General features: G+C 34.3%; 4 protein-coding genes across 5 annotated transcripts in view; 1 reads left to right on the forward strand and 3 right to left on the reverse strand.

Annotated features, from left to right (window-relative positions):
• Positions 1-16071: 16071 nt before the first annotated feature.
• Positions 16072-18579, reverse strand: LOC120091494 (RING-H2 finger protein ATL20-like). The gene is made up of 2 exons (XM_039049565.1): positions 17705-18579; positions 16072-16716 (listed from the first exon to the last, which is right to left on the reverse strand). The coding sequence occupies exons 1-2, from the start codon at positions 18393-18395 to the stop codon at positions 16253-16255; spliced, it is 1155 nt and encodes a 384-aa protein (XP_038905493.1). The 5' UTR covers positions 18396-18579; the 3' UTR covers positions 16072-16252.
• A 2037-nt stretch (positions 18580-20616) lies between these two features.
• On the reverse strand, positions 20617-31868 carry LOC120081937 (glutamate synthase [NADH], amyloplastic). Of its 2 annotated transcripts, XM_039037125.1 has the most exons (22): positions 30955-31868; positions 30635-30754; positions 30114-30227; positions 29690-29842; positions 29420-29520; positions 29241-29334; positions 28672-28781; positions 28457-28560; positions 28079-28258; positions 27635-27978; positions 27495-27559; positions 26935-27404; positions 25974-26843; positions 25574-25728; positions 25134-25295; positions 23444-25045; positions 23077-23292; positions 22719-22987; positions 22255-22560; positions 21895-22162; positions 21440-21697; positions 20617-21316 (listed from the first exon to the last, which is right to left on the reverse strand). In XM_039037125.1, the coding sequence occupies exons 1-22, from the start codon at positions 31342-31344 to the stop codon at positions 21008-21010; spliced, it is 6660 nt and encodes a 2219-aa protein (XP_038893053.1). In that variant the 5' UTR covers positions 31345-31868; the 3' UTR covers positions 20617-21007. The 2 variants fall into 2 exon arrangements, with proteins under 2 accessions (XP_038893053.1, XP_038893061.1); XM_039037133.1 differs by lacking the exons at positions 29420-29520; positions 29690-29842; positions 30114-30227; positions 30635-30754; positions 30955-31868 and adding an exon at positions 29117-29179 and having other exon boundaries at positions 29263-29334.
• Positions 31869-54524: 22656 nt separating this feature from the next.
• LOC120072195 (vesicle transport protein SFT2B) lies at positions 54525-58485 on the reverse strand. Its single transcript, XM_039024605.1, has 6 exons — positions 58279-58485; positions 58134-58187; positions 55769-55842; positions 55372-55489; positions 55003-55061; positions 54525-54832 (listed from the first exon to the last, which is right to left on the reverse strand). The coding sequence occupies exons 1-6, from the start codon at positions 58378-58380 to the stop codon at positions 54754-54756; spliced, it is 486 nt and encodes a 161-aa protein (XP_038880533.1). The 5' UTR covers positions 58381-58485; the 3' UTR covers positions 54525-54753.
• Positions 58486-67870: 9385 nt separating this feature from the next.
• Positions 67871-72089, forward strand: part of LOC120067737 (splicing factor SF3a60 homolog) — an 8908-nt gene continuing 4689 nt past the window's right edge. Inside the window, exons 1-3 of the mRNA XM_039019303.1 lie at positions 67871-68188; positions 68755-68868; positions 71048-71149. Of these exons, the coding sequence (XP_038875231.1) occupies positions 68015-68188; positions 68755-68868; positions 71048-71149 (390 nt within the window). The 5' untranslated portion in view covers positions 67871-68014. The remainder of the gene's footprint in view (positions 68189-68754; positions 68869-71047; positions 71150-72089) is intronic.

Raw genomic sequence — 72089 nt, forward strand, 5'->3', positions numbered from 1 at the left:
TTTATTTTTTCACGCAAAGTTAGGGTGGTTTCTCCACCCGGGGTTGTACGTATCAGAGAAAGGGTTATTCTTTATGAAGCATGCTGACTGCGGACTCCTTGGGCATTCTTCAATCGGATGTGCTTCTCCACAGATGACACAACTCGTGGTCGTTTGAGTGATTACGTTGACCTGCCCTTTATGCGTTCCCGTGCTATTGATTATGATGTCGTGTATTAGATTCATCATCGCATTCATTTAGGTTTGTAGGGATGCGATGACCCCATTATTTACGTCACTACCTTTAATTCTTAGTCATTGATCGCTTTCTCTCCAGTCTTCATGATTTTTTTAAATGTGATCAAGTATATTTTTCGTCTCATTATATGTCTTATCGAGCAGACCACCAGCTGTTGCCGCATTGGCAGCCATCAACGATGTAGAGTTCAAACCCTGTCTCTTATACACATCTAGATGTGTATAAGAGACAGACTATAGACAATCTGGTAAGCCATTATGCGGGCAAGCTCTTACCAGCCTCTTAAACCTCGCCCAAGCATCACTGAGCAATTCGTTGATATCCTATTCAAAATTGGTAATCAGCTTCCTCCTTCTGGCGTTTTCTGTCGGAGGGAAGTACTTCTTCATGAACTTCTCCACTACTTGTTCCCATGATGTAATCTCCCCTGGTTCGAGAGAATACGTCCATTTTTGTGTTTGGTCACATAACAAAAATGGGAACAGTGTTAATCGAACCTCCTCAGCGGAGATGTTTGGGAAAACAAACGTATTGCAGATCTCAATAAAACTACGGAGGTGAGCGTGCAGATCCTCGCCACGCCTATCGCCAAACTGTCCAGCAGTTTGAATCATCTACAGCATCATCGATTTTATTTCAAATCTCGATCCGTCAAGAGTTGGCCTCATGATTTCTGGTGAGAAATCATAAAGATTGGGCGACGCATAATCCCAGATGCGCTTATTACTATCGTTGGCCAAAAGGATGGGATTCGCCATGATATTATTGGCGTTTGGTGCTCTGTCTTCTGGTTGCTCCGCCATGTTTGGACCTTTCTCTTGTTGACGTTGGTGGCTATTTCTTCTTCTTCTTCCAAAAGTTATTTCAATCTTTGGGTCGTAATCGGTCTCAGGATTTTTTCCTTCGCTCATACGATGCCCGCTTCTTCCCTTACCTAAGGAGAAGCAGTGCACAGAGATGGCGAGTCTGCAAAGAAAACCAAAAAGTTACCATTAGCACAATGTATTGACGTAGTCCCCGGCAACGACGCAAAAAACTTGATGCATGGTTAATGCGATGAAATAATGGTGTAGAATGCGATGGTGGAATATTCATTGTGCACGCAAGTTTTCTTAGCAAGATACAAGTATAAACCCTACTAAGTTGCCTGGTAAGTCTATGGTCGAACATAGGGACTAAGGAAACAGTATGCGATGGTGATTTCTAATACCTTTACGGTGTCAAATAAATCAATGCATTGGATGTTTGTTTAATGTATAAAATCTATGTGGCGGAATTGAGAAAAGAGTCAATAACATGAAAGTACAATGAGTATGCAAGGGAACGAGTTGAGAAGGTTTTTAGCTAACACTTCCTAAGATTGCGTTCACTTTATGCGATCATGCTACATACATACAACAGCAAGTCGTCTCTCAATGCAAATGTTATAGCTCCTAGGTATAGAACGCATGCGATGTATGCGATGATGTCTATAGGGCTTATGTCTAAGCCTCTATTCTTCTCTATGCGATGATGAATGACATACATATACACAAGGCGACCGCATACTATCATAACCTATTTCTAGGGTGCATGCGATGCATGTTGGCAAACAAAGCTTATCTCTAAGTCTCTATCTCTTACTTATGCAGATCTAATCTTGCTTTCTCAAATCTAGATTCTAACCTAGCTCTCTCAAGTTTTAGATTCTTTTTTTAGACTCTCTCTCGAGTAGCTCTAAAGGGGTGATGGACGCAACATAAGACAAGATGATCGCATGTAATGAAGATCTTAAGTCATGCTAGCTAAGTACTTCTCAACCCATTCGAAATTTTAGTTACTCATGCGTAATGTAAAGAGAGTGAACAGATTTAAAAATGCAGGTTCCATTCTATAAATGAAATCGAAATATAGAATGATAATGTGAAATAAAGATAAGGATCCTGGTAGCAATTTTTTGCTTCCTAAGGCTTTTATACTGTTTTTCTCTACTCTGCTCAAAGAATATTCTTGCTTTCGTAAGAGTCGGCCCTCTCTCTATTTTCACGCTTCCTGGTACTCTCTCGAGCTAACAAGGACGATCTTTCAGCATCTTCTCTCTTCTCTTGCCTCCGCCTTCTAAGTATAAGGAAACTATTAACAAAGGCTAACTATCTTCTATATGGTTCAGCTGGAATAAAAACCGAACTCCTTTAACGAAGGTGGCCTTCGGTATTTATAGAGCTTCAAGGTAAAGAGCTTTTTCTCTCAAATGATTTCACTGATGGGATGTCATTAATTCTCTGTCTGATGCACCGAATAATTGTTACCGAAAAGTTGAGTGTACTTGCTATAGTGTGTCATTAACGACATGTCAACTAAATTTGGATTCGACTGTCATCAGCTTTCTGTCCCATCGTGATTTATTAAGCTTTCACCTTGATGCACCGGCTCTATGTGGCCACCTTCTTAAGCAGATCTTCGCGAACGCATATGATCGCATAGCCTTGTGGTCGCAATCTCTTAATGCCCTCGAACGCTAAATTCCTTGGATCGCAATTCCACCTTGTGCCAATGAATTTTCTGCACGAAATACATAAGTTAGCTGTTTTAATGTGATGGACGCATGTGATCGCAATGTTCTAAACTTAATCCTTTTGGACGTAATTTTATATATTTTTATCGTCGCAATCCTTCATTGTTTTATATCTTTGCGCTGTAATAACGTGCATTTCTACCCGTTATCACGCATCACAAATGTTTGTCTATATATGTGTTTACAAACTACAGAACCCTACGAGATTTAGGGCATCAATCCCAACAATCTCCCACTTGTCCTAAAGCGAGTGGGTGTACAAGAAAAATTCAAGTACAAAACAATAAACTAGGGCACTAAGGCCCACTACAAAATCTCCCACTTGCCCTAGTCCAACTGTGGAGGATCCCATAGACCAATGCTCTGTAGGTGGCCCTAAAAAACTGTAGCCATGAGAGCCTTCGTAAATGAGTCAGCAACGTTGTGTTCGAAGATATCTTCGTGATATCACGTCCCCTCGATGCACAATCCCGCGGATGAAATAATACTTCCGCTCTATACGTTTGTCACGTTTGTGACTCCTAGGCTCCCTGGAGTTCGCCACAGCACCACTATTATTACAATAAAGGGTGATGGGCTTAAACATGTCTGGAACAACTTCCAGATCAGTCAGGAACTTCCTGAGCCAAATGGCCTCCTCAGCAGCTTCACAAGCTGCTACATACTCGACCTCTATCGTGGAGTTAGCGATATACCCCTGCTTAGTGCTTTGCCATACTACAGCCCCTCTGTTAAGAGTGAACACTAATTCTGAAGTGGATTTTCGAGAATCCTTACCAGTCTGGAAATCAGAGTCTGTGTATCCAGTAAAGATCAAATCCATAGATCCATACACGTTCATGTAATCCTTCATTCTTCGAAGATACTTGAGAATGTTCTTGACGACAGTCCAGTGACCCTGTCCTGGATTAGACTGATATCTACCGACTATCCCCACAACGTAGCAAATGTCAGGTCTAGTACATAACATCACATACATCAAACTGCCAACGGCAGATGCATAGGGGACCCGTCTCATTTCCTCAACCTCTTGAGGTGTCTTAGGACACTGTTCCTTAGACAATGTAACTCCATGTCAAAAGGCAGTAGGCCCATTTTGGAGTTCTGCATTAAGTACTTAATCAACATCTTGTCAATATACGATGCCTGAGACAACACTAGCATTTTGTTCTTTCGATCTTGAAAGATTTGAATACCAAGAACAAACTGAGCCTCTCCCAAATCTTTCATTTGGAATTGGGTCGCTAGCCAGTTCTTAACTGAAGTCAGTAAGTCTATATCATTCCCAATGAGTAGGATATCGTCTACATACAATACTAGGAAAACTACTGAACTGTTGATGATTTTCTTGTACACACAAGGTTATCAACGTTTTGGTTAAAGCCGTAAGATTTGATCGCAGCATCAAACCTTATGTTCCAAGATTGAGACACCTGTTTCAGCCCATAAATGGATCAATTCAATTTGCAAACCTTTTGCTTTTGAACTTGGGCTATGAATCCCTCGGGCTGCACCATATAAATGGTCTCTTCAAGATTACCCTTCAGAAAGGCAATCTTGACATCTATTTTTCATATCTCATAATCATAATATGAAGCAATGGACAAGAGGATGCGGATAGACTTAAGCATGGCAACAGATGAGAAAGTTTTCTCATAGTCAACTCCCTCCACCTAGGTATAACATTTTGCCACAAGTCTAGCTTGAAGGTTTGCACCTTCCCATCGGCACTTCGTTTCCTCTTGTAGATCCATTTACAACCTATAGGTTTAACCCCATCAGGTTGATCTATAAGATCCTATACTGAGTTGAAGTACATAGACTCCATCTCGAGATCTATGGCTTTGACCCATTCATCCTGGTCAACATCTTCCATTACCTTCTTATAAGACAATGGATCCTCAATCTCGTCATTAGCTACCATAGCCAGGATTTTAGTGAAACCCATACAGCAAACAGGTGGGTTCATAACCCTCCCACTACATCGAGGTTCCCTCAACTCTTGAGGTGGATTTGATCTACAAGATGAACTTCCATCAACAACTCTTGTTGATGTATCAGGCCCTTCAATAACTCTTGTTGAAGATTCAGTAGTTTCGTTGGAAAGTTCACGCAACACGATTTTACTACGTGGACTGTGCTCCCTCATATGATCCTTCTCAAGGAGGGTAGCGTTTGTCGACACAAACATTTTATTTTCCTTAGGATCATAAAAGTAACCCCCTTGTGTACCTTTAGGGTAGCCTACAAATAGGCACAAACCTCGAACGTGGTTCCAGTTTCTTAGGATTAGCCTCAAGCACATGTGTTAGGCAACTCTAGATGCGGAAGTGACGCAAACCAGCTTTACGCCCATTCCACAACTCCAAAGGTGTTCTGGCAACACTCTTAGAAGGAATACAATTGAGGATATAAGTTGCAGTCTCCACTACAAAACCCTAAAACGAGTCCGGTAAGGAAGCTTAACTCATCATCGACTGAACCATGTCCAACAGGGTTCTGTTTCTCCTCTCTGATACACCATTCTACTAAGGTGTACCAAGCTCTGAGAGTTGGGAAACGATTACATGTTCTATCATATAGTTCTGGAACTCAAAATCCAAAAACTCTCCACCCCGATCTAATCGAAGTGTTTTAATCCGTTTATCCAATGCATTTTCAACTTCAGTCTTGAACTCTTTGAATTTTTCAAAGGATTCTGAAATTTGTTGCATCAAATAAACATACCCATACCATGAATAATCATCAGTAAAAGTGATGAAATACTCGTAGCTTCCCCTGGTTCGTATATTCATTGGACCACAAAGGTCTAAATGCAGGCTCTTTGGCTCGATAACCTTTTCCAGTAAAAGGTCTTTTAGTAATCTTGCCTCCAAGGCATGACTCGTGCACAGGTAAAGAATTTTCCTCTAACTTGCTTAGAAGTCCATTCTTCACTAACCTCTCAATCCTATTGAGATTGATGTGCCCTAATCGAAGGTGCCAAAGTTGGGAATTTTCCTTAGGAAAAACCTTAAGTCATTTATTTTGAGTTACGACAGTATTAAACATCTCTATGTTATGAAGGGAATTTTTTGTTAATAGCCTTAGCACATATAAATTGTTTTTTAGTTTTGCTGAACAAATCTCAACACTATCTTTCAAAATAGACACTTTATTCACCGAAAAGTTAAGAGTATATTTACATTCAATCAAACACTTTATAGAAATTAAGTTCCGCTTTAACTTGAAACAGCAAATATATCATTCAAAATGATAAATTTATTATGTAACGTCAACTGGAGCCCTCCCACTACAACAATTGAGACAATGTGCTCGGTACCTACTCGCATCGTCATCTCACCAGTCCCAAGCTACCACCAGGATCTAATCTCCTAAAAAGAAGAAAAAACATGATTACTGGCCACAGAGTCTATAATCCAGGCAGAATCATCATTCTCTACTAAACATGTTTCCAAACCTAGTAAATCATATTTACCTTGTTTTGCCCTGGCCTTAGCCTTCTTCTTCTCCTTTAACTAGCAAGGACAGTTCTGCTTCTAGTGCCCATCCTGGTTGCAATGGAAACATTTTTCTTTTTCAACTGGCGTTGGTCGCTTACCCCGTTGTGCGGCAGGTTGTGGGTTAGCAGGTGCCTTCCTTTTTCCCTTACCACCCTTCTTCTTCTTCCACTTGGTAGTGTTAGAAGTAAAAAGTGCAAACTTAGTTCCTGAGGTCGAACCCCAATGGAACTTCTTAGATGATGAAGCAAATTTTGCCTCACCAACCTTTTTTTCCTTGTTTTTCAACAAGGATTGGAATGTCTGCAACTCGTTAAGGAGAGTTGTAAGGGAATAATCTACTTTGTTCAGCACAACAATGCTGACAAAGTGCGGGAAGCTTTCTGGCAGCGTGTGCAGAATTATACTAACCTAGCTGCCTTCATCGATGTGGGCCATATTCATCTCTGCCACATTGAAGTGGACCATCATGTTTAGCATGTTTTCTCGAATAGATGTACCCTCCTCCATTTTGGAGTTGAAGATGCATTTCAGAGCTTCATGCTTGAATTGTCCAGACGGTTGTCCGAACATTCCCCATAGGGACTCCATGATCTCATGCGCAAAGACCATAGGCTCATGCTTTTTGGCCAAAACATCGTTCAGATTGGCCAAGACGTAAGCTCGGGTCTTCTCATTCACCCATGTCCATTTCTCATATGCCTCCCGAACATTTCAAGCGACCGTTTGAGTGGGAATAGGAGGACAATCCTCCGTAAGGACGAACTTCAGGTCATCAATGATAAGAATGGTATTAATCATGTTTTTCCAACTAGCGTAGTTTTTGTCAGTCAATTTGTCAGCACTTAATAGAGCTAACGTGGTTGTTGCTATTTTAAAGTTGCTGAAAAATATGAACAAACTTAATAAGTCTATACATTACCATTTTTAACTCCAATTTTAGTTTTAGCAAAATAGTTATGATGTACCCTAAGTGAAATCACATCTATTTTTGCAATGATGCCCTAGTGAGGCAGGACAAAAGTCACCGGTGGGATGATCAAGTGCCCTTTCACTAGAATGAGACATTCTCAACCATTAGACAGAAACAACTCTTGTAACTGATTCTAACAGTCACCATTTTTCGGTCCAGAGTTTTTGACCTTTAACAATTCCCCTCATTTTAGGTCCTAGAGTCTCGCCTTAATGCGCCCATCGTAGGAAAAAAGCAGATTAGGACAAGAGACTAAAGCGACCTTATCCTATACAGAAGATCAGATAAAGAGTCGTGCAAAACTGCCATCTTTTAGGGGGACACTCCTAGGGTGTCTCAAGGCGATGCACAAAATGTTATCCAACCTAATGAAAGAGACCGTGGGATATGTTTTCACACGCCATGCTTCTACTTACTATGAACATTCTCTCCATTCACCTTGGTATTGACCTACCCAAATACCATCCTTTAGGGGGACACTCCCAGGGTGCCTCGAGGTCAAGAATAGATCTCACGGTGTGAACATTAGGGAGAAATGTGAAGAGGTTTAAGTGAAGTATCATATACCCCAAGTACCTCCCACTGAATGTTCTACCTAGGGATTCATTAACTTAGACAATCCGGCTACTGATTTTATCTAAGTGTGAGTTTAATTTGCTTAAAAACAACTCTTTCTTTTGATAATTAAACAAATTTTGAATCAAGTCCCATTTAAACACTTTAACGGACTATCATCAAATTTGCATGCATGCATCAAATCTATCTAATTCACTTTTCCAGGTAGGTTCCCAGGTAGGGGTATTCCGTTTCCGTCAGCTTAAGCACCCCAGCCTAGATAGAACCTGCCTTAGACAAAAGGTCCCTCATAGATAGATTTGGTACATATTTAATCTTTTAGTAATCAATTTAATCCTATTAAACTGATTAAAAGATTAACTTAGGTTTCTAATCTCATTATAACCGTGATCTTATGTCTATCTCCATCAAATTTTAAAACTCTTTTAAAACACAATTCAAGCCTAAATTTGCATGCATGTCTTTCTTATTGATTTTAGTTATAATTTCCATTATAATACTTATAAAAGGAAACAACCAAAATCATCCACATTTCTAAGCTAGACTAGGTATTTATAACTCTTATAAATTTAACTTATGTGTCATGCTTCAAGCAATGTCTATTCATTACTATACTTATAACTCTTATATAAAGAAGTAATAAATTAAGCATACATGCTTCCATACACCCTTATACTATAACATTTATAATATAAAGATGATGCATGAATATGCTTAATGCATGCATAAATATAACTTTTATGTTATATGATGCATGAGCATGTTCTTATGTAATTTAATCATGTAAGCTACTATATCATAACTCTTACAATACAGAGATGATGCATGTCAAATGCATTACCTATGGTGGGATTTAAAACTATATGGCATACTATATGACATATAATTTAAACATACATTTCATGCACATTCACCAAAATTAATGGACCAGGATGATTAGCCTCAAAAAACCAAAAATAAATCTATCTATTACATAAACCATCGAGTAAATTAGTTCAAACAGGTGAACCAAGTCTTAAACCGTCCAGGCGAAGCCTCGCTTTCTGATCGTGTAGCTTTCTTTGTGATCGTCTAGTAAAGTTGGTCAAGTAACCATGATCATGTAGTAACGATCGAGTACCTTTTACTATACGATGAAACATGAAGGTCACTCGATCGTGCAGCGCACTAAGTAAAAAAGCAAGCCTAAACGATCGTATAGACGACCACTATACAATGAAGCATGATCGTCTAGATGATCGAAGAGCAAGCGCTGAGTAACACTTACCGAGTGATCGTGTAGCCAGTGACTATGCGATGAAGCATGCTGGCTTACACGATCGTTTAGTGCGTGCGTCTACCATGCAATGAGTATCCCATACTCAACGATCGTTTACCCCCATCATTTACACGATCGAGTAGCAAATGCAAACCGATTGAGTAAACATTTTACTCGTTCGTTTAGCCCGGGCTACACGATCTAACCAACTCTTAGTATTCTTCTTCCTCGAAGTAAAATACATCTCCATGCTTTGAAGCTTCATCACGAGCGACTCTTACAGACTCAAACTCTTTGCATTATAGACTCGATAGCAAGTTAATATGCCCAAAAACACAAGGGCCCTTACAATTAACTTTGAAATGTAAAAGAAAGCAATAACCATAGGCAATCATCCCAAAAACTCTATTAATTCACATCCACAAAAAAATAATAATAATAATAAATAACACTTAAATATAATGTAGACATGCTTACAACCCACCAAGAATGTAAATGCATTTCAATGCATCAACGGATTTGGAATATCAGAACAACCTGACTCTGATACCAATTGAAGGATCTCTTATTCAAGAGAACTAGTAAACAGAAAAAAGGTCTTTCCAAGCCCATTGTGAAAGAATAAACGCTTTCACAAACATACAAGAACAATTATGCATTATAGAAAAAATTACAACATGCTATCTTAACTAAATACAACAGGAATTGAGAGACATACCTTTGAAGAACTCTTCTTCACGTATTCCCTCGATCTACACTGGTCAAGCATCCCAGTGAAGTCTCAAAGATCACGAACGAAAGACACGAGAAGCAATCATTTGGAAAAATCTCGCTTTCGTTGAAATCGTCTAGCAATTTCTCACTCTCGTGAGCAATCGTCTAGCAAAATCTCACTCTCGTCACAAACACGAACTATCTGATCCTTGAACGACAACCTTTGATACAACCACTCGGTTACCTTGGTATTCTCGGAGTGAGAATCCAAAAGGTGTGCGCTTTATGTGAATTTGGTAGAGGAAAGAAGAAAGTATACGATCAAGCTACACGATCAAGTAAGCGGGAGAAAGGTTTAGTCTATCATATAGACTGTGGGTACTCGAACATCTAGAAATCTCTCGCTCTCATGAGCAATCATCTAGTCAATCGTCTAGCAAAATCTCGCTCTCGTGAGCAATCTTCTAGCAATCTCTCGCTCTCGTGAGGAATCGTCTATGAAGGAACTCTTATCAAATAGTACGTATGAGCGAAAGCAAGATCGTTCCAAATTCATTGTGACAAAAATATCGCATTCACAAACAAACATACAAGTTATGCATTTACAGACAAATTACAGCATGCTTTTCAAACTTAAATAACAAAGGAACGAGAGACATACCTCTTGAAGAACTTTTCTTCCCTTGAACTTTAGCGCTCGCCAGGAACGGAAACTCACGCAGTCGCTGTGATCGCCAAGTCTATCGTCCACCAAATCTCGTTGTCACTCACCACCAAACTGTCTTTTACAGAACAAGTAGCAAGGAGAACACAACCACTCAGTAACCTCCGTATTCTCGGAGTGAGAATCCAGGAGGTGTGGGCTCTGTTGGATTTGGTGAAGGGGAGGAGGAAACTACGATCGTTTACAATGACCAAGCAAGTGGGAGAGGTATGGAGTCTATCGTGCAAACGAATGCTTAATCGTTTAGCAAAAGGTGCACGATCATTTAGTAAAATGGGGCTGATCGTTTAGATCATCGTTTAGGTAAATCGCTCTCGTGCGCGATCGTTTAGAAAATACTATGTGATCGCTTAAGTAATCCACGCGTGTACATGATCGTTTAGTAAAGCTTGAGCTGTCGTGTATGCTCTCGTTTGTTAGAGGATGGTCAATGTACTAATCGTGAAGCGATTATCCGATCCATTGCAAAATGAAAACTATTTTCATTTTATCCTTCAGTTACGAAAATTGAATGAAACCTCCCACTACCACCGTGGAGCGGCTTTTTGCAAAAAGATGAGGGGGTCGTGCGGTTATGGAGAAAAACCACTAACAATTATCTCATAATTGTTTAATTAAAATAAATATGATCATATTATATTTATAACATATAGTTTAATATCACATCATATGCAACAAATAAACCATAGTCCTTTTCTCCTCCACTAGATATAAATCATATTTATATCATTTCCTCCAATTAATGTATCTCATACATCATGTCAACTATATCATATATAATTGACCAGTTTAATCATATCATATATAATCAAACTCTCTCTTGTCAACTTGAACACTTCAAACTGACCCAAAAATTTATTCTCAATTTGAATCCATTGAGCTATCAAAGGGGACCTTATGGACCTGTGGCTTGAAGCTCCAACGGTACGTGGATAGCTGACTAAACTCTTTAGCCACAAGATCCACCATCCGTTAACTGGCAGGCATTCCACTAAAGACTGACAACTACACTCTTCTCACCATAGGTATATTTATGTGTCCATCGGATATAACCAATCAACAGTACGATAACCCTTCACAGATGCTCGTAAGTACAGCTGTGTCAATTTACCGTTTTGCCCCTGTAGTTACATTTAACTCCTTAAGTACCACTGATCCCTCTAATGAACAATACAACATAGTCCTACTATGTGTGGATACCTCTCGGGCCATGAGAAGGNCAATACAACATAGTCCTACTATGTGTGGATACCTCTCGGGCCATGAGAAGGTGTGTAGCACCACATCGTTCAAGCCCCAGAATCAGCCCTTAAGGGAGCAATCTATCTACTTACCTCTGCTTCAGGGAATGAGTGAATTCCATCTTGTGTAGATGAGCTCCCAGCTCCCAAATCAGACGAATCCCCAAAGTGGTAGGTTGGCAATCTGGTCACTCACACCCATGCAAATCAAAGGACCGCACTCAAAAGCAGGAGTTCCCAACTCACTCAAGATTGAGGTCATGTTACCCATGGTTATCCTAGTGAAGCGAAGTCTCTGTCATGAACGGCGTTATATAACGAGACTATAACACTTTGTGGTTTGATCTTATACAAACTCCTTTGTATAGGACGCCTCTGCTCGCATGTCTCCACATGAGTGATCAAGATCAGACCATCTGTAGCAAGTCACAACACTTATAACTCTTCTACAAAGCGAGTCGCATCCGTAGTGTTATAAGATAAAGTTTCCCCCCTATATCCATATACTACAAACCATTTTGGTTATCACTTAAGGCATGATCCACCTGTATGTCTCCACATACATGCTTAAGTTATAATGACAATCAGGGATCTTAGTTTATTGATTTGTGGTAAAGCAATTAAAACATCCCATGTTTCATAGACAAAAGTGAAGAAAAATATCATATATTATTACATCACAAGCATTTGTTCAATACATTGTTTACAAACTACAGGACCCAACGAGAGTTTAGGGTATCATCCCCAACAGTTCAGCCAATTGTCTAGCAATCTCTCACTTTCATAAGCAATCGTCTAGAAGTCGTCTAGCAATCTCTCGCTCTATCGTTTAGTCTCTCGCTTGATCGTTTAGTCTCTCAAAAGGGCTATTATATAGTCTCTCATAAGCAATCGATTAGTAATGCAATGTTTAAGCGATCCTTCAAAAAATGAAAACTCTTTTTATTTTTATGCTTCAGTTATTAAAAACTATAATTAACCTCCCACTTGCATGGTTAATGGAGAAAATAAATAACCAACCAAAACAATTATCTCATAATTATTTTTATTATAAATAAATATAATAACTAATTTATCATATTATATTTATAATCTATAGTTTTAATATCACATCATATGTAATATTTAAACCATGGTTCTTTTCTCCTTTATTTAATATAAATCATATTTATATCAATTCCTCCAATTAATGTATCTAATATATCAAATCAATATCACATATAATTGAACCAATTTAATTATATCATATATAATCAAATTCCCTCTTGTTAATTTGAACACTTCAAACTAACCCAAAAATTGATTCTTAACTTGAATCTATTGAGCTACCAAGGGGACCATATGTACCTGTAGCATGAAGCTCCAACGATATGTGAATAACTAACTAAACTCTTTAATCACGATATCCACCATCCGTTAACTGTCGAGCCCTCCATTAAAGACCGACAATTGCACTCTTCGCACTACAGATATATTTTTGTGTCCATTGGATATAACCAATCAACAGTACAATAACCCTTCACAGATCGCTCGTAAGTACAGTTGGGCCAATTTACCGTTTTGCCCTTGTAGTTACATCTAACTCCTTAAATACCACTGATTCTTCTAATGAACAATACATCATAATCCTACTATGAGTAAACATCTCTTAGCCATGAGAAAGTATATGGCGTCACATTGTTCAAGCCCCGGAATCAGCCTTTAAGGGAGCAATCTATCTACTTACCCTTGCTTTGGGGAAGGAGTGAATTCCATCTTGTGTAGTTGAGTTCCCAGCTCCCCAGTCAAATGAATCCTCAAAATGGTAGGTTTAAGTCGGCAATCTGACCACTCGCACCCATGAAAATCAGAGGACTGCCCTCATAGACAAGAGTTCCTAACTCACTCAGGATTAAGGTCATGTTACCTATGATCATCCTAATGAAATGAAAGTCTCTATCATGAATGGCGTTATAAAATGAGACTAAAAAATTCTTGGTCCAGTCTTATACAATCTCCTTTTTATAGGATGCCCTCACTCACATGTCTCCACATGAATAATCAGGATCAAACCATCTGTAGCACTTTACAACACTTGTAATATCTACAAAGCGGGTCGTATTCGTAGTGTCACTAGGATAAGGTTTCCTTGTTTTATCCATATACTATAGACCATTTAGGTTATCACTTAAGGCATGATCCATTTGTATGTCTCCACATACATGCTTAAGTTACAACAATAACCAGGGATCTTAGTTTATTGGTTTGTGGTTAATGCAACTAAAATATCGCATATTTCATAGACAACAGTGAAGAAAATATCTCATATTATTACATCACAAATGTTTGTTCATATTTTTCTTGTTTGGATGCTGAGAGAGAGATGAGAGGTAGAGATGTCCCACTGGACGTGTCAATTTGTTTGCACGAGGTTTCCTGAGAAACGTATTTAGTGGAGTTGAACTTGAGTTGGTGTTGGTATTGATGTTGATGTTGATTTGATGCGATATGATTCCATCTCTAGTATTTGATCCTTTGATTCTCTCTCGGTTGAGTGGATGTGCTTGACTTGAAGAAAAAAGGCACCGAACGTTCTTGAAGTAGAAGTCTTGGAAGAATCTTTGTGTCTTCAAGAGTATTTTGTCTTCTAGGAGTGCAATTTCGGGATCTTGGGAGTCTTCTGCTTGTTGTGAATTCTCTCTAGCCTCTCTAAATGTAGAATTACCAACCGCTTGGAATGAGGAGCTCTTTTATTTATAGGGCTCTCTGATGGGCCTCATGGGTTGGGCCTAGTCTTTAGGCCCAATTAATTGGACTTGGGCCTGACCCTTGAGCCCTATTAATTGAACTTGACCTGACCTTTGAGCCCTATTAATTAGACTTGGGTCAGACCTTTGGGCCCTATTAAATAGATTTGGGCCTATTTTGGCATTTTAGGCCCAAATTAAGCCCACATTTGGGCGTAACTGGACCAACGCCCAAATTATAATATCGAATTGGGTGAAATTAATTTTACTCAACCCAACATTCATGACAAAAACACATGATGTCATCAGAATTCTTCTTCAATTTCAATTTGGGACACATGTCGACTTTTAACTGGTCCCAAATTTGATGATTTTGGCATTTCGTCATTGATTTAATAAATTACGTGGCTATCCATGATTGGTCCAAAATTTCTCCTCCAACGTGTCCATTTTGTCTTGTTCTATTTATATTATTTTAATCATATAATATATTTTTAATTATTAATAGAGATATTCACGGAGTGGGGTGGGACCGGTGATGGCTTTTCCACTCCCCATTTCATTCCTTATCCTTATTAAATTCTCTACGATGATCGAAACGGAATGGAAAATTTGCGAGGATCGGATTCCCTGTGAGGAGTTTTCCTTATTTTCCTTTTAAAAAATAAATTAACATAAATTGCTATTATGAAAAAGTTTTAATTAAATGATTGACTTTTATATGATTAGTTCCACATGAACAATTAGAATTTAAAAACAAATTACTCAAAATTTTCAAGTTAAAGGAAATAATTATCTATCAAATTATTTATAAGCATAATCTAAATTTATTAAAATTCAAATATATTTTTTTGTTTTTACACTAAATCAAAAATATTCATTATTTTGATCAATAAACAATAAATCTTGAAAGTTAACTACAATATTTATATAATAAAAATAAATAACATGACATTATTATAATAAATATAAGAATAAAAATCTAATGGGGTAGGGGCGAAGGACATTCCCTGTCTCCATCCTCATTTAGCCTTCGGAGAATTTTCCTTTTTTATCTACTCCTCCCCCATTCCCTTCCTAAATGGAAATTCTCGCCCCATTCGAGGCAGGTTCCCGTGAAAAAGATGGACATCTCTAGTTATTAATATTTAATTTACAATGATAATTAATTAACTAATTACTCATGAACTAAAAATTCATCCAAAATTATTCTAATCACTTTAACTTAACATCTCTTATACAAAAACTGTATTTTTAAAGTTTTGTAGTTAAGTTATATTTTAAGGTTTACAAAACACATGTAATGCATGTAATATCAAATTTCTGGAACAAAATTGTCAAATTTGAAAATTTTAGAGACAAAAATGCAATCTAACCCAAATTTCAAAAATTTAAAGACCAAAGATGTAATTTTTTCCAAAAAAATAAATAAATAAATAACATTATAAATGCATCACTCTATTATATTAGATTAAAAGTACACCACACTTATTAATATTAAATGCATTACAAAACTCTAGTGCCCAAAAGTCTAAAATTATAAATTATATAAAATTCAAATAAATGAAGCAAAACGATTCTTTGTTAAAATATATATATACACACAAAACTACAAAAATACAAATTCCAAAGACCATAAGATGTCGTTTATAGGTCTTTAGAAAAACCTGAAAAATATTCGGTTAATTTTAAGACCCTACATATTGTTTAAAAAAAAACAAAACAAAACAAAAAAGATGTACTTAAATTTACAAATTTGATAAATTGGCGAAAGATGGAGGGTGCTGGAAGGAAGAATCGGACGGTGGAGATTTAATGAGAGGAGGCATTCTACAAACAGGGCAAGAGGCATTCAATCGCAGCCATTCATCGATACAATCTTGATGGAAGAAATGCTGACATTGGGGAATACTCTTCACAGTCTCTTTGGGCCGATATTCGGACAAGCAAATTGGGCATATATTGTCATTGGGCCTTGGTAGACGCAGGCTTTCGCCCAATACAATTTTTGGATACGAATCGATAGTGGGCCCATCTAGGCCCATTAAAGTGGGCCGAGAAGAGATGACCCAATGGGCCTCAATGCTGGAATTGCGGCCTCGTGTGGAGGATCTTACTCGAGCACAAAAGCAGCATAAGAAGCCCAAAATACACATGCTTGCTGGTACTCCAACTCCAATAGATACCGCATACCGAGCCCCTCTTGGCATCCCTAATAATCATTTAAAATATTTGTCTTATACGTCTTATATTATAATTTATATAATTCCGCAGATAAAACTATTATGATTTACACATATATCTTCAACTAAAATAAAACGAATTATTATAATATATAGCTCTAAATACACTTACGATATGAAAAATATAAATGTATTACCAAATACTTTATTTCTTAATTTAAAATTACTTGAGAAGCTCAAATATCTTCAAAGTGTTTATATAGGAAAAATGATATCATTTAAAAACTTCCTTTTTTGTTTCTCTCTCAAAGCTTTTTTGTGTATCTGTATATATATGTATGTATATATATATATAGATATATACGTATATATTTATGGTAAAAGTTGAACAATCCGTGTCGTTTTGTTTCAAAAAAGTCTAAGTCTATCTTAATGTTTGGTAGATCAACAATCACCAATAACTATATTTTAAAAAAATATTTTATGCTAATTAGAAAAGAATTGAAAACGAGATTATACCTAACCATTTTTAACTACAATAGTGATAGGAAGATTTGAACAACATACATCTTAGTCATTAACACATTTGCATGTGAATACTTACTTTGACGACTTTACCAAACCTTTTTTGTAGTTAATTTTTATCCAATAATCAAATCACAATTTAGTCTAACCCTAGCTATTATAACAATGCTATATTTTTTTTTATTGATTATGTTCTTTAAAAATCTTATAAATTGGAATTATAAGAAAAATGTAGATAATAGACAAGAAACTTTGACTTTTTTCCCTTCTACACTATTAGTTTACGAACTATACAGAGAAATTTTTACAGATAAAAAAAATGTCAAACTATTTACAAAAATAATAAAAAAAATACTGACATTAATAGACTTCAATTAGTGTCTATAAACTTCTATCAATTTTTATCATTGATAAACATTGATCAACTTATATGGATGTTTAACTTCTATCCAAGAAATCAAAATCACCCTATGAACAAAAGAAGAAACGTACCACGTCGAGTTTGAGTACTGTATTTGCATAGAATTTCATTGGTTGAATTGGGTTTAATCCCACAAACTCCCCCATTTGACTCGCACTTTCTACAATTAGGTTTTTTCCACACCAATCGAAGATCATTCCTCAAATCCCATGGAAACAACCCTGAATTCGGCACCGATACAGTCTTCACTAAAACACATCTCGATGACAAAATCTCATTCACAATCGGAGAAGCTGAAGCAAAAACTGTATAAGACAATCCACTAAGGCAAGAAATTGGGTTCAAGTTGAAATCATATGGGATTTCATCACTCCCCGAACAGTTAAAGAAGGTGAAATCTTCGCTGTTTTTAGTTTCAAACGGCGACCCAAAAAGCATAAGAGACAGAATCTTTCGTGGAAGGCAATTGTTTGGATCATTGACCCAAATTTCCTGGTTCTGATAATCTATGTACTCAACAATGAATTCCCCTGAAAAAGGAAGATGGAGAAGGGGTTGACCCGTGGAATGGCATGTCAAGTCAAATCCGGGATACCCACATGATTTGGGCTGTTGATTTTCAATTCTGAAAGGGAATCGAATGGTCTGAAAATCGCCATTGCAGGTGGAGCCAAAACAGAGTTCAGAGGTGGTTGCAAGGTTGAAGAAACAGAGGAAACAGAGGAAACAGAGGAAACAGAGGAAGAGGAGATGAAGAAGCATTTCTTAAAAAGGGTAGAAGGTCATTGCACAACGTTGCTAGTAGTGGATTTATATATTCCGTATAAAAAAATGGAAAGATGTTTCCACACTCATTAACAAATGGAATTAACTAAGCTAAAAAGTCAAATAAAACTATTGAATGAAGTAAGATTGGTAGGCCTAGGTGCCGAGAAATGTCCATCCACACATGATGTGATCTTAAAGGACAAATTGGAAGAAAACAACAAGGAACAAGTCCGAATGTAATTTCTAAACAATGTAACAATGTAGGGAAGGAGTTTATAGTAGGATTTTGGCAAAATATTAGAAGAATAGTTGCTCTACGTCGGAAAGGTCAAGGAAGTGATGGGCTATAAAAGTAACGTCTTTGGTATCAAATTATCCCAACTTGAATCATTTAAAGATTGGTATACTAGCTTGTGTGAGCAGTAGAATGTTTTGTGAGAATACTCTTGTAATCAAGATCGAAAGAGTGAATTATATGTGATTTGTAGTACTTTTTCACACAGAAATTATTTTTGATTCGTGGTTTTTTTATCCATTTTCATATTAATTCTTATATTTCTAGTTTTATTGTTATCCACTTGTTCTATGTTTTTTCTTTTATTGACAATGGTATCTTGAGATTTTTTCCCAATAGTGAGATTCAAACGGTAACAATAAAATCTTTTTTTTATATTTTTGTTTTTTACAAAAATATGAGATAAGATAGGAAGACTAGAACTCCGATTTCAAGGAAGATAATGCATGTCAATTATCACTAATCTGAAAAAATTTTATACTACTCGTTTATTATTTGTCATGATATGAAATGAATTGTTAATTTATTATTTATTTATTTTGTAAACTATACATAATTCTTAACTACTGCTTTTGTGGTAGTATGAAAAATTTTTGGAAAATTTGTATGAATAGCCCCTTTTGAGGGGCCCAAATGAAAGATGGCCCAAGGTTCAAAAAGTCGTTCCTTCTTCTCGCTTCTTCCTTATTATATCTGCAATTTTTTCCTTCATTCAGAGTTTTGCTCTCGCTCCGATTCAAGAAGAAGAAGAATACAGAAGGCAGAAGACAGAGAAATGCAGAAGGCAAAAGGTAGAAGAAGAAGAAGCAAAAGGATTAAAAACAAGTTTGTAGAAAACGTGAAAGAGAAGAAGCGAACATGCGGAGAGCAAGAAACGAGAAAAACGAACGCGGGAGAATGAGTTTTGGAATTTCACATGAGGATCACGTAAGCAAAAGGCCAAAAAAAAAATGCTTTTATTTTCAAAACCAGGTCAAATTTTATTTGGATGACCATTTTTCTAAAATTTTCATATTAACGCAGTGCTGAAAGTTTTCTCAAACTAAATTGTACTCATGTTGGTGATGAAGTGTAACAGTTAAAATCAGGATATGTGATGAAACTGAGGGTGAAATTGGAGGGAAGTACTTTTCCTTTCCTGTTGGGAAGATTATTTGGAGATGGACCTGATGAATGAGTTGCAGAAGGTCCAATGGAAAATAGTGTATGTTAATCAGAAATTGAATAAATATTCAAAGCACTCATAAAGTCAATTATGTGAAAGCTAACATATTTTAATGACATATGAGAGCAAAATGGAAAATTTGAAATAGGTAGCTTGTAGTGTAGCTGCAGAAAACGATCCAATATACAAAACAAAAATCAGTAGAAATCATTAGAAAAATGATGATGTATTTATGTTGTTAGTAGTTAGTACACTAAGTAGAATTTTTCTTTTTACACAATAAACAAATATAGAACCTATCATATCAACTTCCAAATATTGTAAAGCCAGCTCAACCAGAAAAGTACCCTATTGTAAAAAAAGTTAAAAGGTTTGAATTTCACTTCGTTGAACTCAAAATACAATTTAGTAGTATCTATATATCTTTATAATTTAATCAATGTTTTTCTTAATTGAGAACCACTCAAAAAAAAGTATTTTCAATATATGTTTTAAACTATTTTTATCAAAAGAATATAAAATAAAAATGACTTTTTAACGATATGGTAGAGTTGAAACTAAATTGCTATATTTGTATTTTTTTTTCTTTTTTTCTTTTTTGCATTTTGTTGCAACTGCACTGCCCCAACCTAAGTAGCATATGGATCAATATTTTCAGACGTAATAGCAATATATAAAAATTCCAACCTCTGACTTCTGCGTGAGTAAAAGTTTGTGGGTGGAAAATTCTGATATCTAGAATGGGTATATGGAAAGACTTTTAATAGTATGTTGACCGACAAGTGTGATATTAAGATCGCCAACAACCAATAACAATAATCAAAAGATTAAGCCAACTGTACATTATTCATTTTGAGAAAAACAGACCCAACTATCTAAAACTTGAAAGGGGGATTGGGGATTTTAAAAAACACCTATCAACATGATAGTGACAAAATAAAACCACCAAAGTACTACAAATATCACAAACCTCAACTATTATTCAACCCATCGCAGAAACCCAATCCCTCACATGCTGCACACCTTGCTTTTGGGTGCTCCCTCTGGAATTGGCTTTTTATTGGGTAGAAATATCAAATCTTCAGCCAAAAGTATTCAATTTTCCTTTCTCCATTTTTGGGAAGTTTGGACAAAAGCTTTTATCGCCTATGTCATTACTGTATGTCTGCTGCTACTACTACTATCCTGTTGCCTATTGTTATAATCTTGGGAGCCATTCCCAACGCCTTCATAGCCTCCTTCACCTATAATATGGTTCTTATCGTCCTTGCAGAGATACTTGTCCACCTGAGCAGCTGCTTGCCGTCCTTCAGAGATGGCCCAAACCACAAGGGACTGGCCTCGACGGCAATCTCCCGCTGCAAAAACTCCTTCAACACTAGTTGAGAAGCGGCCATACTCAGCCTTGAAGTTAGACCTGTTATCTTTCTCCATGCCCAGCTTCTCTGCTACTGTCTGTAAAAAGCAAAGAAACAACAGCATATGTTCAAGCTAGTGTTGTACAGCATATTCTACCTTCGGTTGACAATAATAAGTCATACATACATGACCAGTGTAAGTAATAATAAAATTACTAACCGATTCGGGCCCCAGAAACCCCATTGCCAGTAAAACAAGATCCGCTTCTATTATTTCCTCGCTGCCTTCCACCTCCTTAAACTGGAACCTTCCATTGGCATCTTTCTCCCACTGAACACGTATTACTTCAAGTCCTTTCACTACACCATTCTCATCTCCAATAAACTGCTTAGTCAAAACCTCGTAGGATCTTGGATCTTTTCCGAATTTGGCAGCTGCTTCCTGGTGCCCATAATCAACTCGGAATATTCTAGGCCACTGCAACTCCACAAAATGGTGGATTTAATAAAATATTTCCCATCAACTAAAGTACTGTAATAATTATATCCACTGCTTATAGTTAGAAAAGCAGGGTGACAGGTAAAGCGTTCGTCCTAACATAAGTTTCCAAAAACGCACATCCTAACATAAGTTTCCAAAAATGCAATATCAGAGGCCGAAAGAAAAAGGCAAACCTGTGGCCAAGGGTTTCCTGGAGCCCTGGTCTGTGGCGGCTGAGGAAGAAGCTCAAGGTTTACGATACTACTGCAACCATGCCTTATAGAGGTTCCTATGCAATCTGTTCCAGTGTCACCACCACCAATGACAACTACCTTCTTGTCCTTTGCAGAAATGTATTTACCATCTTGGAGATTGCTATCAAGCAAGCTCTTTGTGTTTGAATGAAGAAATTCCATGGCAAAATGGACTCCAGTTAGTTCCCGTCCAGGTACAGGAAGGTCCCTGAGACAAATATTACACGGCTTATTTTCCAGGGATTCTTCAAGATGATTGGAGCCGTGTATCAAAACTGGATAGGAATTGAAGAGACTTACCTTGGTTTTGTGGCACCAACAGCCAAAACAAGTGCATCACTTTCAGCACGAAGTTGTTCAAGAGAATATGACAGATCAGTCCCAACATTAGCATTAACAACAAAATTTACACCTTCCTCTGCCATAAGGTTAACCCGCCGTTGAACTACATCCACTTTGTCAGTCTTCATATTTGGAACTCCATACATCATAAGTCCTCCAATTCTGTCAGCTCGTTCATACACAGTTACCTTGTGTCCCATTTTATTTAGCTGGTCGGCTGCAGCCAAGCCAGCTGGTCCACTTCCAACAATAGCTACTCTTTTCCTGCATTCATTAACAAATTCTGTGAAAATTGAATTGAGCGGTCTAAAACAAAATGACCATTTTAATGAAGTCAACTAATATTGCACTAATGAAGAAAAAAACTGAATCTATTCACAAAGTTATCCCATACACAAAGAATTACAGAAAAAACAGCATACCCAGATCTCACGGGAGGAGGCCGTGGAGTCATCCACCCCTCTTCAAAGGCCTTGTCTATGATGGCACATTCAATGTTTTTGATGGACACAGGATTCTCAATAATGCCCAGAACACAAGATCCTTCGCATGGTGCTGGGCAGACACGGCCAGTAAACTCTGGGAAGTTGTTTGTTTCAAGAAGCCGCTCCAGGGCTTCACGCCACCTATTCTGATAAACTAACTCGTTGAATTCAGGAATTTTATTACCAAGAGGGCAACCAGAGTTCTCCTAAAATTATATTTAAAAAAAACGATCAAGGTTAGGAAAAAAGTATATTGTAAAATCTCAGTAAAAGAAAGGGCAGTAATGATCATCACCTGATGGCAAAATGGGGTACCACAATCCATGCATCGAGCTGACTGAGTCTTTAATAGCGGCCCAGGTTTTGATTCTTCCATAACCTCCTTCCAATCTCCCATTCGAACATTAGGATCCCTGTACTTCACTCCCTCACGTTCGTAAGCAATAAAACCTCGATGCTTAACGGCATCAAGTATCTCAGTAGGTCTCTTTGGAGGTTCTCTCTTTTCAACCTTTAGATCCAAAATTCAAGTCAGACCAGTACAGTGCAAGGAGATCAAATTTAACATCAATCAAGAAAAAATGACCACCAAAATAGAAACTAATGAAAAAAGGTCGATGATACTTCTAGAGTGAATTAGTCTATTGGAACTCAAAAATTACCTGTTTAGAATTCCCATTCAAGGAGGCGGCAGCCATTTTCTTGAGCTCCTCAAATGCATCCTTTTCAACTATCTCTGCCTCATCCGACTCCTCGGCATCTTTAGCAGATGGTTCTGAAGCCTCTTTGGCAGCTTCTTGAGCTTTCATGTTTGCAAGAATACGTTTATATTCCTTTGGGAAGACCTTAATAAATCTAGGCAATAGGTTCTCAAAGTTGTCGAGGACTTCTTTAGCTAAATTGCTTGATGTGTGACGCTGATGCTGCTGTATCATCATTTTTAGTGTCAATATATCATCCTCTTCTTCAACTTTATCAAGATCCACAAGCTCTAGATTGCATCGGGATTCAAATTTGCCATCCATATCAAGAACATAAGCAATACCTCCACTCATACCAGCAGCAAAATTTCTTCCAGTTTTCCCAAGAATGACAACAGTGCCACCAGTCATATATTCACATCCATGATCACCAACACCCTCCACAACGGCCTTTGCCCCTGAATTACGTACACAAAACCTTTCTGCTGCCATCCCATTGAAATAGGCCTCACCACTTGTAGCACCATAAAGAGCCACATTACCTATGATTATGTTCTCCTTAGGATCAAACAAACTTCCCTTTGGAGGGTAAACAACAATTTTGCCACCTGATAATCCTTTGCCAACATAGTCATTGCTGTCACCCTCCAGCTCTAGCATTATGCCAGGGCAGAGAAACGCTCCAAGACTCTGCCCAGCACTTCCAGTGAATTTGATATGAATAGTTTCTGAAGGAAGCCCAGCCATGTGGTAACGCTTGGTTACCTCATGGCTTAGCATTGTTCCAACAGCACGGTTAACATTGATGATTGGTGTTTCAATGTACACAGGAATACTCTTTTCTAAAGCAGACTTTGAAAGTGCAATCAGTTTTTTATCCAAAGCCATGTCCAGACCGTGATCTTGTTTCTGCACGCAGTATTGTGCAGCTTCAGGTCGTAGATCAGCAGCAGGTCTAAGAAGCAGAGATAGATCAATATTCTCTAGTTTCTCGTTTTGCCAAGCAATTTCTTTATCAACTTCCAACACATCTGAACGACCAACCATCTGATTGACTTCACGAAATCCAAGCTGGGACATGATCTCCCTCATTTCCTCAGCTACCATGAAGAAAAAGTTGATCACATGTTCAGGTTCTCCTGCAAACTTCTGTCGAAGAACAGGATCTTGAGTAGCAATTCCAACAGGACATGTATTCTTGTGACACTTCCGCATCATGATGCAGCCCATTGTAATAAGAGGTGCAGTGCTGAAGCCAAATTCCTCTGCACCAAGCAAAGCAGCTATAGCCACATCTCTTCCAGTTTTTAGTTGACCATCCGTCTGAAGCACCGTACGACCGCGAAGGTCATTAGCAACCAGAGTTTGGTGAGTTTCAGCCAACCCCAGTTCCCATGGAAGCCCAGCATTCTTGATGCCAGTCCACCTTGATGCACCTGTACCTCCATCATGACCTGAAATTAGTACATGATCTGCATGGCCCTTAACAACTCCACTAGCAATTACACCAACACCTGCTTCAGACACCAACTTCACACTAATCCGAGCAGCTGGGTTTGAATTCTGAAAGCCAACAGGAAAGAAAAACACTCAACAAGTCGGTCATAACAGGTTTGTATCTGAATACTATTGGCTTTGCAAGCTGGTTTACCTTGAGATCATGGATTAACTGAGCAAGATCTTCAATCGAATAGATATCATGATGAGGAGGTGGGCTGATGAGCCCTACCCCAGCTGTAGAATTTCTTGTTTTTGCAATTTCACCAACCACCTTGTGACCAGGAAGTTCGCCACCTTCACCAGGCTTGGCCCCCTGACGCAATCACCAACATTGCATATTAAAATAGAGCAAATTTCAGACAATAAATAGCTACAGTTCTTATTTCACCTCACCACATTCAAATGTAGATATCAATTAAAGTTGCAAAAACACCCAGAGGTGCTTTGCAGACACAGCAACATCTGCCATGAACATAGTTCCATAAAAAAGATGACCTCTGTTCCAATAGGAGTGAAGAGGCAAAAGGAATGCAAATAGGAAAACACGCCAACATGAACCAGATCAACTCTAACAAAATATCAAATGAATACCTGAGCCATTTTAATCTGCAGTTCATCTGCATTGGTGAGATAGTAGCTTGAAACTCCAAACCTCCCACTTGCAACTTGTTTGATAGCACTTCTCTTTGGATTCATTGAACCATCAGGAAGAGGCTCCATTCGAGAAGGTTGCTCACCTCCCTCACCTTCAACAGAAATTATTGTACAAAAAGATCTTCAGCATGTAGCAAAGGTAATGATGCCAACATCTATCACTACAAAACGTTATGTTTGGAAAGGGAAAAGGGAGAGACAGACTCCATATTTGTCTAAAGACCAAAATAACAATAAACTGAAAATTCTAAGACTCCAAAAGAAGGCTGGAAAAATTACAATTACTAGAAAATTCTCCGTTTCCCTTGAAGGAACTTGAGGTGAGAATAGAACACACCTGTGTTTGATTTTCCACCAATTTTGTTCATTGCCATGGCCAAAGTAGTGTGCGCCTCCAGAGAGATTGATCCATAACTCATTGCACCAGTGCAAAACCGCTTAACAATTTCACTAGCAGGCTCCACTTCATCCAAAGGAATACTCGTCCCCATCTCTTTAAATTTCAGGAGTCCTCTCAAATTACATGCTTTATTTAATTCATGGACAAGCTTGGAGTACTCCTTATAGGCATTTACACTATTAGCTCGAGCAGCCTCTTGCAATTTTGCTATGGCAACTGGATCATTTAAGTGAATTTCACCACCTTTCCTCCAATGATAATCCCCAGGGTTTGGTAATGCTACAGCTTCTGCACTACCAGGTGGGAAAGCTCTAGAGGGGAAAGCCATTTCATGCAAATTATGCGCATCACGAGCCAGCGTCTCAAATGTTGCACCCTCAACTCTGCTAGGAGTTCCAGCAAAGCACTTCTCGACCACATCTGATGAAAGACCAAGTGCTTCAAAAATTTGAGCACCTTTATACGAAGCCAAAGTCGATATTCCCATCTTCGCAAGAACTTTCATCATCCCGTAGTTGCTTGCCTTGAAGTACTTTTTGACCAATTCCTCCTTGGTGTGGAATTCCCCACTTGATTTTGCCGGAATTTTTCCATCAATTTGTAATCTCCAGATGGCTTCAATAGCCAGGTAAGGGCAAATAGCATCAGCACCGAACCCCACAAGTGTACAAAAATGGTGAACTTCACGGGGTTCTGCAGATTCTACTATCAAACCAACTTGAGTGCGTTCTAGATTTTTAACTAGATACTGATGGACAGCACCAACAGCTAGAAGCGAGCTTACAGCAATATGATGTTTTGAGAATGCTAGAAAATAAATAGAGAAAATATTATGCAGGTTAGAAGATGCATAACTAAAAGTAGAAAGCATAAATGAGAATGCAAAACACTAGAATACCTCTATCAGAAAGAACAAGTGTAGTATACCCCTCCTTAATTGCTTCATGAGCTTCAGCACAAATCCTATCCAAGGTCTCCTCCAATCCTCTCCTACCAAGGAATTTTGGATATGTGATATCTAAAACTTTACTTCGCCAGCCCCTATAGTTCATCTTTTTTATTGCTTGCATTTCTTCAATGGATAGGAGAGGACCTTTCAATGAGAGACGATGACATTGTTCTTCAGTAGTTTCAGTCAGGTCCCCTTCTGGACCAATCATACATTGCATGGAGGTCACTATCTTCTCTCTGATGGGATCAATGGGAGGATTTGTAACCTGTGCGAACATTTGCTTGAAATACTCAAAGGTGAGCTTTTCTCTGTTGGACATGACAGCTAAGGGAGTATCATTTCCCATGGAACCAAGAGCCTCAACACCATCTTTTGCCATAGGAAGCAGCAACATCTCCAAGGCTTCAGTAGTGTAGCTGCACAAGAAAAGTTCAAATTGAAATTACAGTTTGCCCCAGTACAGGAATGGAATGGGATTAGCTTATGCAGCAACTCAATATACATACCCAAAGGCTTTCAAGGGAGCGAGTAAGCCATGAATGCCCATATTTTCCACCTTCCCATCATCAGCCTACACGTCATAAATGAGTAATGTTTAGGTGAATATAACCAAAGAAAAACTAAGTGTTATTGGCCTCATACTTACCGGCAACGCTCCTGCAATTGCTGGAGAGGTTGTTTCACGTTTATCAATTGAGCCAACGATGTCCTTTAGTTCAATCTTCTGATTTTTAAGCCACTCTCCATAAGGCCTAGCAAGAGAATATTGCCGCTTCAAGGCTTCGTCATCTACAACAACATGATTTTCAAAATCCACCAAAAGCATCATCCCGGGATTGAGCCTTCCTTTCCGTGAAACATCTTCCGGTGCAATGTCTACGACACCAACCTCACTGGCCATTATAACTCGCCCACTGTGAGTTACATAGAAACGACCAGGCCGCAATCCATTGCGATCCAAAGTAGCTCCAAGATAGCGGCCATCAGTAACTACAAAACAATATCACAAATTATCAAAGAAAAATTTCAGAATTCTCTTGTTTAACAAAATTTGAAGTGGTTCAGAAGTATATGTATTATAATGTATTACATGAAATAAGAGCCGGTCCATCCCATGGTTCCATGAGACATGAGAAGTATTCATATAATGCCTTCGTCTGAGGATCCATATTCTTGTCATTTTGCCATGCTTCAGGAATCATCATCATGACAGCCTCTGGAAGACTTCTACCAGCTCTAATTAAAAGCTCTAGAACACCGTCAAAAGCTCCTGTCGGGTGGCAGCACCAAAAGAAAAATAACAATAACAATAAGTAAATAAATCATAGAGAAGTATTATACCTGTACAGTGCATGAAATAAGCAGGCATACAACAATGTAGCAGTTTTTGCAGGTATCAGCACACGCAGATGTATCATGTATGCATGCAAGTGTAAAGAGATGCCATGCAAAAATAGAGGTAGTTCACCTGAATCTGAGGAGCTGGCATCCACAATGGGCAATAGATGTTTTAACTCGTCTTCTGATAGACCGAGTTCCTTACACTTTAGTAAACCTTCACGTGCCTTCATCCTAAGGAACAAAGAAAGTTTTTCTTCAGATTAAACTGATGATGTAGTTCACAAGATATTGAAGGAGAACAAGCGAATGAGCAACTTTCATAAGTCCACTCAGTAAGCATACCAATTCACGTTGCCTCTAAGGGTGTTGATTTCCCCGTTGTGGCCCAAGACACGCATAGGCTGAGCACGATCCCAACTAGGAAAAGTGTTTGTTGAGAACCGGGAGTGTACCTGTACCCATATTTCAAAAACCTAATTTGTCACTCCTTCCTTTGTATCTTTGGGAAAACATAAAGTGAAACAACAAATTACAGGCAGTGATCATCTTCAGTCAACCTTGACGGTGATTTATAACCTAAACTAGACAGTTACAAAACAATTTCTTTTCATATGACTATTGCAAGCAGAATTCTCGACCAACTGATCACAGATGGCTGCCTTGTGTTTCTGTAAATATGATTCACTTGGTAATGAGGTTTCTTACCAAAGTCACCCAACCATCCAATCCAGCATCCAAATTTAACAAGAAATCAAGGGAGTGGAAGAACTTAAGAGATCATTCAAACCTCAATGCCTCAGAAGTCATTCCTCAACCTTGCATCTCTCTTCAGTTACTGGTTGTTCCCATGCTGTTTGTTGGAGTATATGAAGTTAGTGGAGAAGAAGAAAGTGAATGGATAAAATATTTACCAGGGCCATGTAGCTCGTAAACCTTTCATTCCCAAGATCCAGATAATAATCTTTCAACTGTACAGGCTTCAACTGACCTTTGTACACAATAGTCCTACAAAATTATGGCTGTGAATTCATGTTCCTATAATATGATAGTCAAATCTTATAGGAAAAATGATGTGGCCTTTCAGAATCACCTCGAGGAGAGAGAACATATGTAGAAGTCTCTAGCACCACCGTGCTCAAGATTTAGTTCAGCACGAATAGCTACCATTGAAAGCCTCCTTAATATGTACATCTATTTAGAAAAAAACCACAAACACACACAAACAACCACTGGTTCAGATTAAATTTAACCAGATGGATTCATAATTGCACATTAAAGAGTAACTTGACCAAACTACTGATCCCAGCAACCGTAAGTTTCAATTATAATACTGAAATTAGAAAATGGAATGGAAGATCACCTGTTTCTCCAAGTCAACTTTCGACCTTGTACTTGGTGTAAGGAACACTTGCTCAATCACAGGTTCCGTCTGTAAGGCAGACTTCCCCAATCCAGTATGGTCTGTTTGCACAGACCGCCATCCAAGAACAGAATGCCCAAGTGATTCGGCAACCTTACACACAAATAGAGGATTGAACCATCAATATATCACAATCGTACTCAATAGATTACATAGTATAAACTTCACTTAACTAACCAATATTACATTTCTAAACAGGATAGATAAGTCAGATTTTAGATATTACTGGACATTGAGGACAAGACAAAAGAGACAATGATACGCGTTGAGTATGTTGTAGCTCAAAATTTCAAGAATTGACCTGGAAGTTAAGCACAAAATCAAGAGAAAAAGATGACAAGAAAATTCAGTTGCAGAAAAATACCTTCGCAAATACTTTTTTACTTTCTTCTCTACGAGATTCCGATGTGGGCAAGAAAAACATGCCGACGGCATACTGTCCCGCCGGTGGGAGTTCGAAACCATTATCCCTTGCCGCCTGAAAAGAGGCCAACTATCAGTGCCGGTAAGCAAGAATCGAGCACACAAAATCAAGAAGCCTACGAAAAATTTTTAGGTACTTCTTTTGTCTTTGAAGTTTACAACTAATTTCGAGATTAAAAAAAACAGTCGCTAAATACATAAATTTTTCAATAAATGAAAGAGGTTTGAAAAGCCACGTAATACACCATCAAAATACTTATTTATCGTCTAATAATTCATTCATGAAACCATGATTAATCATTATATATGAACAATAGAACGCAAATCAAAATCGAAAAGAAATAATGGGATTTCCTTCAAGAAACCATTTTTTAAACAATCATAAAGGGATGAATCACAGTCGCTAAATTGAAAACGAAATGAAAGAGCAAAAACAAAGCAAAACGAAACGAAAATTCTTGCCTCTTTAAAGAACTCGTGTGGAAGAGCAAGAAGAATCCCAGCTCCATCACCAGTATTTGTTTCACAACCACAAGCACCTCTATGTGACATACGAACCAACATTTCCAAAGCATCTGTAATCTGCAAAAAGCAAAAACACCCAAATTAAACCCATAAAGAATCTTTAAATTAACATACCCCATATATGTCCATGCTAGACAAAAAAAAAAAAATCCAAACTAAACGTTAAGGAGGAATCCAACCCTAACATGATATTTCCATACATATAAAAATAAATAAATAAATAACCCATTTACAAGAAAGAATTTGATGAAACTAACCGTTTTCCGGTTGGTTTCGCCGGATAATTCAGCAACAAACCCAACTCCACAGGAGTCCTTATCGAATGAAGGATCATAAAGGCCAAGAGGTTTCTCAGGCACAGCCGACAGACCCGACCGTACAACAAGTCGGAGCTTCGGTGACCGACCAGGACCATCCAAATGCCAGAACTGGACTCTTCCGGATCCCGGAGCCCTCAGACGGGCTCCAAAAAACTTCTTCTCCGACACATTTAACAACCTCGATGCTCCCTTCGAAGCAGAGCATCGAGCAGCTCTGGCTCCAAGACGAGCTTTAGGGTTAACATTCAATTGAGTTTTAACAGAGGTATTATCAAATGTGGAAGGAGCAGCCGGAAGTTTAAGAAGAGAACCAGGTTTGGCCAGCATTGTAAAATCACAAAGGAGATTAATACCACAAATGAACTCTCGGAATAGAATTCCCACGTCGTACACGGGCAACTCAGCGGATCTGAAGGTTAATATATGAACAAACACAACGCTTACGGCTCAAAATTACAGAAAAACAAAATGGTTGTTCAGGATTTATCAGCGAAAAACAGAGTATTATCTCAATTGAGAGATTAAAGACAGAGAATATGAAGAGAAACAAGAAGTATGATTTAAATAATATATTGAGCACGTTTAGCCGAAAAATCTTGAAGATATATTCAAATCTGGAAACTAGAAAATAGAAAAAATCTCCTTATGACCAGGAAATTTAAGAGAAGGAGGTTTAAACAACAAATTTTACCGATAAATCAGTACGGATACAGGAAAAACAAAAAAAAAAAAAAAAAAAAAAAAAAAAAAGAAGAAGAGAGAATCGGCGAATCGGCGAATCGCACAGCAGAAGAAACGACCGATAAATTAGCAGCAGCTCTGCTATTAGGTTTCTTATTTCTTCTTTACATTAAGGAAGCAGATGAGTGAGGATTTATAGAAACCCAACAATGAAACCAGATGAGAGTTAAAAGGTCTTGGAGAGAGAGTTTGTGGGGACCACGAGAACCCAAGGCAGGGAACCGATGGCTATTTTCGTCATTTAACTCACTATTATTTTTTTTTATTTTTACCATACAAAGTGACAGCTCAGATTTCTCTTCATATTCCACGTGGATCTTGGACTATGCGGCACGCTACAGCCGCTTCCGGTGGACCCCACTCCTAGATAAAATCATAAAACTTTTATCATAATCATAAAAATAATCCCCGACGGTTGTTTTCTTTTTCTTCTTTTCTTGCCGTCTTATGTCACCGTTTTGATACCACGTAGGCTCGGACCCGAACCTACACATGCGACTGGAAAAGATTAATTTTTAAAAAAAAAAAAAAAAAGTAATATGACACTGTAAAATTAGAAGACGTATTCTGACATGGAATATTTGTTTTGATTACTCTGTTTATTTTAAATAAAATGGAAGTAAATTACACCAATTACCAATATAATTTATATATATTTTTTTTAATTTTCATTGGAAATGAAAGAGACCAATTAGGGTATTTGAGTCATTTTAGCTTCCCGACCTGCCACTCTAGTGGTTTCAATTCCCTGACTATATTCTTCACGGCTATCTGATTTTATTTTTTTTAGAAAAAATATTTGATTTCGTGGGCTGTTGATTTATGGTTAAGTAACAAATTACATTGATTAAATTTGTAATTTAACAAATCAAATTTTTCATTTAATGACTTACCAAAAATAATTATAAAGAAGAGTGATTATTTTATATGATAAGACTATTTAAAATATTTTTGAATATAGTAGGACACTGGTAAAAATTTATCTATGTTAATGTATATGACTCTCTATCACGATAAAGAGTGACATTTTGCTATATTTATAAATACATTGACTCATTTTTTATGTTTGAAAACAACCCCTATAAATAACAATTAATTTTGATCGAAGGGTAAATAGAAATTGCTGTTTTTAGGGAAATTATTTTAAATGACACTATTGAAAATATTTACAAACAATAGTAAAATATCGTATTTATATGTACGATGAAATATAGATGAAATTTTACTATATTTATAAATATTATGATTTATTTTTCTATACTTGAAAACAATCATTTTTTTACTATCATGAGAATAGAATATATCAGTTTAAAACTTACATTAGTTACTTCGAATATAGGAATCTTTTCATTTTCTTTGTGATATTTCAAAGTCAAATATCAAATAAATTTTCAATTCAATTTTGTAGTTTTGGCAATTTATTCCAATTGGTACTCTGTTGTCCCTTTTGAAAACTGATTAACTGTTAGGTTCGCGAGGGGGAAAAAGATTTACGTGAATCTTATATTAGTTTTCAAATACATGTAATTTGAAATTAGAAACTTCAAAGTAGAGAAAATGCAAATTCTTTTTTCCATTTTTACAATTGAAAAATGGGTAGGGGACAAAAAAGAAAAAGAATTGGTAGGTGGGGGTAAAATGGTAAATAAGAAGGGTGTTGGTTGGTGTATAATGTAAACGAAAAATGAAAAGTTAAATAAATATTTTTTAAAAAATAAATATAAAAAGAAGAAAGGAGGGAGGGACGCGGCCAATGGTATTTAGGAGAAAAGGCCGCCACCGGAATTTACGCGGCCAATAGTTAGTGAATCTTCTCGATGAATATTTAAGTTTTTCATTTAACATCACATTACACCAACAAATAATACATTTATGTATGACGACTTTTATATCCAAATATTATAATCTAAGTGACATAAATTTCTTTTATTTAAAAATAATAATATACGTTAATCAATATTTTACTTAATTTGTCAATGTCTATGACATGTTTGAACTATTATTTTAATTACAAAATTAATATACATGTACTACTCGAAACAACTTCAATGATTAAATTAGATGTATGAAAATTGTTTTTGTGATAACACAAATAATAATCATAAATATGTAGAGTGAGAGAATCAAACATTTTACGATAATACAAAGCTTATTTTGACAAATAAACATATAGTTAAGATTAAGAAGTATACGGTTAATTCACTATTACGAAGAACGTTTTTTTAATTCATACTAAGGATTGCAGATACAATACACTACCTAAAGTCATCGTTATAAATTAATGTAGGAGAACGTCATGCATGAGATATTTTTACCATGTGCTCACCCGAAAGGAACTACTATTAAATAAAATTATATATTATGTTGATCAAATCCAATTTCGACTCTTCGCATCTCAACATTACAGTCCAAGTGACATATATAAGTTTCTTTTGTTTATAAAATATTTTACTCAATTTGTCGATGTCTAGTGCGTGTATGAATTATATATTATTCAAAGTTGTTATGCAGGTACTAGTTGAAGTTGCTTCAATAACTAAATCAGGTGTATGAAGACAATGTCTTGGTATGATAACATTAATTTAATCATACTTTTCAACTAAAATATATTTAATGTCAAAAAGTATTTGTTCACGTTCGGTATAAAGAATTGTATCCATGTTATAAATTATTAAGGGAGGACATCATACATTAGATATTTGGAAAATTTTTATTAAACAAAGTTAAAGTTAAGTAATGACGTGTGTCTTGTTTCTAATGTCAAATTAAATTGCATCAACAATATGCATAGAGTTGGCTTAGTATACATTGCCGTGTCAAAAGGAAAAATAATGGTTTAAATATATTACTTTGGTTCCATTTTTTTTCAAAATATTTATTTTGGTCTCTGTACCTTCAAATTTGGTTCATTTTGGTCTATATACTTTTAAAATATTTATTTTTTTACTTAAATTTTCAACATTTGTTCATCTTAGTCATTGAACTTTCAACAAGAGACCACTTTGATGGTAAAAAATGATATAAAAATGAAAATAAAGAGACCCAAAATTGTCATTTTTAAAAATATAATGACCAAATGCTCAAATTTTAAAAATATAAAATTAAGATGAACATTTTGAAATTACTTGGACCAAAATAAATCAAAGTTCAAAATGAATATTTTGAAAATACAAGGAGTCAAGGACCAAAATGATCCAAAACGAAAAGAACAGAAACCAAAAAAATATATATATTTATAGTGATGACAATGAGATTATATAAATTCTAAAAAATAATAAATAAAAAGGGTATTTTCAAAAATAGAAAAATAAGAGAAAGTATTTACACAAAATAGAAAATTTTTAATATTCTTTGATAGAAATGGATAAAAGTCTACCATTGTCTATCAATATTTATCAATACTTTTTTTACTATTTTGGTAAATAGTTTGACATTTTTGTAAAAATTTATGTAAATAAAAACATAGTAAATATGTATTTTGCAGTGATGTGGGAAAATAATGATATAGACGTGGATGAAATTGGATTTTTTTTTAAAAAAAAAAAAAAAGAATTGCAGTAGAGAGAGAAAGGAGGTGAGAGAGAGAAATAAAGATTGTGATATTATACCCAACTTGGTGACTTAGGGAGTCGGCATCAGAAGAAGGGGGAGAGAGAAGGAGAAGCAAAGAGGCACTTTTCTTGCAAATAAAGTTATAAGGACTTCCGATTATCAATCTCTAGATACGTACGGATAAGACAAAATATTGTCTGTTATGATTACTTATATTATTATTATTATTATCCATCCAAAATTATTTATTGATATAGTGTACAATAACCTTGTATTTATATAAATGTGTTTCCAACTTTTTTTTCCCAACATTAGATCGAATAATGCAAGTCAATTTTAATATTATACTTTCGTTTTTATCTAATTGAAGTCTACATTTGATAGAGTAACTAGTCAAATTAGTATTCTTTTCAAATCTAATATAAAACTATTTACAAACTAGTTAACAAAATTATATATATATATATATCAACAATAAATTAAAGTATTTTTTAAGGGAAAAAGGTCCAAAGAATACTCAATCATCAAGTTATTCAAATATAGTATTCACTAAAAATAACATTTCAAAAAAATTGTGTTACAATGCTAGTTTAGGATATCTAATCCATTCCAAGTCCAACTCGCCCAACAAACACATTCCAAATATGATTATTTTTTAAGTTTTTTTTTTCTAAACAATAATATATTGAATTTTTTTATTGATTAAAGGATAATTATTTGATAGACCGTGATATTTTTTACTATATTTATAAATAAGTTGGCTCATTTTTTTATATTTAATAACAATCATTGATTAAACATAACTTATAGATAACTATTAGTCATATCCAAATATTCATGTCACGTTCTAAAACTATTGATACTTTTTGATTATTCAATTTCACACGTGAAATTATTACATTTATCATACATCTTATCCTTCCCAAAATAATTATATTTTTCCATAAAAATACAAGTCACAGATCTTATCAACTATTTTTTTCAAAATGTTTGTGACTAAAAATTAAAGGTTTCAAATCAAAAGGGATGTTGAAATGAAAGGAGCTTGACTTTGAGTATATTTTTCTTAAAGTTAATAGTTTGTAGGTAGGACTAGATTAAAAAAGTAAATCCATTTTCAATACGTAACAAAATGAGCAATAAAAATACATTGATTTTGACACTACAAAAAATAACAGATACTATAGCCAACGAAAAAAACTATAATAGACCTTAAATAAAGAGAAATTAAATGTAATTTTAATTCCCTCAAACCTACCAGTTGGCTTATTTAACAAGCAAATAATTTTAATAAATAGTTTCTAATATCAGGTAGATTAATTTTAATTTCAAATGGATAAAAAAAGGAAAATGATATGATGGGATATGATTTTGATGTATGATGTCCATGTATCTTTGTATGATATGAGTCAATTATGTCCAACAGTATTTAAATAATAAAATGTGAAAATAGGCCTACCAAATGGGACCCTTTGGGTTTCAATGATGTCTTTGGTTGAGAAAATTATTAAGCATGGGTTTGAAAAGTAAGCCTAGAGATTGATTTCTCAACACTGGTAGTTGGAAATGAAAAGACTTTTATGTTGCCTTTGAACATACTATTTTGTGTTGGGTCATGGGTAAAAGCTAATGATTTTTGCTTCACAACAAATTTTTAACCCCTCTTATAAATTGACTCTTATTATTTATTAAAATATTATTTTTATCATTATAAATTAAGATTTGTTCAATTTTAATTCATGGACTCCCTCAAATGTTAATTTTAGTTATGATCAATAATAATTTATTGTTTACTTCTTAATAACTTTTCATTATCTACTAGTCCATAACATATTTGATGCACGTGAAATTTATGGTCTAGTTATAGTTTTATTTTAGTACATACAAAGGGTTTTAAAAGATACTAATTAACATATTAAATGGGGGTATGTCTATGATAAAAGATTAAGAGGTCATGGGTCCAATCCATGATGACCACCTACCTAGGATTTAATATTCTACGAAGTTTCTTGACACCCAGATATTGTAGGGTCAAGTAAGTTGTCCCATAAAATTAGTCGAGATGCGCGTAAGTTAGCTCGGGCACTCATTTAGCAAAAAATTGTATCAAATAGCTTTTTACATTGTACCTATTTGATTAGAGAAAGAAAAAATAGGAATTTAAAATAAATTAAAACAACATAAATGTGATTGTTTGTTCAAACATATCTCCATCATTAATCATGATGTTTCATATATGTGCTCTAAATCACATCCATACATGAAAAGATCCCTTACCAATCCAAATAGTTGTAATGAGACAAATGATGTGAATCTCCGCACAAATATATATTCATGGTTAGATCGTGATTTTTCATATCCATAGTTTAATTGCTCCAATACACGAAAATTTTAACCACTTTGTCGTGTAACTACTTTGAATCAAATAATTGTGATGGGACAAATAACGTGACTATTCGTTCAACACTTTTAGATTGTGATGTTTTATATCTAGGATCTAGATCACACCTAATTAAACACGAAATAATACACCACTTCACACGTAACCACCTTGATCCACATGTCGTATAGTTGTTATGAAAAATAAAATAAGAACTATGACAAGGTGTAAGAGCAAAATGGGGATGTGAAAATCATCCCCTCATAACTCATTTCATGTATGATATTCATTAGTCGTTACATTATAATTTTAAAAATATATTTAATAAAAACATAAAATTTGAATGACTAAATTTAAGATTTATGAAAATCCATATACTAAACTTGGATTAAAATGGAATAAAATTTCAGAATATATGGACTAACAAATAATTTATGTAGATTTGAATAACCTCCAATTTTAGGAAGAAATAATGTTGAGTTATGGTTACATGATATAATCATATGGGAGTTTGTTCAACTAATGGTGGAAAGTTTGGATTTAAGAAAACTTATTTTGTAGAGTAAAACCACAGATCATTGTGAAAGTGAGAGGCAATTGTTAAAGTGTATATACCCTTTTAATAGAGGAATGATCCTAGTTTTTATTATAGGTGTTTACAATTCGATTTGCGATTCAAATTGAATCGAACTGCAAAGTTTAAAAAGTATATTTTCTAAAATCAAACTGCATGTTCGGTTTTACGATTTTTTTTAAAAATTTTTTATGTTTTTTCATATTTTTTAAATTATATATATATATAATTTTTCAATATATTTATTAAAAAATGGCTCGGTTCAATTTCAAATCGAGTTTTAAATTTGAAATCGAAACGAACTGTAATAATTCGGTTTGAAAGTATATCAAATTGAACTGAATCACATTAATTCAATTTTGGTCCGATTTCAATTCGGTTTTAGTAATTTCAATGATCATCCCTAATTCTTATACCCGAATTAAGTCAAATGTCACTTGTGAAAGATATCTACCAATCTAATTTTGTCTCTATTGTTTATGTTATATTCGCAATCTTATCTTTTATATATAGACATCAATATCAACTATTTGATTCATCGGCGAATGTCAACAAAATAATGGCACTATCCTTTGAAGTGATTTTCTTTCCCTTAACCTATATTAGTCGTTGCAAGTCCGACTTTATTAATTTGGTGTTATATTGGTTTCTACATTTTCTAAATATGTATTTCGTTTGTTTTACTATCAACTTTTGCCTATTTAATTCATGTACTTCCAAAATTCATAGTCTTGGTATACTTTTAAATATTGTCTATTTTATATTAAATTAATATTTTTTTATCAAATTAATTAATTATCTCATCATTTAACTTTCACGTCATTTTTTTAGTCAACTAACCATCAAAGCAGCTTCAAGATCGTTTAAAACTATTTATTAAATTCCAGAGATTAAAGTGTACACTTTAAAACTTCAAAAACCAAATAAATATTAATTTCAAATATTCCTAAAAAAATAAAAATTTGACCATAATTTTCAATACGTCCATTCTTTATCTTTGTAGCTCATTTCGATTAGAATTTAACATCTAGCAAACGCATAAAATGAAAAATAAATGGTAAATTGGAAAAACCACCACTGAAGTAGAGTGGTAGTTGCAATTACACCATTAAATTTTCAATTTAAAAATTGGGTCCCAAACTTTTTTAAATGTTAAAATTGAGTCAAATCAGACCTTTAAACTTACATAATAATATAAATTAGAATATTTTGCATAATTCTTCAATTTCTAAAATTATTATAAATTTGAGAGTCCAATTTTAATATTTGTACAAATTTAGAGGCTCAATTTATACAACTAAAAGTTTGATGGTGTAATTTTAACTAATACCATACTTCAAGAGTAGTTTTTGCAATTTATCCAAAAATAAATTTCAAACCGATACAAAATAATATATATATATATATTTTATATATAAAGAAAAATGGGAAGATACACAATCATTTTTTAAATCGGTGCATAATTTACCCATTACCCCCAGCCCCAACAAAGGTGCAAGGAGAGGGTGGGAGTTTGTTGGGTACGGCGTGGCCCACCAGTTCTGCACTGTTCCGAGCAAAGGACCATGCATCGCTGACCACGTGGGAGTGACAGCTGCGGCAAAGTGGACTTGAGTACACTTGAAACTTCTCTCCTCAATTTTTCCTTTTGTGTTCCGAAAATTGCAAACAGTCGTGCGACGTCGTTTTCAGCGTCTCGGCTTAACACAACATGTAACTAAATGACGACGTGTAGTTTATTTAATTATTTGATTTTATCTTTTTTATCTTTATCTTTTCTTTCCCCGGGAAAGTATCTTGTTTCAGGTCGTTTAAGGGCAGTGGCAGCGGGACTGGTTCTTTTAGCAAACGACGTCGTACCTTCTCACACGTTTTACTTCCGCATCTATTTCCAGACGTGTGGAACCGTGCACACTGAATCATGTCGTCATCCATTATTATATTTTTTTTCTTAATTGAAAAGAATCCTTTAATTGATAATCTATTTAGGTTACGTTTATCAAACTGAATGATATAATAGGCTTGAACCACAAAGGTAATTAAATTATTTTTTATCGCGTTTACTTAAAATTATAAATTTTCCACATTTTACTGTTATCGTTATCATTATCGTTATTGTTTAACCCCAATGATAATAGTAAAGTAATGATGACAGTAAAAATAACAATAAATGTGGCATAATTTTCATACGACTACAATAACAATATCTGTAACGATAGCGGTAACAATAAAGATAGTGAGTCATACGTAATTTTCAACAAAATCCTTCATTCCTCAATTAGATTACACGATTCGAGTACAAATTTCAAGATGAATCCTACGTATCGTTGATGGATTACCTTTCAACTGATGTAAATGTAACTATTTAATACAATATCGTTAGATCCTTTTCTCGATAGTTGAATATAATGATTTTTTATTGTTTAATTAATTTAAAAATGAATACATTAACAACCAATATATTATTTTAATTAGAGAACAAAAGAAAGTTGAGAATCCAAAACTCTACTTTAATGAAATGGAATCATGATTAAAATTAGATGGGAATCTCATAATGATATGAAAGATCGTTAGTTTTATTCCAATTTGTGAGAATTAAACGATTAGAAGAAAATTCTTCTCAAATTCATGGGTTAAAAACTATCCACATTCGTTTTTAAAAATTTATATTATGATTATTAGAGTTTTGTAATCATGAGTAAACCACACATGAGAATTCATATTGTTTGGCCAATAATGGTTGGAAAGTGAATCCAATTCCCTCGTCAATTCAAATGAATCTCTTTTCATTAGGTAGAGTATCTTATTTGTCTTTATATCAAAATTGTTGCATTATGTAAAGACTTTTTATATCAACCAAAATTCTAAAGTGAAGATAGTTCAATGATAATTGTAATATATGAAGCTTTTAAATCTCCATATGCTATAATTATTATTGTATTTTTTAAATTTGTAAAAAATGAAAAATAGAATATGATAATAATCTTTTGGTAACAAATGGTCCCATATTAAAATTTATCTAAATCTAAGCACAGTTCATAAAAACTCAAATACGATAAGAACATTATTTCTAATTTTATTATATTTGTTGTCCTTTGAAACAACAGGAGATAAAATTTATGCAACAATACAATTATGGAGTAAAAATTTGAATATTTGATATATGCAAAACTTTTTTTTAGTACAATAACATAGTGTTTTTAGAACAGCAAAAATAGGGTAGGTAGAGCAGTTAATTAGGATTATTTTGTAGTTATATGATTCTTATATTTAATGTGTGGTAAATATGATTGATAATCTGACTTCTCTACTTGTGATGGCTATCAATTTAATAAAGTGTTCACATTAATGTTAAAAAATAATATATAGTATCCCCAATTATAGCCATCCATGTGCCATTATACATTAAAAAAAGGGGAAAAAGAAAAAGGGAGGCTTTATTTTTTCCACCTAAAGGCATATAAATATATTGCTTTTCAAAGGGAATCTGAAGCATATAATAGAATACAAAGTGAAAAGGGCAAATGTGTGTGCATCACATTTAAATCTAAGGTAGGGTCCCATCTTGAAATGACCCCAAAAAATAAGATTCAATTTTTATATATTTGTATATGTGGGCAGGTTGACATCTCCATGTGTTTCAACCTTTTAATATAATGCAATTCTCTAAAGGGTCCATCTTGCTAGCCAACTTCAAAACAATCTCATTGAAATCAAAGCCATCATATTGTTTTTTAAACATTCAAACTTGTACTTTTTTTTTTTTTTTGCATATAAAGTTTGCCAATGCCTTTAATTGGTTAAAGTTGATAGGAATAGTTGCACCCTTTAATTAAGGATGTTTAAATAATTCGACCATTCGAACAATTCGGACTACAACATCCTTTATTTAATGTTTGTCTTTGTTTAAAGTTTACCATACATATCATGAATACTTGATATTTAACATTTGAGTTTTATGAGATTTTAGTTATTAATCATGTATTGTAAATAGATTCAAATATTTTAAAATTTAGTAAGAAAAAAAACAACTTGACGACCCAATTATCTAACTCAACTTGAATTTTAAGAGAGAGCTTGTTCGATTCTTCGGATTGTTCCAAAAATAATCTCACAATCCAACCAACCTATGTGTGTCGCTACTTAGGAATGTTAAAAAAAAATCGATGATCTGAAAAAACTAATCAACTCAATCTTGTGTAGTTTGGGTTGAGTTCAAATACATAGAATTTTATGGACTGAGTTGGTTTATGGATTTATTTAAAAGAACCCAAACCAATTGAACTTATTATAAATTATATATATATATATCTCATTAGTTTTCTTTTTATAATTTATTATCCAACAATTCCTAAAAATAGTTTTTTTAGCACTTTAGAAAAAGATTTAATATTATATAAATTAAAATTGAGTTGTTAATCTTAATTTGATATATAAGAATAATTAAATCAAAATTTTAAGTATTAACATTTTACTTCCTTTTAAAACAAAACTTTAAATAAATGATACGAGTAACTCGAACTAATCTAACCTAAACATGGGTTGAAGAAATTTACCATCTGAAAAATTGAATTAGATCTAAAAAATCTTTTAATTCAACTCAATCTAACTCATGAATACCCTTACCCCTATTCTTAATATTCATACAATGATATGATATTATCTGCTTATAGAACAATCATCCGCTCAAATGAAAAGACCATCAAATTATACCTTTTCTCAAATAGTTGTACGTCCATCCTTATGTTCACTCATGGGCAGTCACCTTCCCTTGAATTTTGGTCGGCACTCTAATAGAGAAGCGTTTCCTACTCTTACATGTATAATGTTACATTTTAACATATATATTTTAAAATGAAAATTATTTAATAATATAATCTGGAAATATGTTTTAAACTTTAATTTAAAAAAATGTAACTAAATAAATGACGACTTTTTAAAATTGAAAAATACAAAGTAAATCCAAAGAAGACTATAGGACATAAAATAATTCAGAATAATTTGAGTTTATTGTACACTTTTTTTATTACGTCATTATTTATGTGGGGAACAAAATCAAATATTTACTAAATTATTGAGACACATTTGGATTCTCCAACATAATAAAAAATAAAAACTACATAAATTTATGTCGATAGTCCCAATATTAGTAAGTGATCAAATAATGAGCCTGATAAACAATTGTCACATTATTGAATATAGAAACAATCTCATAAAATTGTCAGATACAAGCATATAATTTCATGTGACTATTATTAAGTAATAGCAGCATCTATTACTTATATACCCTTTTTACAAATATAACATTTAATAATAATTCATTTGTAGAACATAAAAAGGAACAAAAAAAAGTTGACTTCTACTTAACAAATTATTAATTAATATTTAAATAATTCCAAAACCTACATAAATGATTAAATGATAACAGGTTATAATATTATGCATATGTAATTTGATTGGTTAACCAAATTAAATGTTTTGAGATTTCTATCTTTGATTTAATATAGAATTAATATTGATAAAGTAGCACATATGATCTACATTGATTAGTCTTACCCTTATGCATATTTCCAGATGAATTATAATAACTCGATTATTAGTGACATTATTTTAAAATTCAAATCATATATTGGCCATCAGTAATTAAAGTCTATGCCTTTTTAAAAAAGAAAAGGTATATAGTATCAACTAATAAAAATAGAGATGTAAGAAAAGTGTGCACTAATTTGAAAGTTTATATATGTGTTTTTTTTGACATATTGTATCAAATGGATGAATATTTTAAAAAATGTCTCAAATACCTAGTTATTAATGATTTCTATTTTTTATTTTGTTATGTCAGACTATAGATATGTTTTTTCACTTTCAATATTTTCAATATTATTTTTTAAAAATATTACATATGATAATATTAGAAGGTTGTTATAGTAATCTTATATAAAACTTGCTAATTAATTTGTGTAAGCCAGATTTGTAAATATTTGGTGTTTTAGATATTTGTGTAATACTGAATCATATTTTGAATCATTTATGAAGAAACTTTTTTATAAAAAAAAATTAGTGCAACAGTGGAAATAATTAGACTTCAAATCTTTTGAAATAAGATAAATATTGTCTTGCGACTCCTATCTAATTGAGCTATACTCGATTAGTCATGGAACATTTTATACAAAACACAATAAATTACTTTTTTTTAAAAAAAAATTTCAAATCAATACATATCCCTGTAACTTAAAGTATAATTTTTAATTAAAAGGAGTAATAGTCAAACAGAGTATATATTCTTAAAAGTGGTAAAACATACTTTATATATTCATTATCTTTAAGAAATTATGGAGTGCGAATAAGATTAAAAAGAAACTAAAATAAAGAATAAAAACACATATTGAAATGGGTTCTCATTCTCATTTTTAATTGGAGTTCTTGTTGTTGAATTATGAACCATCTATTTGTAAACAAGTCAAATAATTCAAGCCATGGGCCTATTATTAATTATTAGGATAAATATCAAATTATACTCTAAATTTTGGAGTTGTATCCATTTAAATCCTAAACTAATAATTGTATCAATTTAAACTATGAACTTCGAGGGTTGTATCAATTTAAAACCAAAATCAATAATTGTATCAATTTAAATCCTGAACTTTAAGAGTTGTATCAATTTAAACCATTCGTTATGTTTCATTGGATAAAAATAGTGCAAGACTTGAAATTTTATTAATTAGACCTCTAAACTTTCATGAGTTTGATTTAAAAAAATAAATATTTTATATGATATTTGTCAAACTAAATCTGAAAAAAAATGTGTAAATTGACATAATTATGAAAGTTTAGGATTTAAATTGACATATTTGTGAATTATGAAAGTTTAAGATTTAAATTGGTATACTTGTGAAAGTTCAATATTTAAATCGATATAATCCTAAAATTTAATACAACCCCTAAAATTGAGGAATATAAATTGAAATTTGTCGTGATATTATTATGATATAAAGTTGATTTTTTTCCTTTTCCTTTTAGTTTTTTCCATTAGTGTTTTGATTTAGGAAATTGGCCTTCTCTTCTTAGCTTCCATTTTAACTTTGAGGCACTTTCTCAAGCATATCTTCTTTTCCATTTTTTTTTTATTTGTATCCTTCTTCTACTATAATTCTACTTTATTCCATATGCACAGAAAAGAGTTTTGTGAGAGATCTCTTTCATTAGGATTATACCAAAATTGCTACCAATTCTCCACCAATTTGAAGATACCATTTTTTTTTTTTAAAAAAAAAAGAATTCTAATTATTCTTCTACCTTTATGTCTAAAAAAAGTAGAATATATCTACTCTTTTTCTATTCAAATGGTATGATTATATATATATATATATAGAAAAATGTTATGCTTTTATGTTTAAGCTTGAAGACATTAACTTTTTTTTTTTTAATTACACAAAAAGTATTTTAGTAAGATAAATCTTATCTGAAAGGTCGATTTTTTTTAGGCTCGATGTCATCTACAAACTACTAGTACCGACGATTTTTTTTTTTTGGGGGTTATATTAGACTGCAAGTGGAAAGTGGTTTTTTTTTTATAATATACACCCAACTTATATATATAATATATTATATATATTATATATATATATATATATATATATATATATATATATATATATATATTATATTATTTTAAAAAAAGAATTGAACTTCCATGTCTAGAAAAGTCAAGAACTCACAAATTTTAACCTAATAAACAAGAGAAGGGAAAGGTAAGGAAATACATTACCAAATTAAACTGAATAGAATAGCAAGCTGTCCAAACCATATATTATACTTAACATTGAAATCCATATAATATAAAGTGGAAAAATTTTAAAATATAATAATAAAAATAAGGAACATGGAAATCTCCGTAAATTATTAAATAATTTCACTTCATTCAAGGGATAATAACAACAACCAACTGTTCAATATCAATAAACTAAAAGGAATAAATAAAAAACCAACAAATAATTTTAAAATCTTGGAATTTTTGACCTTGAGTGGGTTGGTTTAAATGGAGTGGCTTCTTAATTTTATATTCACCAAGATCAAGACAAGAAAGATTCTATTATAAGCGAGGATTAAATAATTAAATTAAGCTAATTAAAATATTTGTTCTTTTAATTAATTAAACAGCAGAAAAGAGTATATAATGCCAAAATAATCTATGAAATATTATATTTTAAATAAATTAACTTGTTTGGTTGGACGAGGGGGTCGTGTGCTCCACAAGGTATTCATGAAATTTAACTATAAATAAAATAATTAAACCTTTATTTAATAAAGGACGGCCTTTATTTTTTTTTCTTTTTCTTTTTTAAAAAATACAATATAAATTTGCTTTCTAATAATTTGATTTTCTTTTAGTTTTTTCGTTTATACAAAATACATTAATTAATGAAACATAACTCAACGTACATATATTGAAGATGAGAAAGTTTTTTTTTTTAAAAAAAAAATTATTTTTTGGATCTTTCCGTACATAGATCTTTTCGTATAAGTAAAGAATCCTTTTTTTTTTTTTTAATTATATTACTCTATAGTGTAGGTTGACGTTACGTGTGCAACCTTCAATTTAATTGTGGGGTAAGAATATTAAAATTATTGCATCGCATCATATGAGATATAAAATTTTCTTCGATATCAATTATTTTTGAAGGTTAGTTAGAACTTACTCCGATTAGACATTGGCCTCCTAAAAAAAATTGCAAAGAGGAGGAATGAGATGGAAACTAATTTGGAAAAAGGATTCAACTTACTCTCAGAAAAATAATAGCAACAATAAACTTGAAGAGAAAATTGAAAGTTAGAACTATAAATACTCTTTATGTATATCAAAGGCTAAACATCTAAAGAAACATATCATCGTATAACATGACAATAAAATAAGGAAAAAAATTGATTTCATGAATACGTTTGCAAAAAAAATATGAATTTATTATATAATTGATAACGACACATCTTTAAGAAAAAAATATATAAAATCAATAATAACAACCTTATCGTAAAGTAAGTTGCGTATATGATTCTTTTAATTGTGTCTTTGAAAATTAGTTAATAGCTAAAAATGGGAGGAGGGGCATTTTTTTTTTTAAGAGGTTAGAATGAACAAGAATGCTATGGTAAAGGATAGTAAAGTTGAAATTGGGAATGTGGGGGAAGGTGATTTTTCAGTACTTATGTTCAATTTAAATTTAAGTCCAATATTTTGTTGGTTTCTCTTAAATGGGAAAGGCTAAGCCATGGCCAACTATATGACAAAAAATAATAATAAATAATAAATAAAGTTTTTTGAAAAATAAGATTGAGACACATAACATGATGAATTTAGACAGCAATTCAAGTAAAGGTAGGTATGCAAATATAAGCAAGCATGTGCACCATTTTAATTAACTTAAATTCTCCATATCTTTTTCTTCAATTAATATAACTTCTCCATCCTTATTTGTCTTCAAAATAATGTCATTAAAAATCAGTGTAAACCAAAAGCAAAAATAAAATATAAACTTGATTTTGGCTCATGCCCACATCTCCCCCATACTTATAAAATTTTTTAGGAGAAAAAAAAAATCTCCTTTATATATAAATGGTTCCATTTTATAATAATAATAATAATAAACAAAGAAACTTGTTGTGAAGTTACAAAATTGTTTGTCTTTCATTGTTGTTCATTTAGAATAAAAACAAAGAATTATGGTCATATAAAAAACTCAACAAAGAGTGTATATACCAAAATTGTGTTTGAGATGTAATGATAAATATAGACAAAATTGTGTAACTACCCTGACATGTGAGCTACTATTCTTGTAGAAAAGAATCTGATTTTCTTATTTTTTAGAAAATGTCATTTTTAGGTATTTAAAAAGGTTAGATATTATAATTAAATATATTTTGAGGTGAATCGGTGATTTAAGATGGTATTAAAGCAAGTTGGTTCAAGATATCTTATGTTAAAACTCTTGCATTTTTTCAATTAATATTTATCTTCACTTGTTTGACTCTTCTACATATTTCAAGCCCACGAGTGAGGAAAAGTGTTAGATATTATAATTAAATTGACATTCACTCATTAATTGAAGCTTTTGGTCAAGTGCTCATCAAAGCTCAATTAGTTGTATGGAAGCTGGGTCAAAATGACCAAAAGAATTCTCTAGGTTTCTAATTATGAACCACACTTCATTTGATTAAGCTTTGATCTAACGTCGTGAAGTTTGTTTGTTTGTTTGTTTATTTATTTATTTTCTTTCTTTGGAACCAGTAGAATCTCAAATAATAATAGAAGCATATAATGAATCTGACTGAATTACAAAATATCTATCATCCTTATATTTTAATTTATATTTTGGAGATAAGTCATCAAGGACAATGCTTTCATTATATTTCAATTTGACCCAATCTCTAGTTCTCAGCCTACGTTAGTAAATGTGCATCAACGTTTTAATTCGATCATGTAAATAGTCATAAAGTTTTACGAAGGTACGCCTTTTTTCTTTTTATTTAAAATTTAGATATATCACGATATTAATTTAGTCTCATTAAAAATTATTCAGTTGGACTATGTTCATTTTGGCCAAACAATTTTGTCTTTGATTCTTTAAGTTTTTTTTTTTTTTTTTTTTTTTTTTTTTTTTTTTGTAAATAAGGATAAAAATTGGTTTAAAGTTTCTTACCTATCTTTCGCCTAGTGGATGACTTCATCGGAAGTAATAAAATTCTATAATACATAATATGAAATACAATTCCTCGTCATAACTTTCATTTAAAAAGAAATGTCGTGTAGGATGCGGCGACATTTAATTTTTGGCTAAAAACAAAAAAGTCAATATCTAATTTTGATATGAGTTTGCTTAAGATTAAAAAAAAGAAATGGTTTATTTTGTAGTTTTAAGTTCTAAATTTGGTCAAACTATACTATAAAACAAAATTTTAAAATTAAAAAAAGAAAAAAGAGAAAAAAAAGAAGTGAAGTAAGTTGGCCATTTAAATGGTTAAGGGCCCCCTAGTCCTTACTCCTTTCAAGATTCCAAAGGTCACGCAGACGAAAAGAGTCCATTTGGTTAGAGAAAAAAACACACAAAATTAATATATTTGCATCAAAATATATATATATATATATATGTATGTATGTATGTAACTTTTTGTCACAATATTATGTACTTGTAGCATTAATGTTGGTGTAGAATTTGTATCATCTATAATAATTTGGACTTATTGGTACAAACTTGAATTATAATTTAAATTCAAAATCTATTTTTCACTTCTCAAAGTAGAATAAGTTAATTCGGATTGATTGATTTATTGTTGACTGAATTAATGACTTTTCTCTTTATATTGTTTATTTTTTTAAATGGAAAGTCTAAGAAATGAGAACTCTTAAAATGTTTTTTTTTTTTTTTACAATATTTGAGATGGAGGAATCAAATATCTGCCTTTGAGATTGATAGTACATGTATGATACCAGGAGTATGTTCATTTGATTTGAAAATTATATAAAAAAAAAAAAAAAAACTTGACAATAAGATTGCTAAAAAAACAGATGTTTTGATAAATGAGGAAAGGAGAGAGAAACTAGTATAATTTGTCCACTTAAGAGATGTTTAAAAATAGGACAGTTGTTTGTTTGTGGTTTGCAATGATAAGATTTTGACTTTATAACTCCATTTTAGTTCAACTTTATTCATTGCCTTTAATTTAGTCAATAATTTATGGTGCACTTAATTGTCTCATAAATTTTTCATTTTCTTATTATCAAATAATTCATTTCTAGATTCACTATCATTTCAAGTTCCACCAAAGCGAACTACAAACTTAGTTCAATTGGAATATAGACGTGTTAATGATCAAGAAATTTATTATTCAAATTTATGAGAAAACGTTAACAATGATCTATTTTTGGAGGCTTAAATGTGATCCAACCCAACTTTGCTTCATATTACCGATTCTTGCTTCTCGTTGTACCTTTTTCCTTCTCCTTCTTCAATTTGCAAGTTTCCTTCTCCTTTTCTTCATAAATCTCAAATTTTTTTTAAAGCCTCTTCAATTTTTTCCTTTGTTCTACACGCTTCAAAATTTTCTCTCTCCTCCCTCCCCTCTCACTTCTTTGGAATCAAGCGAGCAAGATCAGAGAGAGAGAGTGAACGAGAATTGTGGGAGCATAGATGAAACAAACTGAAAAGGAAGGAGAGCAACGTGAATTTTTCTCTCTTTGAACTCATGCCATACACCCAAGAAAGCTCGAACAGCCTTCAACAAAAGGGTATCTGTACCCAAAACCGAATCAAAGATGGAAGATAGAACGAGCATGAATCGAATCGAGATCAAGGAGGGAGAGCAAGAATCGAGGGAGTATAGAGGAAACAAACTAAGAAGGAAGGAGAGCAACATGAATTGAAAAACGAGATCTAGAAGCACGATCGAGGATTGAGGAGTCACCTCATCACATAGTGTATTTTGGTAGTTTTGGTAATTTCACCCAATGATGACGTAAGCAAAAGACAGAAATTCTTTGATTATCAAAAGTTGCATCAAAACTCATTTGGACCCCTCAAAAGAAGTCATCTGTACAATAATCTCTGAATTCCCTTACCCCTATTGTACTAAAAATCAGTTTCTTTTTTTTACTTCATCATATATACTATTCATTTATTATTTTTTTTAAAAAAAAATTGCTTAATACAATGAGATAAAATACAACCAATTCGAAGATAACTCAACCAATTTAGTTATATACTCTTGATCGAGAAGCTAGAAGTTCGAATCCTTTCAATCTACAGAACTCAATAAAATAAATAAAAAAAAAAAAGTAATAAACATAATATCAAAGCAATCATTAGACATTTAACTGTAAAATGTGTTATAAGCAATGTCATATCTAAACTTCATAAACTTGTGCATCATGAGTGACATGACTTTTTGCCGTCCACTAAATTGTCCAAGCACAGTTTGTCACGTGACAAATTCTCCGTTTTTATTCTTCTTTTATATATATATATATATTTCTTTTTACTAAGTAGTTTGAGTGGGCAACAAAAAACGGGTGCCATTTGAAATACAGTAAAATATTACACTTTTTTGAGAACTTTCATAGCCAAATTTATGTTGTAATGTGTCTTTTGGTGAAGAGAAAAAGAATATTGTAGCACCTCCATGTTAACACTACAAAGTGATGGACATTTGACCAATGTATGATGTATAAATTTTCTTATTGTTTTGAAAAATTAGTGAAATTATAATCTAGGTTTCCAACACAGAGTTGTATCTTGTATCTAACAATAAATTTGATATTTTAAACATTTAAATACATTTTTATTAAAAAAAAATATATATATACTTTTAGAGATTTCACAAACTTAGAGAATACTTTAGCTGAAATTACGCTTGAAAATATAAAACCATAATGACCAACACAACATATTTCTATCACCTATAAATAAAAAAGAACATATCGGGTTAGGGATTTCCTTCCCTTCCTCTATTAAAATTTCGATAGAATATATTAAGTTAGTAACTCATGTTTTTTTTAGTAAGAATTGAGAAATGAAAAATTGAACTTCGATCTCAAAGAAATGAGTACATGTCAATTACTACTTAGATAGATAGAGAAAAAAAAAAAACAGAAAAGAATGAAACCAAACAATGCACATGTATTCATGAAGACTAAAAGCAAAAAGTAAAGGGTGACAAGAGGCAGAGACGGAGAAAAGGAAGGGAAGAGAAAATGAAAGAAAGAGAAGGAGAAAGAAAAGGACCACCCTTCAATATTGGTTAAAATGTCTATTTTTCACGTATGCAACCAAAACCCCTCATCCAATTATCTTTAAAATTATCTCTCTTTTTTATGAGATATTTTCTTTGCCATTAGAAAAACAATGTTCCTATAATAAATAAAGAATCAGTAGGATGAGCTTAGAAAGGAGCTCACTTGATTGTTTTTTTGTTCAGTTCAACTAATAAGATGAATTCCAAAAGTGGTAAATATTATGTTATTTGTTAAGTCCAAAATGATAATTTAAGAAGACAAATGTTACAAATGAGATTTCTTTGATATCTATGAGATTGTTGCTTTAATTTTCAAAATCACTTGAGGAAATAGAATTGATTTCTAAGAAAGAGAGAAGAAAGTGAATGGGAAACAAGAAAATAATTAGGCTAGTGCTTGTGGCTATAAATTATTGAGGAAAACACAAAAAGTTGGTCTTGGCCACCATTGAATGTGGTTAATGCATGTTTAAGTTGTCAAGATGGTGGGTTGGTGGGGCTGTTTAAATTGAATAATAAAACACCATTCAAGGACCAAAATGTAAAATAATTGAATATTTAAGTGTGTATATATATATATAATTAGTAAATTGAAGTCACACTACTAATTCTTTTAAATAGATTTCGCAATCAAAGACCAACTTAATAGATTAACAAGAATTTTAAGTTATTCAGACAAATTACCTAGTACCTCCAAGCCATTTAGTCGACATATCGACATTTCCACATTTCCATGGATTCAATATCAACATAAGATAAGAAATGAATCAACATTTTCATTATTTCATTAGCAAAATCAGTAAAAACATAAAAGAAGAAACAACAAAATATCACTAATATGAATATAGTATAAATAGTAAGTATTTTAACTTATTTATAAAGTGTAAAATCTCACTCTACATATGTGTGCATATATATGTATGTACGTATGTATGTAGCTGTTTTTATAAATTTTTTAGAAATATTTATGAACATTGACATATATTCATAGACATTTCCGTCGACTTCTAACATTTTGTTGAAATCTTGGTATCTCCAAACATAACCTAAAAGATTCAAAGCCTTCTCACCAAAACAAAGTAGATTCTTTCTAAAGAGCGGTACATTTGTTTTTCACGTTTACACTATTAGCTTAGCAGTTGGCCCAACCATTACTATAATGGGGGACTTTCTGTCAAAATACAAAAAAGCATCCAACTTTTTTGTAATCACAGGTCAAAACAATGAATTCCCATCCCCTTACTCCTCCCCCAACCTCGCAGAAGTTTCATATAGTCCAAAAGATTTAAAAGACACAATCAGATTTCCCGCAGAACAAGCTCACAAAAGGTTAAAGCATTGGAGCCTACATCATTGTCAGAGAGGGAAGGTTGGGGGGGGGGCATTATAGTAAAATGGAAGTGTGTAACATGGGCCATATGCAGAGTCTGTCTCTTATACACATCTAGATGTGTATAAGAGACAGGTGTAACATGGGCCATATGCAGAGTGGAGCAGACATGCGATGACTTTAAGCCAATAATTAAAAAACAGTTTAATCAACTTGGAAGAGAGGTTTAGCAGTTGAAGAAGCCAAATCCCCCACATGGGTAGGTGGAGGGAGACCATCGAGGTAGGCGGAAAAGTTTTCCACATGGTGTCATGATGTAAGGTTTGTGTCATAATATACAAATATTTTATAAATTCTTCAGTCATAACAGAGCACACAAAGCATGATATCTCTGGATTTCACTTTCAGAACCTAACTGGCAAGTGGCCATTAAAATATAGCCAGGAGCTCTGATCTGAGTTCTTTTCCTGTTCATTTTTATGGGCTTGCAGCCCAGCAGTTAACTCAAACATATCATTTTATCAATGTGTTAGTATCCGATAATATGAGATTTTATCTCAAAATCAATTGACAAGGAGAGAACTAGCTCATCTATCTTACAAAGAGTGTGAGGTCCCTTGATTTTTTTGATGTGGAATTCTCAATCGTCTGATCTGACTATTATGTAAGAAACCATAAATGAATGCTAGATAACAAGATATTTGGGAAAGGAAAGCCAGGCTTTCTAACAAGGTTGTTTATTTGTACCTTTACTTTTCTCCTTTTCTTTCTTTTTGATGGTTGGTTGAGTCTTTGGTTTTGAATATTAAGAATGTATATAAAAGAACTAACATACTCTAGCCTATCAACTTGAGCTTTTTGAATTTAGTATTTAGTGCTAGTTTAACATGGAATAATGTAGAAAATATCATGTAAAGGATCAAACCAAATCAAATAGATAGAAAAAGTGGATGTTGTTGCTAACCTGGACAATTGATTCACTTTTGCTGATTTTGGATATGAGGTTTAATGGGCTTCAACAGATAGTAAGATGAAGCTTATTGCATGATGATTGGGCTTCCTACTTCCATTCTAAACTTTCTGACTTTGTTTTACCTGGAAAATACTTCCCATTGAGATATAAAGATAGAGAGACGTACCTAAGTTAATATGGCGAAAAGAATGTTGTTATATTTAGAAAATTAGCAAAAGCATTGAACTGGCTTTTTGGATTATACATTTATGTGGACAGACTCAACTTTGACCAAAAAACAAAAACAAAAAATAAAAATAAAACAAATCTCCAACTGGTCTTGTGCTCACTAAAATGTAAAAACAACAAAGACAAGACGATTTCAGATCTTGAAGACACTGAATCATCATCGCAAGTTTCATCGTCTATAGTTCTGTGTCACAAAATCGGATCATCAATTCAGAGACCATCCTCCGGGCAAAAGGAATATAGCTCAAACTATACCTGGAACATGATAAACCAAGAAAGTCATGGCCTAATCTAGTTTAGATGCAAGAAGAGTTTCGCAAGATATGATTGAACACATTTCATCGAGTGGAAAAGCCTCTTCATCCTCTAGTTTTAAATGAAACTTGAATTGAATAGAGGAATGCCAACGATAGAGGTAAACATACCATATTAGTGCACATATCTCGCTTATCATAGCAATCACTGTCAAGATCTTATTGTGTATCTGAAAAATGAAATATGAATAGCAAGGAAACTCATTTAGAAGACTAAATATGAGGCATTATCTGTTTGCAGAAGTCTATCCTAGGTTGATATGACATTCTGATACATTACATGATTAATTTGTCAAAGAAAAACAATGCTAAAACTGTATTTGGGAACCTTGTGGAACAGATGCAGAGGGACCTAATAGGAAATGCCATTAGTATTGTGTTCCACAGATTATGTGAAGATTGTTTATTGAATATCTTAATGCATCAGTAATTTAAGTCTGCTTCCACTTATAGTACCATATAGTCAGAATCGTAACTTACCCAGAGAGCACATATAAGACCTAGAACAACACATCCCAGGTAAATGGCTGTCGCATATATACGAACAGAATCAAACATCATTCTTATTTGTTGCCCAGGTCCAAAGAGGAAGGCTGTGCTGCCAAAAAGATGCAATTTAGAATATTAATTCCTCAAGGAAAAGGAACAATACAGTGAAAATACATTAAAAGTTTTCCCCCACGATTATCTTCCTTTTGTTTATAAACAAATGAACTTCTTGAAGGAAATGTATGAGATAGAAGATTACAAAAAGTATTCGATGCAAGCCAGTATGCAGTGAAAGTGAACAAAAGTGATCCTCAAAATAATACTTCTTAACTGCTGACATATGTAGAATGTAACAACAACGACTGCTTTCTAATTTAATTGGTTGTACCTTCCGACTGCCAAAACATTGCCAAATGTAAAAAGTACAGCAAATTTGAGTGGCTTAGCAAAAACAAGCAATGACTGCAAGAAGAAGAAAATGTAGCAAACAGATCAAATTTCTCACTTAACGCAGTTTCAGATTACGAGCAAAATAGAAGTCAATGGAGCCGATATGTTGATCTAGAATCATAGAAATCCAAATGGAACTTCAGATAAAAGAAAAAAAATATATCACCGATGAAGAAAAAAATAAGCAATGAACAAAATCATCAATCAATACCGAAGGGTGAAAGAGTAAAACACTAGTATACGAAAATTAGTCTGCAAAATGTGTATGTGTGTGTGTATATGTATATATATGTATATGTGTGCATATATATTATTAGAAATTCGGATGTATTCATCACAAAAAACACGGCCTAGGAACATAAAGGAAAGGAGGTGCCCTCACAATTGACAACTGTACCATCCCAGCCTCCGAATTTTGGAGGATTTCAGCTATGCTATAAAAAAAAAACCTTGTGTTTAAGGCTCCATATCGATGATGTAATTTGTACTAAATTACAAAATCCATCAAAAGCAAGTGACTTATATTTGAAGATCCTTCTGCTTCATTCTTTCCAAAGCTTCCACACATGCGCACGGGCGACACATCTCCAAAAAAATTCTCACCCTTCCTTTCAGGCTCTACCTATTCAAGGCTTCAATAAGCCAATCTTCCATCTTCTCGGGTAGACAAGAGCATAAACCAAAAGCCTTAAGAAGCTATTCCCATCCCCTCAAAGAAAAAGAGCATCTGAGGAAAAGATGCTCAATGTTTTCTTCTCATTTTAGGCACAAAAAACAAACTGAAGGTGCATGCTGTGGTTCCTAAGCTTTCTTGAGCATTCAAGATTTTGTGGCTAAGACTCCAGAGGAAGACTTTTATCTTCTTTGGAACATCAAACTCAGCATAATCATAGGGCCTTAAGTTTTTTGACTAGTTTTGGTTAATTTAATAAAGGCAGAGCGAGAAGAAAACACTCTAGACTTTTTGAGGGACCAAAAAGCTTTGTCAACTCCACCCCCCAATCTACTACTGTCAATTGCCTGCGATATATTATGTTTTTGACAATTAACTATAACTCTTGAATAGTCCCATTGTTTACTGATTATGATAATTCAATAATGAAGAAAATTTTAGTTTGTGAAACCTGAATTCACTAGTACCCCGCAAGATTGCTTTTACTGCATTAATCCATATGGTTTTATCTTTCTTGTCAAGTCTGCAGCTCGATAACAATTGGATAATATCCTCTGTCTTTGACTGACTCCCAAGTGCACTGCATTTTATTAAGTGGAGCTTTGCAACATAGCTTACAGTTAATAATAGATAAAGAATAGGTGGTCTTGTTTCTTTTCTTCTTTGCAAAAAAGGACGAACTAACTTGGTTTTAAAACCAAATTTTCTCCTTTGAAACCCTCCCATCAACTGAATTTTCACCCTCATGACATAATGTCCACACAAAGAAGTTGACTTCTTTTTGGCTTCTTTCCCTCCAGATTGGTGCAGACAACTCCTTGCTCAATTGCCCAATGCCCATTTCTGGTTCAGTTAAGCTCTTAGTGGTTGTCATGTTCCAATTCCAAGGATATCCTCCCAAGCTTCACCTATGGTCATTTTCTACCTGGTGAAGCTACAAACAACCTTCAAAATATTGCCAACAGTGATTACTCCCCTGCCTAGCAGTCTCTCTAGAATAAGATTTTCCTTCGATTTGCCACCTCAATACTAGTGAATGCCTCCATAAATCATCTCAGTTTTGTAATATTGGAAGACGAACTTTGAAAGCAGTAGCACCTAACCCTCCTTACTGGTAAAACAACCTCTTACTCTCCCATAAATACCGGATAGAATCTCATTCCACATTCCATCAGAGTCAGTAAAAAGTCGCAATATCCATTTGATAATTAAGGTGCATTTTTCTTCCTTATATCCCCAATCAAGATTCCTCCATTTTCAATTGGTAGAAACAGTCTCCCAATTGACCAAGCGACTTAATTTTTCTTTGGGACCCCCTTTATAGTTCTTAGAATGAATTCCTTAGCTTTCTATCCAAATTCGATACCACATTCCTTCTTTGTTGTGTTTGTCAATTTATACTTGAAGCCTCAAGGGCCAACCAGTGGATAGTTAGAGAATGTAAATCTAAATTAAATCCCAAAATAATCAATGGATACAGAGAAAACCCAAATTACCAGTCATACCCAGAGCATAACTTGAGACCCAAATCCAGAATAATCATCAAAGTTCCCCATAAACACGAGATGCATAAAACATAAAAGAAAGTGAAATTGTGTTAAATGTAGAAGTGGCTTAAAAATGTTCATACCAAAATCATGCAAACCACGCCCCCCGTCAAGCAGCCTCCAAAAGCGTACAGTCTCTGTTCAGAAAATAAGAAGAAGAAACAAAAGTAGAGGAAAAACCCATAAAAATTTCTATCAGGGGAGCTTTGTGATCGTTGTTTGAAGTACCTGTACAGGAGTTAGAGAGCATAGATCTTCTGAATCTTCATCCAATAAACTCTGACCATGCTCTTCGTCGTCGACGAATACGCCTCGGCTGAGCTTCCACATTTTGAAAGAGATTCAGAATTGGGAGTGAGCTCACGTGGTCTTGTTTCGACTTGTGGAATCGTGATTGATCGTCTCGTCGATAAACTAAACCCAGACAAATCACCCTATAAAAGCAACTTTATATTACAAATGGCAATTTCATTGTTTTTTTAGTCTAAAGATGGAATGGAATTTAATTACCGCTCAACCAAACTAATTTGTAGAAGTGTTCAAAAAATCCGGTAATCCGATCAACTGAGACTATCCAACCCAAATGTAAGAGTTGGATTGGGTTAAAAATGTTAAAAAAAATATCGAATTTGGGTCGGGTCTCGGGTTATCCCATTTCAAGGTCGGATCGACCCAACCCGACCCGACCCGAATATATATATATATAATGAAATAAAAGTTAAAAGGGTCGCAATAATTGTTCCCTCGTACCGCCTATTGCACGCCATCTAGAGGAGTTTTTTTCTTTTATATATATATATAATGGAAAAAAAAAAAAAAAAAACATAATTGTTCCCTCCGTGCACTTGAAGAAGTAACGAAGTTCAACTTCAAACCCTCGCCGCGCCATCTATATTTCGGAAATATTATCTCCCTTATATTTCCCTCGTCGCATCGCCTACGGTTGCTCCCTCGCCAGTCGACCGCCGCTTCCTACATCCACAAAAATCAAATCCTTCAATAGAGAAGGATTAAGAAAGTACTGAAAAAAAAAGTCAAAATTAAAAAAATATATATATATATAAAAACAAAAACAAAAAAAAAAAAACCCGCTGACCCACCCAACCCGGCCCAACGGGTTGGTTGGGTTGACCCTCAAAAAATGAACTGATAGGGTTCATTATTAGCCAACCCGAATTTATTCAAAAGAACTTGATGAGAGAAATATAAAAGATGTTCTCAATTAGAAACTATGACTCTAAGACCAATAAATCTTAAGGGAAAAAAAAAAAAAAAAAAAAAAAAAAGCGGAGTCTAATATTTCTTAGGGAGATTTGGCTTTGAATGCGAAGACTCTAGTATTTCTTTTATCCTATATCTACATGATGTTAACCAAAATGATTAATTTAGTAGCTTTAGAGGGATAAACTTACGTTTTTATAGTACATATGATGAACTTTAAGTAATGAGTGAGTATCATTACCAAAAAAAAGAGTTTTTTTTTTTTTTTTTTTTTTTTTTTTTTTTTTTTTTTTTTATACGAATGACCCTTTCACATGTACGAATATGTTTCTTGACATGTCCCCCACAAAAGTATGATATCTAATATTTTGCTTTACATCATATGGGAATTTCAACCTTCAAAAGGGTCATCGCGATCGGGCTGAACTTCTCAGCACAACAGTGGATGATTCCTAACCTGATGGCATGGCCCAACGCAATGACCCCACTTTTGAATGGTTGTTCCCACCAACCGTCACTCGCAATAGGGAGACCAAACACAACTCGATGTCGTAATAAGACCTTGTCCCGATTTTAAAAGTAGACTGCAATTTTTAAATGTGCACACTGTTCAAAAGTTCGACGAGCGACTCCATGTACCTTCCATTTGCAATAGGGATGCCCCACCCAACCTGATGCCACATGCAAAGCCCTTTTCAAAACGAAAGCGAGTTTAAAAATTTGAACCTTGTCCATACCTTCGTTAATTGGCTCCACGCACCTTCCAATCGCAATAGGGATGCCCCACCCAGCCCGATGCCACCTGCAAAGCACTGTCCCAATTTCAAAATGAAAGCATGATGTTAAAAATTGAACTCAATGTTTGGAAAGTCTGATTTAACGGAGGATCCCACTGTGGGTATGTTTATTGCCTCTATCCCCGTTGGTCACTATTTTGATTATAAGATAAAGGTTGGTTGCACATTGATTTTCATGTCTCGACTATCCACACCTAGTGCACTTTTGGGTTGGGCGGTGTTCTCCGGTGGATGAAATTTTGTTGATACGTGGTCTATCGACACATATTGCTATCTTTGGTGGTAGGATAACATATTCTACGTACCCTGGTGGTTTCTTCCATTTAGAGACATGTCATATCAGGAACATTGGTTCTGCATAGGGTAGAGATTCCACACTATACACTTTATTGTAAAAAGTATGCAACGACTATCACATGTGAGCATCGAATTTCTACATAGTCGAACTTTTTGCATGTACATTGACGAGTGTGTATATCGACGATTCTGTCCAAGTGACCATCTTTCATGATGAACGTATGACAACTAATCGGGCTTATGTGGTACAATCTACCCTTTTCAAACTTCTCAGCTACTCGTGTGTTCCACATAGTCAGAATATAAAGACCTATAGGCAAACCACTGGTTTTTGTGTTTGAAGAATGAGCTTCTCTCTAACAAATTCAATGAATGGTATAATTGGCGGTTGTAACACTCAAGCTCTCACAGGATTCCTTAGGTCGAGAGAAGAACTCATGACACTCGAGCTCTCACAGGATTCCTTAGGTTGAGAGAATAATTCATAACTGAAGTCTTGAAAGGAAAAAGTTTGGCTAAGTACCTAAACTATGCATTGGAGGAAGAAAAATTCCTAAGTGTTGGAGGCATAGTAGATTGGAGTAAAAAATTTGGCTAAGTATCAAAACTATGCTATGAGAATGAGAGTTGGATTCATAGCATAAGAAAGAATGAAGAATCTTGGCTAAGTTCAAATCATAGTATAGTTGAGGAAGTAGGTCATTGCATAGACAAAAAGTCATAACATAGTTGACAAAGTCATAGCATAGCAAAGTTGGGCGCATAGTAGGTGCATCCTAAAGAAGACTTTGGACAATTTTAGATGCATAAGGGATGTTGGAATCTATGCTATAAGGAAGAAGAAACTATGCTATGAGCATGGTGAGCTATGCTACAAGCATAAGAGATTATGTAGTGAACCACAAGCTGTGCACACCAAAGTGAGAATTAGGGCTGGACATATAGTGTAAGGTTGGTGAACATATAGGGTATTCAAGGGGGAGAATTTGGCTAAATGTTAGACAATATAGGATACTATAAGTGGAGGAAACCCTAAAGATTGGAATGTTGGGTGCATAGATGGTGAAGTGGGTGCATACATGGCCACGTGGATGCATACTTTGAGGTGAAGAGAGGCAAAGAGGACACATGGCTATGCCTTGAGCTCAAAAGAGAAAGCTATGCTTTGAGAAGAAGATTAAAGCCAAGGAAAAATGAAATGAGGAAAAGTTGGACGCATAGAGCAAGATAGAAGTATGAGACAACTCCTTGGGAAAGAGTTACACCAATGAAACCTAATTACGCTAGTTGGACGCATACCAAAGGAGGAAAGCATAAGTTGAACACATACCTCGTTGAAGTTAGCATACAATTAGTAGAAGCAAATAGAATCATTAAGCATTTTAATCCATCAATTTTAGCAATAAAAACAACATGTTCATACGATAAAAAAAAAAAAAGGGTTTCAGCAACATACCTTTCAAAAACTGTGAAACCCAAACCCTACTTTCCCTATTTAAATATGTTTATTGTTGAGATTAGTAAAATGAAGGATTTAATATTTGAGTTAATATGGAATTGTAGGGAAATGGGTAAAGGATAAAGAAATGAAGAAGGAAAATGCTCAAGTATTGGAAACTTGGTTCTCGGGTGTTTTTAAGTTAGCCTAGCAAGAAGAAAAATTTGGCTAAGTGTTGGCCATAAAAATGGTGGGCGAGCATCGAGTAAAAGCCATGCATGAGCAAGAAAAAGATCGTGCATTGAGTATACATGAGCGAGGGATTGTGCATAGAGTATTCATGAGTGAGGAAAGGATCGTGCATCGAGTATGCATGAGTGAGGAAGAGATTGAACATCGAGTTTAGACCATGCGTGAGCGAAGAAGGGGTCGTGCATCGAGTATGTGTGAATGAGGAAGGAATCAAGCATCAAGTTTGCCATCGAGTTTACCATCGAGTAAATGCCATTGTGCATCGAGTAAATGTCATCGTGCATCGAGTAAAATGCCATCGAGCATCGAACATCGAGTTTTGCATGAGCGATCAACTTTAAGCACCGTTTGAGAAGGCCAGTTGGGTCAGTTTAGTGGAGTCAAGACACTAAGTGGTTGTTGTGGCAACCTATTAAGGATGAATGGTTGGCAAGAGTACAAAAGAGGAAAGCTAATTTCAAAAAATTGTTTTGAATAAACCACTCGAGCATTTTTGAAGAGATTCCAAAGTCATATGAAATATAAAAAAGTCTAGTTAATGGTGGAGGGCCGCCGGAAGAAGAAACCATCAGGAACTTGCTGAAAATTTGAAGAAAGTATAAGGTCAAACTCTTGGGTAAACCAGGGTCAGATCTAGATTCTTGAAGATATCGGCCAAACTACGAAGAATTCTGAGCTAAAATTTTGAGGTAAGCATCTTAAGAAATTTTTTAGCAAGTTTATAGAAGGAAGTTTCTTGAGAAAAGCTCTAGAAAATAAGTTATTAAATAGTAAGTTGAATATAGAATTTTATGAACAAACATGCAGCTGCTTGAGTTGAACAAGGTAGCAGCTCAAGGTTGAACGCATGCATGCAGGCTGAAGCAAGCTTTAGTGTTCGTTGGGGCCGTGTGTTGGGCAGTGTAGGTGACCATAAGTGTCATGGATGCTAAAGGAAAGACCTAGGCGTTAGAGTGCAACAAATAGACACCTAAGACAAGGAAGGCCGAAGGAAGGGCAAACGTTGATACTAGTGGGGCTGCCTAACCAAGCCTGATTTCTAAAGTTATTCTAAGTGTTCAACACCTAGGAGGGTTGGCATTGGAAGGTAAGATCATTATGTGAGGAAGATTATGAGTTTAAAGTATGAAAGTTAGTCTCAAGAGGGAAACCATAGCTAGTAGCTAAAATATGTTGTTATGTTCTCAGGGTTGACATCAATAGGAGAAGCTTATCAACCCTAAAGGTTGTGAATGACTTTAAATGCTTTAAATGTTTTGTAAAGGCTTTATGAATGATTTAGCAAATCCATGTTTACTGAAAGCTTTTCATGTTAACTAGTTTTCAATAAGTTTTCCTAAGTGATGCATATCTTTAATTTTATAAGCATGTGATGATGCATGAAGCTACTAAGTATGTTTAAGTTATGCACTTTAGAGTATACGCCAATAAGAGATGCCTTAAGAGAGCTAAGTCATAGTAAAGGTGAGAATATTCCTTAGAAAGTATGAGTAGCTTAGTGCTGAAGGATTAAGATGTGAAGGTACTGGAGCTAAGTCCTAGATATGAGTTTTGATGGTAGGATCTAGTCTACGTGCACGTAGGATAAGTAAGACTAGGTGAAAGATGATGGATAGAGGCGACACACCTTAACCTAGGAAGGCATAAGAAAGACTAGGTGAGGTGATGGACAAAGGTGACACACTTTAACCTAGGTTAGCATGAGGTAAAGTGATGGACAAAGATGACACACCTTAACCTGGGATAGCTTAAGAAAGACTAAGTGAGGTGATGGACAAAGGTGACACACCTTAACATGGGTTAGCATAAGGTAAGGTGATGGACAAAAGTGACACACCTTAACCTGGGATAACATGAGAAAGACTAGGTGAAAGGTAGTGGACAAAGGCGACACGCCTTAATCTATAAGAGTATGGAGAATTGGACAAGAGGATTCCTACTTTCAGCTAAATAGTAAAGCAGGTTAGCATAAGGTAAGGTGATGGATAACGGTGACACACCTTAACCTGGGATAGCATGAGAAATACTAGGTGAAAGGTAGTGGACAAAGGCAACATACCTTAATCTAGAATAGTATGGAGAATTGGACAAGAGGATTCCTACTCTCATTCAAATAAATGTGAACATGACATGATGAATCATGATTTCACATAACATAGTCCTTTCGAACAATTTTTTCTAATTGAAAATTCTAGCAATTAGAATAATGGGTAAATTGAAAAAGGGATTCATGATTTACCTGCTTTTGGACATAAGGACGACTGAGAAGACTGGAGAGAAGAAGAAGAAGTTTAAGAGAATGACGAGTCCACAACAGTTGAAATTAGTGAAGACGTTGAATTGAATGTTGAACGCTTTTAATTTAATCATCACACTTGTATTTCTAAAATCAAGCTAGTGCTTTTGTAAAATTCGTTAGGTTGGGCTTGGGTTACCTAACCCGAGTTTATGATGAGAGAAAAAAGTGTGAAAAAAGTGCCATCAGACTGGGCCATAGAATCACGTCAAAGCTAAGCCACCTTCAGGCTAGAAGATTCAACCCTGTTGTGATGTAATTTGGAACCGATTTGTAATTTTTTAATTTATATTCATCGTGATATGGGTTAAGGCTATATGGAAAACATTGGGTTGGGTTTGTGTTCCCGATCGTGATCTGATGTTGAATGAAAATAAATTTTAAATAGTCAACATGTTTTTGTTCTAAACTTAGGTTAGGGCTTTAGAAAAATCGTCGGGTTGGACAGTATATCTTGATCGCGATATGAATGTTAAGTCTGAAAGTACCCTATGACATAAGCAAAAGGTTATGTATCATAAGTTTAGGGTGTGGGGGGAGGGGCATGTCATGAAACTTAAATATGCTCGAGAATAGATCATCCATACAAAAAACTCTTACAAAAAATCAATCGAGAGGAATTGTCATTAAGGAGAACTTCTAATTCCTCTTTCATTATTTTATTAACAATTTTTTCTTTATCTTTCTCTTTTTTGGCCATTTTTTTATTAATTGAATAATTATTATATCACAAAGTTTAATATCAACCTATTTTATAATTCTATAAACTAAATTGAAGAATATTAAAACATATTGAACTTTTTAAACAATAAAGACAACATAATAAATTTTTCATGAGATATCTATTCCTAAGGTGTCTTTGTGGGTCGAATGGATTTTTTTTTTTTTTTTTTTTTCTAAATAGAGGAGTTGTCTTTAGAGCATCAAGAACCTTGTATGGATAACTCGACTTTTCAAAGTCGATCATAGTATCTCCCACTTCTTTTGTTATGAAAATGGATGCTTCCTGTCGTAATGAGCTTTATCGTGTGGGGTTTGATACAACGATTGGGATGAAATTTGGTTCTTGTTGGTAGCGATATACAGATTTAAGGAATACTGTTGTCGCCATTATGTGCATAGGCTTTAGCAATATTCGATGGTCTCTGCTTGGCAGATCGACTAGACATTCATTCATCGATAGTCTAGTCAAATTGCTTATCTCTTATTCAAATGTTGAATAATGGGTTAGAAATTTATACCGAAATGTTTACCTGGTGAACGAACATTATGGCTTTCCGGGCTAATTTTCAGGATTTTTTTTTTTTTTTTTTTTTTTTTTTTTTTTTTTACTATATTCCACGTGAGGGGAAATTTAGGGGAGTGCAAAAGTTGGACAAAATCGGTGAACCGAACCAGGCCAAGTAGTTCGATCTGGTTTATTGTTAAAAAATGAAATTGATGATTCACTATTGTACGAAATCGGATGACTCGGTTTGGATCTCGATTCACCAAGTGAAAAATCGTGAATACCTGAACCGAACCAATAGATTTATTTATATACTTTTAATCAAATTATTTAGTATTATTGAATACTTATGCATAACCCAAGGCCCCAAGCCCATTGCCCATTTCTTATAATATGCCAACCTAATTTATTTTCAAAATAAAAAATAGAAAATTCGAATTTGAAAAAAAAAAAACTAAAACGATCTCACAACCCATTCTACCTCTACGATCTTCCTATTCCATTTTTCACAGTTCACGTTCCAAACCATTTTCAACCTTCAGCCTCCGCCGACCGCACTCCACTCGACACTCACAGACCTCCACGCTGCTGCACGTGGCTTCCGTCACCCACAAATCTCCACGCTGCCGCAGACCACCACACCTTTGCCGACCGTAGTTCTTCAGTCAACGACTCTCACTGATTCTCCACTCTCTATAAAACCATTTTTTTTTCTCTTCAGCCCATGAACACATAATTGATTTTTTTCTCTCATTTATGTGTAGTATAGAAGGCAACAAAAAAGGGCAAAATGATACTAAACCGAATCGAACCAGGTTGGTTTGGTTCGAAACTTAAAATCGAGATAATCGAGTTTTCGTCGGTTTCTCTATAGTGTAAATCGAGTACTTTGGTCTGATCCTTGGTTTTGCCCAAAATTGAACCCAATCGAACTGTGCATACCCTTAAGGGTTGGCTCGGACAGGGTCCTTTAAAGACATAGGTTTGTGGTTAGAGATGTCCACGGGGCGGGGCGGGGCCGGGGATGCCATTCCCCATCCTTATCCCCGTTCCCCTTTCATTCCCCATGCACTTGAAATTTCCCACGAGGATTCCCCGAAATTTTTCACGTTACTTTTTTTTTTGGTAAAAAGCCAATTAATTTAAATAACTAATGTGAGCAAATTTTAATTAAATAATTAATTTTATCACTAAATTGTTTATTATGGTTAGTTTTGAATGACAATTTGAATTTAAAAATAAATTATTTAAGTTTTGGCCTAAAAAAGCAAATTAATTTTTTTAAATAAAAAAAAATAAATATAAATCAAATTATTCACATATATAATCTAAATTTAAATATTCAATTTAAACATATTCATTATCTTTCCCAATAAATAATCAATTGAAATTTAAATGTATATTTATATAATATAATAAATAACATAACATTAAATAACTATACTAAATAAATTATGTAAAAGCTAATAAAGGCGGGGACGGGAAACGAGACGGGCTCGAGGCCGGGGGCGGGAACGGGGAATGTATTCCTCGTCTCCATCCTCGTTTAGCTCACACGAAATTTTTCCCCATCCCTCCCCCATTCCCGCTTAATTGGGGAATCCCCGCGAGGCCCGTTCCCGTGAGGAAATTGGACATCTCTATATGTGGTTTAGGATTGGCAACGGGGCCGGGCCGGGAGGACTCCCCATTCCCGTCCCTGCCAATTGAAGACGGGGACGGGAACTCCCAGTAGGGATCCATCCCCCTTATATATATATATTAAAAAAATAAAAAAAATAAAGAAATTTAATCGGGAGCGGGGTCAGGGATACCCCTGTCAATTAGGATCCTCGATTTGACCCTCATCCCCGATCAAACTGGGGATTCAGGGCGGGGACCCACGAAGATTTTTGCCAACTCTATTGTGGTTGTCTAACTTTTCTAAATGGACTATTGATACTTTTAATTAATGTCATTCTAGTTCGTTGAATTGAAGGTTAGTAAATTGGAACTACCATGTTCAAAATTAATTTTTGAAACTAAAGAAATGAAATAAAGTGACAATAATAATTGATATGAGCTTCTTGTTTAGAGATCAAATTTTCGATTCTCTATCTCTGGCAAGTGTTATATTAAAAAAACTAGCCATAATTCAAATCTAATTATTTAACACCGACTTCAACACGAGTGTTTTAAGTAAAAAAACAAAACACTGTTTTTAGGAAATTAAAAGTCATAACTAATAAGGAAGGTTATCATTTATTATTATTATTTAAAATAAGGTTTATTATTTTCGTGCGAAATGTTAATTGAGATGTCAAAAGGAAGAGCGAGCCCCAAATTGAAAAACGAAATCTGGAGGGCCTTTCTTCAGAGGCAGCTTCTATACAACAAGCTCTGTGCGAAGCTGAAGCTGAAGCTGATACCGAGGGAGTGAGGCTGGTGAGTTAACCATGTCGTCTACGCTGCTAGAGGTGACCCGTGCCTCACACGAGGAGGTGGAGCGACTCGAGCGGCTTATTGTGAAGGAGCTCCAAAATGAACCTACTTCCGCCAAGGACCGTTTGCTACAGAGCCACCGAGTCCGCAATATGATCGATACCATCATGTCCACCACCGATAAACTCGTACTTTCCTCATTCTATACTCCGTAATTTCTCTCTTTGGACCTATTGGAGCGTGGAAGTTCTAGGTTTTAGCCCTCATTTGGTGGAACTTTGTGTTTTCCCAGTATATAGGGCGTGTGCATTTGAATTTACAGATTTTCTATTGGCAACCAAGTTGTTGAATTTGGTTTCGCGGCATTTAGAAAGAGAGAGAATTTCTTCAAGTAGTAAACGTTACTGTGATTGTGAAAGTATTTATAAATTTTCATTTAGCTTTTAAATAATTAACTATCTCTTCACTACTAGTGAAGTTTGGATATAAAGTGTGGTGGAGTGGTAACAGTACAAATTAAAATTTGCTTCAATTAGGAAGCTTGGTGATGGAAGATTGGGCGATTTTCTTTGAGTTGGGAAAAATGACTTTTACAAAATTCCTTATGTTAATAAATTTTCTGATTAGCTAGACGGGTTATTTCATTTGAATTTCGCCGGTCCCCTTATTTATTGTTGCTCCATGGTATGCTTTTCTTTGATCTGGACTGAACTCTTCTCTACCCTTTCCTCGCCATTATTGATTTTTTGTGCAGGTTGAGATTTATGAAGATAAGGATAACGCCAGAAAAGATGAGATTGCGGCACTTGGCGGGCAAACAACTTCAGGAACCAACGTTTTTAGTGCATTTTATGATAGACTGAAAGAGGTCATTAGCAATATCTCATTACACTGTTGTCTATCCATTTTAGAATTAATGTACGTCTTCCACTTGAGAGTTGATGAGTGAATGTAGAAGCGAATATGAAAAAAAGAGGTGGAGTTCAATTACAGCATTCTGTTATTTATTCATCTTAATAAGTGACAAATTTCATACATAAAATGAAACGTAAGGGAAAAAGTTGGTCATCACTAGGGAAGTTACAAAAAACTATTTCTACTAGAGCAAAAAGTGGAGGTTTATTAGAATAATTACAAAATAGGCTGTAATTTTTACACCAAGTAGTTATATCTAAACAAATTTCTTTGCCTATGAAAACCACCCTACTATTTTTTTCAAGCCATATAGAACAAAAATATTCTAACAAAAGTGGGCCACAAAAGTTTGACTTCCTTCTTAAATGGGTGCCCATCCAAAATGAGAGCAGGGATGCCTTTGAGGCCGTTTGGAGTGGAGTCGCTCAATTGAAGTTACTGAAGATAATTTTCTACAAGTTATTGGCATAAGGGAATTTCTTCAAATTATTAAGCATAAGGGCTAGTGAAGAGAAGATGGCATTGAGAAATTACTATTACATGGCATTTAGATTTTTGGCTTGCTTTCAGGCCGTTGGGAGGCCAACTTCTTGATGTGTCATGTAGAAGAAGTTTCTGTCAATCTCTTCTATGAGGTTTAATACCAACTTTGGCATTTTGGGGAGAGAAATGTGGTAAGTGGGAGGTTCAAAAGAATGGCTCGAATGAGAGCAAGTCTACTGCCAACCTTTCTTGGAGTGGGATGTTGTTTTCCCTTTCTGTGAGGTTTGTATGGAATTGCTTCTTTCAGGAGTTTGATGTTGTGCTAGCTCGCCATAGGGATGTTTGTTCAATGTTTGGGAGTTCCTCCTCCATCCGCTTTTCAAAGAGAAAGGCGTCTTTTGTGGTTTGTGGGGGAGTGTGTGCGCCCTTTTGTAGAATTTTTTGGGGGGAGAGGAACAAGAGAGTGTTTAGAGGTGTGGGTAGGGACCTTAGTGAGGTTTAATCCTTGTTGAGGTTTCATGTTTCTCTTTGGGCTTCGATTTTGAAGACTTTTTGTAATTATTCCTTAGGTAATATTTTACTTAGTTGGAAACCCTTTCTTTAGGGTTTTTTTGCGGGCTTGGCTTTTTGTATGCCATGTATTCTTTCATTTTTCTCTCGATGAAAGAAATTGTTTATTAAAAAAAAGCTTGCATGTATGAAGTTTCAAAAGGAGGCTTTGAGGGTTGTCACAGATAAGTAAGTCAAGGTGGGAAGAGGGCCACTTCTACAATACTGTTAATATAGTTTACGATTGATCTAAGGCTAATTTTGGGCAATTTATGTTGAGGAGCTTGGTTTTGGGTAGGTCAGAGTTTGGACCCAGGGCTTGGAGCCTAGCCTACTAAGGCAATCAGTAGTTAATAACAAAAGACAGAAGGAGAATCTCGTCCTGTACATTTAGAAACCAAGATTTTCTTCTTTGGTTGCATGGCTAATGATAGAGAATTTTGTTTTTGAGATGCAAGTAAAATTCTATGCCGACTCCTTACCAAAGCCTTTTACTTTCATAATCGGCTGTAGGAAGTTTCTATTAACTTTGTTGAAAGCTTTTTCTGTGTTTATCTTGAAGACAAGAGTCACAAGACCCTATTTCTTTGTTTGTTTCTTTTTAATTTTTTTTTTTTACTCTCTTTTAACTATTCATTAACAAGCTAATTGGTTCTTGTCTCCTTAGAACTCAAGGACACAATTGTACAAACTATAGAACAGATCTTGTTCAATTAAGGTCGTTTATTAACAAGCTAATTAGCTTCAGGCTTGCCTTTCCTACCTCATACTACAAAATTGTTTCTTGTTAAAATGAAAAACAAACCAGGCTTAAATGTTTGTTGATCTTGATGTGATCATACCATCACTAACATCTTGGATCACCACTTCGCTGTGAAGTGTGAATGAGTGAAGCTAGGTCTTGTTGGTACGACCAACTGGAAAGTTCATTGATGTTCCTATTCTTGCTTCAATTGCAGAGACATGTTTATTAGAAACTTCCTAAATACAGTCCTCGAGTAAATAAGAAAAATACAATTTTTTGTTCACAAGTAATCTGAATTATTATTATTTCAAAGTTATCTGTTGCATTGTAACAAGTTCAATTATTATGTGTGCAGATTCGTGAATACCATAGAAGGCATCCAGCTGCACGTGTTGTTGATGTTAACGAGGATGATGGCCTACTGAAAGAGGAACCACAAATTGAGTTCAGTGGAGAGGTCTCCCTAGTTCTTATATCTTGACTGTAGTTTTTTTGTGGTGAACCCTGTAGCTTTTCATTGCCTCATTGCTTATCCATATATGGAAACTTCTCATGCTCCACATCTGATCGTGAAATCAATTCTCATGCTTGTATGTTCATATTTTTACGCTGTTGTGATTGGATTTTGAGTATGAGACACAGAATTCTTATCAAATTGGGTATTTTCTATTGCTAGTGTTAGGCAGCACCAGTTTTTATATTAATGCATTATACAAATTTGCCACATCTGGATAAAGGAACTAACCCTCAAGAATTTATTTGGTCATAATAACTAAGAGTTGTTTTTTTGGATGTCATTAGGCCTTATTCTTGCCCTTTCTTGTAAGGTAGTTTCTGGCTAGGCTCGTCTTTTTGGGCTGCCATTTGTGTGTGCCAGACTTTTGTTGGTCTGTGTTTTTGTTTGGCCTTTTTTCTTGGCTCTCTTGTATTCTTTCAAATTGCCCGAGGCCTATGCTTTTTTGAATCCAATAGTAGATATTATGCCAGTAATAACAAGCCACTGTAAGCTTTCTTTAAGATTTTTAATAGTGTCCGAGATAATTCATGAAAGCTTGGGTTTCTTGATTAGGAAAATGCTTTTTGGTATTAAAAAAATTCAGAATTTATTGCTTAGCCTAGCCTTAAACCCCCTTTTATATTTTCTGTAAGAATAAATTCCAGTCTTGATTGAGCAATGCTTGTACGTGGGCTTGTGTTGACCAGTGGGGGAAATTTTGAGAGAGCTCCCTTTTGGTGGGTTAGGTAGAAGATTGTTGGTTTAAATCTTGGTTTGGTTCCTAAATTTTGATGCTTATTGTATTTTTATTCTTTTACTTTTAAATGTTTTTCTCAGGCCCTTCCTTGAACTTCAAGTAAAAATCTTCTTTGTTCCTTTTGCGCTAAATTTTCATAGTTCA

The sequence above is a fragment of the Benincasa hispida genome, chromosome 1 (genome assembly GCF_009727055.1).
Source record: "Benincasa hispida cultivar B227 chromosome 1, ASM972705v1, whole genome shotgun sequence".
In the NCBI taxonomy this organism is placed as follows: domain Eukaryota; kingdom Viridiplantae; phylum Streptophyta; class Magnoliopsida; order Cucurbitales; family Cucurbitaceae; genus Benincasa; species Benincasa hispida.

Bases quoted from the DNA above. Each gene is read 5' to 3' on its own strand.
- LOC120091494 (XM_039049565.1), bottom strand. From the start codon at position 18,395: ATGCTTCTTCATCTCCTCTTCCTCTGTTTCCTCTGTTTCCTCTGTTTC. The intron at 16,717-17,704 runs GTACGTTTCTTC...AATGATTATTAG, and splicing joins CAGTACTCAAACTCGACGTG to GGATGCCAAGAGGGGCTCGG.
- LOC120072195 (XM_039024605.1), bottom strand. From the start codon at position 58,380: ATGTGGAAGCTCAGCCGAGGCGTATTCGTCGACGACGAAGAGCATGGT. The intron at 55,490-55,768 runs GTACAACCAATT...TCTTTTTGGCAG, and splicing joins AATGTTTTGGCAGTCGGAAG to CACAGCCTTCCTCTTTGGAC. The intron at 54,833-55,002 runs GTATGTTTACCT...ATCATGTTCCAG, and splicing joins GAGATATGTGCACTAATATG to GTATAGTTTGAGCTATATTC.
- LOC120081937 (XM_039037125.1), bottom strand. From the start codon at position 31,344: ATGCTGGCCAAACCTGGTTCTCTTCTTAAACTTCCGGCTGCTCCTTCC. The intron at 29,843-30,113 runs GTATTTTTCTGC...TTTGTGTGTAAG, and splicing joins GTAAAAAAGTATTTGCGAAG to GTTGCCGAATCACTTGGGCA. The intron at 29,335-29,419 runs GTGATTCTGAAA...ATAATTTTGTAG, and splicing joins ATATGTTCTCTCTCCTCGAG to GACTATTGTGTACAAAGGTC.